The following is a 72,089-nucleotide window of genomic DNA, read 5'->3' on the forward strand; positions in this document are numbered from 1 at the left end:
AAAAAATTATCCAGAAAGTGTTTTTTTTTTGTGTTTTTTAATATAATATTGAATTTATGTCCAATTTTATTTACAACTTTTATGTAAGTGAAATAAATAACAGGATTTTATATATATATATATATATATATATATATATACACAAATTACTATTTTTTAATTATTTGATCTTTTGAGCTTTAAAAAATGTTGAAACTTTTATCACCCCAGATTTATTTTGCTTTGTTTTCAGACCATGAAATATAGGTCGGGTAGAACACCTAAAAAAGTATATTTCCGCTAATATATTTAATGAACCCTACATTTAATATGTAATTGTATTTAATAATGATTGAATATCGAAAATTTCAGGAAAATATGATTATTATTTGATTATTACTAGATTTTTAAAACATGGGTGTGTGAACGGCTTAAAAAACGTCACTAGATAGGAACGTTGTTTTAAAGCGTCGATAATGTAAACACGAATTTTGTCTCGCATTTTCATTATTTTTGTATGCTGTAAAAAATTTCACAAAATTTTAGCAGTTTATTTGAATCCTTTTCTATTAAATGGTAAAAAAGTTAGGATTATAATATTAAATTAAATTACAATTACATCGTGTTACACATGGGAGGTAAATCTGTGGCGCGCGTTGGAGATACCTATAGATTAATAACCGTCAGATAGCGGGTAGATGTTTGCTTATTTAACATATATTAGAAAATGATACTTCTAATATACAGTAGAACACCGAGATACGGTGGCTCTTGGATACGTTTTTTTCAGGTTACGATTTGGAATACGATGCTTTTCCAACCCCTGGTTATGGCATTTGCCCCGATTTACGGTGGGATTCATAATGTTATTTGATTATATACATGTGTATTATATACTATACTGTATTTTGTTACTAATTTTTAATGCCGTATCCCGGGGTTCTACTGTATTTACTTTTAATACAATAAATACCATATGACGCTTAAGGATATGTTCTATGAGTTACCGATATCATTCTGTTATGGTTAGAATGGAAAACAAAACAATTCTTTATGACTTCATAGAACGTATATGTTGAGCTGGAAATTGATAAGTTTTACCCAATGCAACCACTATAAGTCCTTAATAAAACAAATATCTAAACTCAATTATGAGAACTGTAAGTGTAGATGTGCGTTCACGCACACGCGTGTATCTAATGCATGCAACCACATTCATATCAAAATTGGAACTGCATTTTACTCAATATCGTGTGTAGTTTTTAGGAATAGATTTAAATCAATATTCATTTATAATCAATTTTGCTGTAATTTCGAATTAATTTCTGTATCGACATTACTAAATTAGCGTACAACCTTGTTTTAATGTATATTTACATACGAATTCGAAAATTATCATCTCCCCAGGCAGAAGTGACATTTTTTTATTGAAGCTATTAAGCATGCTGGATTTATATCAACTTTTTTGATTAGATAATTCTGTTATAATCTTTCTCATTCCGAGCAGTTTCTAAACTTTGGGAGTAATCCATCAAAACCTTACGCCTCTTTTTCTCAATTGGCGAATAGATAATATCGATCTTTGGAGTCAATTCATCGATTTTTATTTAATTAAAAGGATAATCAGTGCCGCATCATATTGTGGAGCTGGACCAGTATTCAACAGGTTTTTGACATAGTTCGAAAATGTTTTAAATGAACCATCGGGTAATGTAATAATTCGTGCTTTCTTTTTGGACAATGATTTCACTAATACTGTTTTAGCTGTTTTAGTTTGGAAAGAATATAAGATGTTATTAACCCGTGTGTCTTCGTAGCGATCAAACATTTTTCAGGATTGTTTCTGACGAGGTTGAAAGTTCTGGGTTAATGCCAGAAATGTAGCGTTGCAAGCAGCTACAATTGACTCAATATTTACTGTTTTCCTAAGCTTTGTCGATCTACAGGGAAGCTATTTTGCATCTCCATTAGTTGAAATTGAAACAAAACTTGTATAATCTTGTTTCCTGCAAGGCAGATTGCTAAAACGTGTGGAAATTGTGTTGTCAATACGAATAACAAGGTTTTGCCATTGATAAGTGCCCACCAGAAGAGGTTTTGTCCCGACATGGCGCTGGAGGCTGAGTTTAACAGTTGCAGCTACCATGCTATGATCATCGCGCACAGTGTTAGCAGATGAGCAGGACCGACATTCATTTATACTTTTACACTAGCGTTTTTGATAGATGATAAAAATAATTGAGAATATATTACATTTTGGTGACTTATATGCCAACAGTTTCTTCGGTGATTTCTGGAATGATGTATTTCCAATGATGAAATTCTGTTTCTGAATAAGGATGAAAAGGAATACGCCATTATGATTAGTTGCAGCATAGCAAAAGCGTAGGTTAGTTTATAATTCTAATTATAATTAGTTACATCATTTTAAACAAGAAGTATAGTGTAGTGAAATATATATATATATATATGTGTGTGTGTGTGTGTGTGTGTGTGTGTGTGTGCGTGTGTGTGTGTATTATCAATAAGGAGAATGCAAATTCTTGACATATTCAATACTTTGTAATAATAAAAATAATCCCCAAAAGAAAATCACAAGCAACGTATTTGTTTTTCACTCCAGATCGGTTACGCCGATTCCATCCACATTTCGCACAAACAGGACCAAGCTCGGAGACCCATCACCACCGCTGACACTATCGACAGCCAGTCATCGTACCAAATGGCGAACACCGTATATTGTCCGACACATAATCAGTTCACTATCTAGCTTAACCGTTCTCAGATACATTTAAAACTGAGCGACACGTCGCTTCTTCCAGCTCACAGGATGAATCAGATCGATAGATTCTCTGATCTTGTTGACAGCGTGAATTCGCCGAGTATATAGAATGTGATCGGTGCGAGAACAACCGCAAGAATCGATGCGCTCACTGTCCCGGTGATGCGAGTATCAAATCGGAAAGCTGGGTTTGTCCGTCATAGAGAAGACCATTTCTACTTGCTGGAATGTTCGTACGCTGAAGTCCGACGAAACAGAAGCTCTAATGATGCTCTCATTCTTCCAGCATTCTTAACATTACATTTCCACGCCTGGACTCGAAGAACTTTCCCTAACTGGATATTTTTATTTATTTATCAAACTTTCATTTTATTTTATATTCTTTTATATATTTTTTTAAATTTTTCTATCACTATTTCTTTTTATTTCTTTTTACTTTTTACTTTCTGCCCCTTGATTTGTATTGCTTTTATTATTCACTTTATTTTATTCCTTTAATCTCCTATATTTTTTTACCCTCCTGCACTTAATAACTACGTATCTCTTAGAACTATTATTATCTATTATTACTCTATAATACATATATTCTTACAACTATCTACCCATACCCCTTTGTATGGTTATTCCCTTATTCTACTTTCTGTTTATGCTCTATCTTATTCAATTAATTTTTTTATACACTGCACACCGTATAATTCATCCCCTTACATTGGTTATCCTACTATTACTCCTAATAATTTATAGGTACTTAAAGTATTGTTATAATCTCAGATACCTCTTCGAAAAACATGCCGACATAGCATAAACCACCTATCTTATGCAACCCTATAATATAGCTACACATATGTTTAAATAAGAAACGTCTTTCCAGTAACTTACCCTTTACCCTCGCCGAGAGTTTAAACACGCATACTGTCCACATACATTAAACCCACTATTACAGACATGCTATATATATCTACCTGCATTATATATTACAAACTACACTCCTCCATATCATAGAAATCAATACAGTTCCCCTAAACAGCCCCAATAATGTATTTCGATCCTAATGTCGCATCGCTCTCTCTCTCTCTCTCTCTCTCTCTCTCTCTCTCTATATATATATATATATATATATATATATATATATATATATATAGTAATTTATAAAATATACATGGCGATTAAGCTACACTGAATATTCGGCGTTTCATCCACTATAGAATTCGTCAGGCGCGAATTCTGTGGTTGTTTCTCGTTTTTATATATGTTGAGGATTTTAGTTAGCCAATCAGCTTTCTAGTATCCACCGCGCCCCTTCCTATCAGCCAATGGGCATGCATTTTATCGAACAAAGGATCTGTTTTAGAGTTAGGTTAGTGGTTTAAGGCAGACGATTTTCCTCATTTCTGCTCTTTTTTTTATAAATATACATATGTGTACACACATACATGCACACATACATACATATATATATAATTGTGTGTGTGTGGTCGTTTATGTATATTCATGTTTATTTAATTTATTTGTTTGTTTTCTATTGTTTTTGTTAGTTTTAAAGCTATTTTGTATCGCTATCCTAGAGTAAGTTTTATTTTGTGAACACAATTGTTTGCTATTTCTCGTCTGCAGTTTAATAGATTTTGGGGTTCTTTAAAGTACAGGATAGCAAATTTTTCATGGAGGCATAGTTTATATGGGTCATCTAAATGTCTGCACGTGGTAGCTTGTCTTATTATTTTCCATTCGACTACCGGCGAATGTCCGCTTTCTTTGAGTTCCCAGTATTTATTCGCTAGTGTTTTTTTTATACGGTGTTATATATATATATATATATATATATATATATATATATATATAAATATATATATATATATATATAGTTTTTATACCTTCATTTTCTCTCTTTTTATTGACTTATATATGCATACATATATATATATATAATAAACAATCATTATCGACAATGATATAAACCATCACAGACTATATAAGCCACGAAACATGCTGGAAATCCTAGACTCAAGTATCGCCTTTCTTTGCCCCCATTAGTAGGATACATCCGAATTGAGAATTCGAAATCCAAGTAACTATTATTGGAAGCACACAAATGAAATAGTTTTACAAATAATGAAACTATAGAAGCTAAAGTTGAACGATCAATTATGGAAAGAACTTTTTCATAAAAAGTGTAGTCATTAATTAACAAAGAACATGGACCGATGTCACCCAAGATGAATTTGACACACACTTGACCGATGTCACCTAAGAAGCGGAATTAAAAATAATTTAATTCTTAATAATACAATTAACGCGGAGGCGAATAAAAAGCACGTGCGCGTTAAGCTGTGTATTGTTATTAATATATATGTGTAATGTACTCGCTTCGTGACCCTTATGTATGCATCTAATGCTGAAGCTAATAGCACTCATAATCTTATAGACATGTGACAAGAACAACAAACTCCGGTGTAGAAAAAATACATATGATGAAACACATGAAAACCGAACACAAAACAGTGATTTTACATTGAAGAAGAATTTGAAAGTCGGACGTAAATCATGACAGGCAACAGCATGACAGCAAATGGACGTCTTTAAAAGATTCGGTAATTGAAAGAAGAAAATGGTAATAAAATTGGACAAAAAAGTATAGGAAATAAAAAACTCAGATGTAATCCAAGTGAACACGATATAAAAGTCTCATTGATCACGAATATCTTAAAGAAATATTTCTCTTATATATTTTTAAAGAATTAACTTCTCATCAAGTTCTTTTGCGACCATAACATTTTCGTCTGTAAAAGTAAGGAAAAATGCAACGATAAATTATCTATTTGGTCGGTGCAAAAATAAGGTCGGTTTTTATCATTTATATATATATATATATATATATATATATATATATATATATATATATATATATATATATATACGTCAAAAACGACATTATTTTTCCACCAACATAATTCCTGAAAATCGTCTATTCCATCCGCACGCGTAGCGAGCAAAATCCTAACTTAAGCGTGACAAACCAATGAAAATATTATTCTGAATTAAAACATGTCAGAAAAACGAAAATACTATTAAAAAATTAAACATGAAAAACTAACGAAAATATTATTTAGAATTTAAACATGACAGACAAACGAAAATTCTATGCTATCTGTTCAATCCAGAGGTGAGAACGAAGAAAATCCAAGATTAAATTTTAATATGACAGACCGAAGAAAATAGCATTTTAAAAATGAGCAAGGCAGACTATGAACATTTTATTAAAAAACCTAAACATACAGACCAATGAAAATGCTATTAATTTACTTATATTTTAAATATAAACGTGACTTCCCAGTAGAAAATTCTATTTCAAACTTGAATATACTGACCAAACCTATGTGAAACGTACAACTGAAAATATTATTAAAAGCACAACACGTGACATGATAGACTGACAAACTACTATTTAAAACTTACATGACAGACCAGAGAAACTTCTACTTTGAACTTGAACGTGACAGGCCAGAGTAAATTATATTTCAGATTTGACTGTGACTGACGAGGAAATTATATTTATTACTTCGACGTTACAGACGAGCGAAAAATTCTATTACAGATTTGAACGTCCTACGAAAGAAAATTCTATTTGAGATTTAAACGGCCTTCGAAAGAAAATTCTATTTCCAACTTGAACATGCCAGAATAGAGAACGTTCCATTTAAAATTTGAACATGAGAAACAAAAGAAAATTATATTCCAAACGTGATCGTGAAAAACAAGAGAAAATTATTTAGATTACGTGTATTGATTGGACTATTGTTCTTGAGTGTTATTTGTGCCATGTTTCAGTCGGATTGTCCTTCAACGATCCTCATTCATGTTGTTATTTGAAAATACAGACCAAATCTAGAGTTTAGTAGCATTTGGGAACCTCTAATTGTACAGAAAACATTGTACACACTTAAAATCTCGGCGGTAGAAGAGTAATACTCCCCTGTCGATCTTTATTAGAGTTGCCCCTTCCCTTGTAAACCAATTTTCTTTCACAAATTTGAAACAATAACCATAACATAGACACTAACTCACATAATACGAAAACGATACGGAGCCAGAAACGTTTTCTTTCTTTTCCAAAAAACAAGCAACATGCCAAAGGACAGTCGAAGGACAATTCGTCCGAAACTCTCTCCAAATAACACTCAAGATGAGAACAATAATCCAATCGATACAAGTAATATAAACAATCAAACCTCATCTAAAAATAATCAGATCTTTAAGAGAATATTATATTTTAAATATAAATGTGACTGCCCAGTAGAAAAGTCTATTTCAAACTTGAATATACTGACCAAACCTATGTGAAACGTACAACTGAAAATAGTATTAAAACACAACACGTGACATGATAGACTGACAAACTACTATTTAAAACTTATTGTGGCAGACCAAAAAATCGGTCTTGTAAAACTAAGCTTGGCAGTTTATACCGTTGAATATGCGCATAAAAGATGCATCCAATCATCTTTATAAATTTTATGGTTTCATGGATTGAAATGTGATTTCACACTGACGATTCCGAACTGAAGTTTTCGAAATAAAACAGTTCGACGTATAGACAATTACTTGATGAATGTAAGGACGCTTTAAATGATAAGTTAGAAAATGGCGATTCCATTATTGCTCATTCCAGATCATGTATCCTTTCATAGCACCTCGAAAAAATAGTTTACACCAGTAGATAAGACAAACTCTACAATTAACACTCTTATACACTCTAACATTACGAGTGCATTTGGATAGTTTTAACACTATACAAGCGGAAGGACCTGGCGTATAAAAGGAACTGTAGGTTCTTTGATAAGACAGCGACGAGCTATAAATGAATGCTTCTGTTTAGAGTACAACTGAACTACGATACTTGACTTTTGCATTTTAAACTTTAATTGAAGCAAAAAGACAAATAATTATATAAACTCAACAGCTACAATATACTACGGACTAAGGCACTGTGTGGAGGCATGTGAAGCTTCCTGCCTGTGCACTGTAATGGGTCCTCGACTAGAGGAGGCGATCGATCGCTTTGATTGATAATTGCGTTATTTCACCGATTTTGATAGAAATAGAAAAGTATTGGAAGTGTTCAACGTTAAACGCAAAATACAAAGAATACAATACTTATTATAGGGTACATATTTAATGTATATATGTATATATATGTGTGTGTGTATATATGAATATATTTATATATACATGTTTATATATACATATTTAGATAAATATATATCTGCATATATATATATATATATATATATATATATATATATATACACACGTTTACTTGTACATACAGTATAAAAACCTGAATATTAAAGTTTTTACCGACATTTTTAATAAGATTTGTCACATACACAAATCACATTTGAGCAAATGTAAACGATTAATAAAGATTAATATATTTATATTGTAGACATTTTTCCTTGGAAAAATATATATGGTAAAGGTTGATAAAAGATAATGTACATGTTTTCAATTTAGAAAAATACTAAGAATAAAAAACTTTACTTACTATAGAGTATAGAGATACCTTTATATATATATATATATATATATATATATATATATGTATATATATATGTGTGTGTGTGTGTGCGTGTATGCGTGTGTGTGTTTATTTTTATTTTTACTTGGAAGTCAACACATATCAAGGCTAGAAGGTCACTCGAGGATAAGGGCTAATGAATGTAAGGTTTCGATGTAGCAATCGTTAATGGTATACATTGGGTAGAGTTTGATTATTTATGGAAACAGATCAACAAGAAATTGTTTACATTGAATTTACAGGCTACAATATTTTATTCAATAAGGAAACAGGACAGCTTATCAGTGTTTCACGGCGGGCAGTTCTGGGCAAGAAGCTTTATTCATGGAATCTGCGTTTAGAGTTAGGCACAGATAGAGAATGGGGTAAATGGTTTACAGTGGTAATAGCTAGTCGAGTGTTTTTGTGAAAGTTTGGCAAGGAGGACCAGAGATTTGAGTTCGGTCAGATACTTGTCATGAAAATAAGGATGAAGCAGAGACAGGCTCGCAACGTCCCTTCTGTGGAAAAGAGGTTTAAAAGAAGAGAATAACGCATCACCTATTAGGTTTCAAAGGCGGTTTTGAACTCAATCAGGGCTGAATAAGGCACAGCGAACAGCTCCTGTCCAGATGCGTAAATAATACTTTTTTTAGGGCGTATCTGGCTCTTATACAGATAGTGGATTGAATCGGCATACCTGATGGAGCGGTAGAGTAATCTAATCATTTTCCATTTTTCCAGCGATCCTGGGCACAATAAAAACATAAAAAAGTAACCTAGGTTTAAAATGGGCCAGGGCACTTCCTATTAAAAAGATAGCACACACAAAGGAACGAGTGAACAGGATATCAGCTGGGCCTTTGTCCTATAAGTGCCTGCTCGTTGGCTGATTAGGAAGGGTGCGGTAGAAACTAGAAAGCTGATTGGCTAATTAAAAAACTCAATAGAAGGTGCGTATATAAAAACGCGAGACAACCAAAAAAACAAACAAAAAAAAAAACCTCGCATAAGTCAGATGAATCTTAGCGTGGATAACCGCGGAATATTTTATAACTTACTACTTACTACCTAGCTCCTCCTACGTATTGAACACGGTTGAAGTAAATACTTAAATTTACGCATACATCTATACTTTCGTATATTAATATTAACTTATGTGATTAAATGAAGTAGTCATATATATATATATATATATATATAGGGTGCCCTAATAAAATGTTCACACTCTTTAAATGATCATAAAACCAACATTTATTATGAGAAAGAAAAGTTTCATACATCAAAATACTGTGAACAAATATAAAAACCAGCTGATTATCGAAAGTGTACAAGTTATTGGCCATTGTGGTCCACGAACAACTGAAAACGCTCACTGACTGAATCGAAAACGTTCCTAATCAGTTCATTGGTATGTTAACACATCCTCTTTCAATGGTTTCTTTCAACTCATTCAATGTAACTCTTTTTGTGATGTTAACCCTGTATTTATCAGCCCCCCCCCCAAATAAAGAGAAAAATCCAGGGGAAGTCAAATCCGGTGAGCGTGGACAGTACTTGATACTTCCTCCTCATCCTAAATATCTGTTTCGCAAGTGACTATCAAGATATGCTCTTACGTCACGGTGATTGTGGGAAAGTGCCCCATCCCGCTGAAAGTACCATTCTTTATTCCTAAACATCTCTTGGGAACATGGCATAACGTATTCGTATAACAAGTTGAGATAATTTTAAGAGTGTATACATTTTATTGGGACACCCTTTATATACTCATACAGTGATACGCATACAGTATTAAAACCTCAATATAATGTTTACTTTGATTTTTAATAAGATTACCTGTATAGACAAATCACATCTGAGCAAATTTAAATGATTGAGAACATTACAAAAAAAAAAAATGAGAGAAATGAAATAAAAATGAACCGCGTATAATATCATGAAAATAAAGATGAAAAAATAAATTAGGAAAAAGAAAAACAAAATGGATAAAAATTTTTAAATAATTGATGTTTATGTTACCATGGCGATGAAATAAATAGATCGATTAAAGACAGGGACGATGAACTCTAACCGCATCTTCACGTGTTAGTTCATTTGATTTTTTTTTTGTCTTAGAAATTATAACCAGTCTGCAAACATTTTAACACTATTTTAAACTCGCTGCATTGCATTGGTGGAACTCCTCTTCGATCTTTATTTCTACAAAGGCAAAAAAAAAAAAAAATGCGAGGGTACAAAGAGGAAGCCTAGAGAAAAAAGAAAAAGCTAAACAATAAACGGAAAACATAGAAATAAATATAAAAAATAAAAAAAATGTTGTATTAATCTTTGTATTAGTAAAAAGGGACTTTTTTGTATCTCGTTTGTTGGTGGCATGCTTTTTTTGTCTTAGTGTCCGCTGGATGAATTTAAATTGATTTATGTTGTACAATAAATCAGCTGAAAGATAAGGGAAAACCTTATGTGAATCTCGTTCACCTAAACGTATTGAATATCCGGAGAACTGATCATTTAAGCCTTCTGCTACTTTCCTGACTACCTACTCTTAACTGGGCTCACCCTCTTTTATTTCTTTACTGAAATCCATGGATCACTTGGTAATCTCTATTAAGATTAAAACAAAGAGTAGCTAGATCACAACTGTTAATGTCCATCGCACTGTGTATCGCTACTCGATGGCTATCTGGGACAGTTTCCGTAAGTTCATATCATAAACACGCCTATTCTCCATTTTAAGAATCGACGTACCTATTATAGCATCTGACTTAAGAGATTGGCTAACTGTCAGCATAGACAGGTACATAATGTTTAAATATTTCAATTGAAACCAAATAGCCAAGCGTGATACACCCTGAATGTGCCGCTGCAAGTGCTTTAAACGAAGAAGTTGTTCAAAAAGTAAAGCCGCTTATAAGATTGCTAGCAACCACAGCAGAAATGTTATAGAAAATGCGAGAGGGTCTTTTGCCTCAACTGTCAAGTCTAAAGTAGCTGAGCAGATGCTAGGTTTCCAAATGTTATAGCGGATGTCAAACATGGTTTTGAGCAGATGGGTATCTTCCATCCTAACCCTTATCAACTGAACTAAGATGATTACGGCAGCATCCTACAAAGCCAAACTCTTCGCAAAGACTTCGCATCAGACTCCACACTTGGCGATAATGACCGCCTACCCATCTAAAGGTCTTCCAAGGACTAAATATACCCTGAGCGACACTAACATACCTGCTCAAGATGTTTTGCAACTGATCAACCACCTTGATTCCAGCAAAAGAACTGGTTCTGACAACATTTCAATGATAGTGCTAACAAAACTGTAACTGGAACTAGTTCTTATCCTAGAAAATTTGTTGTATGTGAAAATACAGAAATGGATCATCTGAATCTCAGTACAGACCAATCAGCCTCATGTGTGTCATGAGTAAGTTGCTTGATTCTGTGATAAATAGAGATGTTGTTAACCATCTCAGAAATAAAAAAAAAACTATTCAGCGACAAGTAATATAGCTTCCGTTCAACAGTTCATGTTCAGGAGGTAACATCACACAAAATCAGTAAATCTATTGACGATGGCTAAGGTTCTAGAGGGATAGCACTTGACATATATAAATTTAATCTTGTCCCCTCTTTAAAATTCTAATTATTTCTAGGCCAACTATTCGAGTAAACCCTTAATTTTAATTTTATAACCTGTTTGGTTTTCCTTTTTTTATTTCACTTTTTTCGTTTTTATTTATTATCTTATTTACTTTCGACATCGAATTCCTTAAAAAAGTACAATTAATATTTTACATTCAAAAAAGTTTTTTTCACAAACAATTTTCATTATTTTACGTCATCACAAGACATCACATATAACCTCAATGTTCAATGTTGTCCGTCTGTTAAAAAATAAAAATAAAAAAAAACAAGTAAACGGAAAACTGCAAAATTTAAGAGTAACCGTGTAACTCAAAAGTGTACTTCAACTCTTTGCATCTTTTACAACCAAACGTTCATTTGCATTATAATTCGATTCGAATTAGTTAGAAAATAATTAACACAGTAAAAGTTTACGTTTATGTTCTTTCGCACCAAACGTAAACAAATGATCTGTACATTTTTAACATACTTTTAAAAGTGCAAACCTAAAAAAAAACAATAAACAAACGACTGTTAGAAATAGATTTGACTAATTTGCGACTGTTCCTAACATGATTGACAACAAACACAAAACGATCCTGTCATTTTGATATAATTTTACAAAATAATAAAATGTATTTGGCATTTAATTTTCTCACACTGTAACACTTGCTTTATTGTGTGTGTGTGTGTGTGTGTGTGTGTGTGTGTGTGTGTTTGTGCAATTCAAGCATTATTTGATTTGGTTGTTTAAAAATATATTTTCATGTGCATTTGTTTTGTTTTTTTACATTTTTTCCTTCACAGTTTAATCTTTTTTTTCAATATAATGTCTCTTACAAAATTGGATCCTTATTTCTATCTTTTTCTTTATTGGTTGAAAGTGTTGGTCTGTCTATTCATCTATCTCTTTCTGTATCTATTCATCTCGATCTCTCTATATCTCTATCTATCTCTCTATCTATCTATCTATCAATCTATCAATCTAACTGGAGAGATGGACGGGAGATGAATATATATATATATATATATATATATATATATATATATATATATATATATAGATAGATAGATAATAAAGTGTTTACGTTCATGTTCTTTCGCACCAAACGTAAACAACTGATCTGTACATTTTAAACATACTTTTAAAAGTACAAACCTAAAAATAAGACAATAAACAAACAACTGTTAGAAATAGATTTCACTGTTCTTTATGTAGAATATTTATAAAAAACACCTGTCAAAATATAACAAAGCTAGATTATAGACGAGTTTACCGGAAGTCTGGTCAGCTGATCGGATCTACGTGTATGTTATGTGGATCAGGTTAGCTGGAGATCATATTAATTCTATACTTCTGTGTAACGTTACCACGCGGACCAGACATGTGAATTCCACGTACACGCTTCCAACACGTGTCTTTGCAACATAATTTTCTCTGTGCACTTTCATTTATTTCATTGTTCCATTATTCCTGCTTCAACCCAAAGTAAAACCAACACAACTTGTTATATAACTTATTCTAATTTGCATTCCTCACTAAAATGGATAATTTACTGCATTTCTGAAATCGCATCTTACTAATAAAATGTATTTTCTAAACGTTTAAGAATTGCGTACGATCCCGATCTCTCTTTCAATAATAATATTCAATCGTAATAACTTCGCTTTAATTAAAAACTGGGAGGTTCCCCCCTTCAATATAAAACAATATTCGTTCATATCGTACTATAACTTTTTAAATGTAAGTCTTTATCTGTCCTTCTAGGTCACATTAATCAAATATTGAATAACCAATGCTTAATTCGATGATGATATCGTAGTTCGAGAAAATTAATTTTCTTCAAGTTATAATTACATTATTAACACAAAGTTTAGCGGCTTTTTTTCCGTAATGTTTCTGAAAAAATATGTTTTTAATTGTTACAATGTACATGGCTTTATTTTCATAAAAAAGCAAAATTAAATCCATACGCTTTTTTGTATTTAAAGCTATAATTTAGTAAATGTGTTTTTGTTTACACCAAATAATAGAAAAATTTAAAAATAATAATGGGTTAATTATATTCCGTCATCATTACTTATAAATACTGAAAATTGTATTAAAATTGGTTGATTTCCTGAAAAATATTGTTGGTTTTGATTTTAAAATATTTATTGTTATTCGTTTTTATTTTAAGTTGATTGTTTTATATTTACTTATTGTCTAAATTCATATTTCATATTTGACAACATTTGAATGCCTTCTGCCTCAAACATACGTAATTTTACATGCATAAATTTTATATATTGGATAATGTTTAGTTTTACTAAAAATCAAATCTTGTTCCTTTCTTTCGTCTTTTTAAATGTAAATTATAAGTAAACAATTAACATATTTTAGTCTTTAAATTCCAGGAAACAATAAATTACTTTAACACATAAACACACAACTTTTCCGTTTTGAATTTAAAAAAAAGTATTGAACGATTTTCAATCCAAATCGTCATGTTTCTTACTTTTCTCTTTTGTAAACTTATTTGATTCGTTACCGGCAGTTTCAATATTTGATAGACCTTGCTGTTCAGGACTACAGCGATGACGTCATTTTAAAGCTCACTGGCTTTAATGACATATATTATGAAGTTCGTGGTAACACTCAACTAGGTCCGACCGAAGATTACCAAAAACACGGAAAAACCTGCACAAGTAGGGCTAGATACAGGAGACTCGCTCTTCCTGAGCTGCTGAAGTGCAGACTATCGCACAAATCCTCACAGACTATCTCCTAAGCGAGGCATGCTCTGATGTGAATCTAAGGGATGTCTCGAACACTGTCCGATGACGGATCTCGAGATGGAGTGAATTAGTTATGGGTTAAAGTTTGTTTATACTGTACACGAATGGATTTCAAAACTATTTTCAGTTTTATTAGCGGTTTCATTGGATATGGCTCCTTTTTGTCAGCTTATATAAATATATCACATGAAAATGACGTCAGCTGAAAGCTTCCAGAAAGCTTCTCAAATTTATTTACATAAAGTTTAAAGATTAGACTGAAATAAACGGTGATCATTGTACTGTGAGGTCGGTGTTTTTATGATTATTTTTAATGCCGATGCTGTTCATCTCGATATGAAGCCAGGCAGACAAATGAGTAAAGTTCGTGATCTATATCCGGAGGGTTTGAATTGATGTTAAGATATGAGCGATTTCGTCTGCTTCCCGCTGGCTGGTTACAATCAACTGCACAAAATATTTTACCCCATTACAGATGTTTTGGTAAACATCTATCGAAGATAATATTCTGTTTTATAATATTTAGGAAATATTAATCATTGTTTAAATATTTTATAATATTTGTGAATTTTGAAATATTTTAACATAATTGTGTCATATTATTAACATATAAATCGCAATACATTGCTTTATAATGTTTAGTAATATATATATATAATATATATATATATATATGCTGTTCATGTCTTATAACCTTAATGTGTTCTTAATGATATTAATCTAAAGAGATATGTTAAACAGCGGATATCTTGCGTATTATGTGGGTAATTTGTGTTATCATGAGTGATGGAGGCGACTTATTGAAATCTGTTATTAAAATTATTGTAGAATATATTTATTATTTTATGGAAATTTGCTGCAAACACCGGGTGAAGTCACTTGATCTACTTGTCCTGCGAGAACATGAAATAAACGCAAAGACGGTAGATGCTTTGACAATAAATAGACGGACCACAACCAGCAGGAAGAGAATTGCACAGTTCTGAAGTTCATATGAAGACGCTATCAACGTATCAAAACAGTGATTTGATAATTAACTAACAATGTAAAACATTATTGGCCTTCAGGTCAAGATCAAAGGGTAGTATCTGTTCCGAAAGATACTGCACTTAAGATAATTTGTACCAGTCAATGGAGGGGAAACCCTCTATACTGGGACAATTATTATTTTTGGTAACCAGAGTGCCCCCTTTTTGCCTATTTTTAGGGGAGCTGGTTTTTACCTCACATTAAAAACGGCCTTGTGCCTAATTTGCTCTGTGGGGGAGCAAATAAATACCATCTGTTCCGAAAGATACTGCAAGCTATGACTAGCTATGACTAGCAAAGACCAGATGTGGGGGCAACCCCACATGCCTGACCATTAACCAGCTCCCATTTCCCACCTCTCGGGAGTTGGTCCCCTTTTTCCCTTCCCCCTCCCTTCATTCCTCACATTAAAAATCGGCCTTGTGCCTAATTTGCTCGGTGGGGGAGCAAATAAATACCATCTGTTCCTCAGATGCTGCACTTCAATTTCTTGTTCTCTGTCAGTGGAGGAGAAATCCTGCCCGACTTAGACAATTTTTATTTTTGTTCCTTTTCTCCACGTTAAAAAACGACCCTGGTGTCTAACTCTGTCCCGTGGGGAGACATTGTAAAAAGAACGATGTAAAACGAGCAGGAACAAAGAAACGTAACCTAAAACCGTAACGTAACACGTAACCGAGATTGAACTCACTACACGAGCTTGTAGTGTAATTCCAATCTTGTCCTTAGCTGAATAATTGATACTTCACCAGGGCTATCAAGAGTATTTTTTTTATCGTGACGCTAGATGGGTTATCTACCACGGCTTAAGAGACGCCCATCTACCCTGGAGAGAAGGATAGACCGCGCCAGTTACTTAACCTGGTATTTTACCTCACTGTACATACAGCACCTCGCGTTCCCAAATGGGCACCCATCTTTTACAAGCTAGATTCAACGTTGCTTAAATTCGGTGATGTGACGAGAACTGGTGTGTCCACGTGATTATGCCGTATACAAACAAGAGATTAAGTCAGAGAGTTCTGAAGAATAAATTCCATAATAGTACTTATAGATTAAAAAAAGGAGCAAAATCACGTCTATGGAGGAAAGGTTACATAGATTAAGAAAATGTGGGAACAATTGAATTACATATGCATTTATACATCTTTTAACAACAATACTGCATACATAGTTTGATAGAAAGACGTAAAGATAGAGAATGACCTCAGGTGTGTGAAAGTGTTTGGAGTGATAGAGAGAATCAACTTTACGAAAAATAGAAACATAAAAATATGTAAACAGATTATTTTCTCAATTATTCATGTCCACAATACACTAAAATCACATTTAAATTTAAATTTGTATGAATTTCATAAACTTTTCGTCATGAGGTTTAGAAAAAACGTTATATTGTGACCACAGTAATCAAACGAAATGTGTTTGTATATCTTCTCTGCTTTTAAATAGATCAAATATTGGTTCGAAGTTACAATATAACCACTCAATTACATAAAAGATTGTTGTCTACGTGTATTCCTCAGTAATAATTACGATGTAAAACAAAATTGGGATTTGTTTCACACAAATTAAAACAAGAAGAATAAAATTTCGTTTCGAATGAATATATGAAGTGAAAAATGTTTCGTTCTCTTTAGTATTCTATTAAATCTATGTATATTTTATCTGCATGCATATATATTAATTATGTATTTTTTTTGCTGTGTTTTTTTTTCTTTAATACAATATAAAAACAATTGGTAAATCTAGTCTAGAGCAGCACTCCGCGATTAACCGTAGTCATGAGCCGCCATTAATTATTTAAGGTTTGTGTTTGAACACATCACAATATGAGTGACCCGTCTTATTCATCAGGTTTTGCGTTTTCTTAAGCAACTATTAACATTTTGGTCGCTTGACAATGTGTTCGACGCTGATACAAATTATGTTTTATTCCGCTAAAGGCAATCCTGAAATTAATGTACTGATCTACAACCGGAAAAAGAGAGCAAATTGTCCTGTTTCTTTTTAAATCGCTGGATTTAGAGTGAGAATTATATTTTTTCTTCTGGCGTACCCTTTTTTTGTTAGACAAGAACCCAAGTTCTTATATATCCAGTAAATAAAACGTTGTTTAGTAGATCGTTATTTTTTGCATTTTTTGTTGAATTTCTATACACCAAACATGGATATAAATATCACTAAAACATCCGCTGGTCATAAGCTTCATTTCGGTACCTTACTTGCCTGGGTGAGTTGTCGGTAGGCTGAGATAAACCGTGTCGCACACGCACACACACACACACACACGCACAGTAAATCGAACTTACTAAGGAAGATAATAACTTCCGGTGAATACCGGAAAATATCCAGTAAATAAAACGTTGTTCAGTAAATCGTTATTCTTTTTCGATTTTTGCATTTTTTTGCATTTCCATGCACCAAACATAGATATAAATATCACTAAAACATCCGCTGGGTCATAAGCTTCATTTTGGAACCTTACTTGCCTGGGTGGATTGCCTGCAGGCTGAGATAAACCGCGTTACCCAGACAGACAGACATTAGGAAAATTTATAATAAGATTTGGCCACTCAGAATTTTATGTTTCCTTGAGATAAATAAATACTGAGAGTAAACAACCTGAAAAAGACATGTTCATAGATTTTCTGCGCAATAACCCTTTCGAGTGTGTCGTTATCTCTGTGATCAAACCCAGATATCTAGGATTTCTAGTCAAAGGTGCAGATATTCTGGTACTAGTGCACTTATTGATCCGTGCCGAAATAATAACGTTATTATTTAAAAAGCCATTCTTACCATGGAGAGGGGAGGGTGTTTTTTTTTTACCTAGTCTGTACTTTAACCTTACAATTGAATAAAAAAACATATCATAAAACTTTAATTAAACTTGGAAATACGATTTAAAAAATAGCGCGGATCAGTAAGTGCATTAGCACCGATATTCTAAGAGAAACGTAGAGCCGTGACATTAGTGTATGACAGTCTGTTGGATCTCTCTATCAGAGAGAAATTGACCCTGAACTATAGGAATTGTGTTTTAGTTTGATCGTATGGAGATTTCTAATTTTATAAGTCTGATATTTCGAAAAGAAAAGACGATAGCATTGTAACCTCCAATAACTGTTTTAAAATTAGAATTTTTGTCTTATTTGGAGGAAGGATTATTCTTAATAAAATATTACTTGATGCTCTGAAGATGAAAAATATTTATACTCTAACCTAATTTTAATAACCTGTTAAGTAACAAAATCCCACCCTTTCACTGTAGAGGTTCTTCGATGCCGGAAAAGTTTCTACTTTGATTTTTTAAAAATAATTTTAACTGACTAAAGACCCATAAAAGAGCGGTTCGTAAAAAAAAATCAATCATTTGAGGCCTCTAGCGCTGCCATGTGACTTTTAGTTTTGGAGGAGATAGACTTTGAGAATATGGAGACAGACAGACCAACAAACAGACAGACAAACACACATATAGCTGTTTATATATTAGATTAGGAACAAAACAATCTCGTTTTATACATTTTATTCATTTCATAATAGTTTTTTTGTGTTTCTTTTGTCTCCTTGTAATCCGATACAGTCTGTATAATAGTTTCTAGTGTTTAAAATCGGTTTGATATTTTCTGTATTTTTTCTATCGCGGTCCGATCACAGTTTTATTGTTGTTCTCCAATCTGACCAGGATTTCCCTTCTTGGTTTCCATTTTCCTAACCTACGGTCAGGACGACGTCTTGAGATCCCTCGTTCTACAAATATAAGGAAATAAGTGATTTTTGTTGGAAAATGTTCGAAATGTGATGAAGAGATACAAATGAAAATACAGAGATGGCCAGGAAGATGGACATAATTCGTATGTTTTTTAGATAAAAATCGATTATTCGTATTATTTAGATTATTCAGACGACTGATCTAATCTGAAATGTTATTTTCCCAACGTTTCGATAGATATAACCTCTTCACGGAAATTTGATCGAAACCTTAATTTAATTTACAAGGATAGCATGCTCTCGTTCCGTGAGCCATGACTTGGTAGAAGTATTAAGTAATTCGCAATTGTGTTTTGAGTGTCGCCGGCAATGGGGATTGAAATTTCAACCCCTAGAACACAGTAATTTACAAATGCATTTTGCCAAGTTGCACGTGCCGTAGTTGATAACGTATTTGTTAAAATTTACTAGTTATTACGTTAGATTTCTACTAGTTTATGGCTAACGGAATGAGACAATACTAGTGAAATAAATAAAATTCCTAGGCTCGATAGAAAGATCCCGAATTCGACCAGATAAATCTGAAGAAAATCGGAGGTTGTATCGATCGAAAGGTTGTAAGAAAATGTCGGAAGTTTCATTTGTTGCAAAGTAGGGACGCATAACGGGAACCGGACGACTAATAACGGGTTACACAACGACGACGACCCGGTTACTTGGGGAAGTTCCCATTTCACAAATGCTTTAACGTTAAAGCATTTGTTGAAACTGCCTCCGTGGTACTAGTTTACAAGAGTTCTGGCGAAAGAACTGACCCATTAAATTATCACTCCATTAGCTACCTCCCTCTTTTCGCTAAGATATTTGAGTCCATAATTAATCAGGCTCTAGTCCACCACCTTACATTTGCTAAACTTCTGTTCGACTAACAATATGGATTTAGGCAAGACCGCTCTACGGCAGATATTCTAACTGTAATCTCTGAACGTATATATCATGCACTGGATAAAGCGGAGAAAGTAGGACAGTAGTCCTAGATATATCTAAGACTTTTGACAGGGTATGGCACGAGAATCTTCTCATGAAAATCAGATCGTATTTATTACTGGACGAATACTTACTATAATAAAATCCTACTTAAATGAGAAAAAAATCCAGGTTGTCTTCGATGGTCGCAAGTCAAAACAATATAATATAATGCGGGGGTAAATCAAGGGGTCAATCCTTGGACCTTTATTATTCCTGATATACCTCCCTGATAAACTTGTTTCTGAGATGGGTATATTTGCTGATGACATCATGCTCGTTAACAGGCACGTGTGGAAAACAAATAAGTGCATATCTAAGGCAATGGCGGAAAGTCTCTTGTTGAATGGGGACAAAAATGGATGGTCACATTAAATGCTGCTAAGACTAAGCTTTTTTTTTCTTTAATAATTATAAGAAATCTTCTCGATCACCAATATCTATGGCTAATGATATATTACCTGAAAGTATTAGGTTGTCCGGAAAATAATTGCCATTTCAAGAAGTCTGTTTTGCAATTGGATTTTATCATAGGATTGTTATTATATTTCAGGTTAACAGCAACATGATTATTGATTTATATGTGCTCTTTTATAATTTCTTACTTTTCTTTCAGAAAACGTTTTATGAGCGAATAAGCCCATAATTTGGAATATGAGAAAAGAAGACTTACGATTACTTTTCCTGCATGAGTTTAAGCTTGGTAACAATGCTTCTCAAACAACTGTAAATATCAATAGCATGGGGAGAAGGCATCACAAGTGATAGAACCGTACGAAGGTGGTTTCAAAAATTTCGTAGTGGTGAGAGCCTTAAAGATGAAGAAAGTAGAGGAAGGTAATCTAATCTTGACAATGAAAATTTGAGAGCCATTGTTGAGCAAAACCCACGGCAAAGTGTCAGGGAAATGTCTCGGAAACTTGGTGTCAGCAGTTCAACAGTGTCGGATCATCTGAAGCAAATTGGCAAGGTGAAAAAGCTCGACAAATGGGTCCCACATGAGCTCAATGAAAACCAACAAGCTCGACGTTTTGAAGTGTGTTCGATGCTCTTTTTGCGAAACATTAATGATCCATTTCTTGACCGAATAGTCACCTGTGACGAAAAGTGGATCCTTTATGATAGTCGGAAACGATCAGGTCAATGGCTTGATTGTGATGAACCACCCAAACATTTTCCAAAGCCAAAGTTTCACCAACAGAAGATTATGCTGTTTGGTGGTGTTCAATTGGTGTTATTCATTACAACTTTCTGGATGCTAATCAGAGCATCACGACAGAGGTTTACTACAATCAAACAGAAGAAGAACTGCCTCATCATTTACAAAAATTGAGACCTGCATTAGTGAATAGGCGTGGTCCAATCCTGCTCCACGATAATGCGCGGCATCATGTTGCGAGAATAACACTGCAGAGACTCACAGACTTGGGATACGAAACTTTACCACATCCTCCTTATTCTCCAGATCTTTCACCCACGGACTACCATTTTTTCAAGCATTTAGCCGCTTTTTTAAGCACCAAAACTTTCAGATCTAATGCAGAGGTTGAATCTTTTTTCAAAGATTTCTTAGCATCTAAACCAAAGAATTTTTATCAACGAGGCATAAATGATCTAGTTGATAGATGGCAAAAATGCATGGCTGTTCAAGAATCATACTTTGACTAATTTCAATGCCTAGTGTCACCTTTTTGATTAATAAATCCCTTTTCTCTAAAATTGGCCATTATTTTCTGGACAACCTAATACTTCGTTCAAACTTCAAAACAGCGAGGGCATTGCCGTGGCTTCTGCGCGAGAGGTGGGCTCTCTTTACCGTGCTAGAAAGTTACTTACGCCTGAAAGCATCCTGTACCTTTACAACGCTACAACTCTATTATGCATAGAGTATTGTTTTCGCATCTGGACTGGTGCATCTGCTAATAGTCTCTCATCCTTGGATGAGGATCAAAAGAGAGTCGTCAATCTAAAAGGTACCGAACTGTCAACTAAACCAGCTTCTCCCCCCATTCCTCTGCCTGTTTTACAAGTATTTTAATGGTAGGTGCTCCAACGAACCACAAGCCCTTGTGCTCTCTCGATCTAAATCCCTCCGACGGAGTCGACAAGCAGCAAAGTTCCACCCTTATACATTAGAGATCACCAGATGCCAGAACGCCTTATACTCTAATAGTTCCTTTAAGAGAACTGCTAGACTTTGGAATTGTCTTTTGGATTCCTGCTTCAGCGACTGTATTGACATAGAGAAGTTCAAGTGTAATGTAAACGGATATCTTGCTGCTCAACTTCCTACATAATATCTTTGCAATTATGTCCCAAATAGTAGCTGTATACATCAAAGTGGCACTGTGCCTAGTCTGGGGTGAAAATGCAATATATATATTAAGTCTTTTATACCTGACCTATTTCACACCTTGATTACAACCTCTCCAGAGCTCTCCTTTGTGTGCGTTAGGGAACAATTTTCTACGCATTTGTATTTTCACGAAACCCATTCTCTATGCCTTTATTTCCCGATAAACTTATTTTCTATTGTCTTTCTTCATGCTTCTTTTTTCTCTATTCCCGCCTTCAAAATAGTTAAGGGGGCGTCGATAGTATGACAACTATACAAAATATTTTTTGAGAAAATAGAAATAATAAAAGAAGGAAATATAAAATCTACTTACTAAATCTACATTTTACTCTCTTACCGTCGCTGCCGTAACAAAAGCCTTTGCATCCATTATTGCACATTGTTCTAGAGAAAAACAGAAAAAACAGCCATGCTTAAAAGAACAACAGAATTTAAAAGGCAAAATAAAGCCTGAAAATCAATAGAAAAGTCTATTTAAAAATGAAACGAAACAGTTCAAGAAAATGTGATTTTAAATGAAGAATGACAAACCATTGGAAACGGTATTTAAAATCGACGCGTGACAGACCACCGAGAATGTCATTTAAATTGAAGTTCGTAAAAACCAACGGAAATGTTCCTTTTTTAAAGCTGAAGCGTGAACGACGGAGAAAATGTATTTTCCAATAGAAATGTGACGGGCCAGAAACAATGCTAGTTCAACAAGATGTTTAATAGAGAATGTAAATACTTTTTAAAATTAAGCTGTAAGCAACCAAATAAAGTGCTGTTTCAATTTCAAGCATGGCAGGCTAATGAAAATGCTTTCAAATATATTTTAAAATTAAAGCATGGCCGACTGATAGAGATGATAGGATTTACATAAAATTAAGTACATTTTATGTTTCCTTTTACAGCAGTTCCGAGGTAGTGTTGGACGACCTTTGATCAAAAAGAAATATACTTATCAGAAAATCACAAGTAATATATTTTAAAAGAATATACATCTATCTGTGTGTGTGTGTATGTCTCTCTCTCTTTCTCTCTCTCTCTCTCTCTATATATATATATATATATATATACAAATATATTTATATATATACATATCTTTATATACATTTTACTCTCCACCTTTCCCTCTCTACCCCCTCTCTCTCTCTTTCTCTCTCTCTCTCTCTCTCTCTCTATATATATATATATATATATATATATTAAGAGTTGTGTTGGGAGGCTATGACAATGCAGTCTTGTTGATAATGCAGTCTTGTAGAATAATGACAGTATTGGAACTGATATATCTATATCTATATCTATATCTATATCTATCTATCTATCTATCAATATATATATATATATATATATATTTATAATTTATATTTATATACCGTACCTAAACCTGCTCATTAACTTTCCAAAGAAAAGACAAAATATTTACACAAATCCGAATAGTAGTTGCATCGCAAGTGTCACGTTGCGTTGCAACTACTATTTTCTCTCTTTTTTTTTTAATTTAGATTCATGTAATCATGACCAAATTCCCTTTTTTCATAGAAGTTTATTATCAGATACAAATAGGAGATAGTGACAAAACAAGAGGAGAGCAGAATCTACTGCGCATCTATGCACGAATACTCAAATATGTGTAGACTTTGAAAGACATACATATATGTCTATTATAATATTCATGTATGGTTATACACACATATAAAGATATAACTTGAATGTTTATGAGGTACCATTTTTGTGTGTAGATTATTCAAGGACCTTGACATGATAATAATTTTTATTTGAAGTAAATCTACCGTATATTAAAATGAACACTTTGTTCTGTCTCCGCAAGCTCTCCAGCAAATCCAACTGGTTGCGAACGGGCACACTTTTTTTTCTAATAATGAGCAGCCTTTTATAAAAATAATAAGCCGCAAACAATGATGAACTCATAAAAATATGAATAAACGCAAAAATACATGTTGCCAGACCCATGCGTAGGATAAAAAAGGTCCTTCAACAGGTTAACTTTCACATTACTGAAAGTGACACTTCAATTATGACAGAGGTCAACCAGGGCCAAACATTAGATCTTGATAATAGTGGTCCTGACCTTCTATAGAGGTGATTTTTAGCAACAAAGATAAAAAAAAAACATGAAAAACAAAAGGCTTTAAAACCCTGCCATTGTCTATAGTGCAACAGAAGCTACCCCTGCTTTGCTACCAATACTTAACATTTTAATAGTGGGGCAAGAAACAGATATTCTAACTGTAATCTGTGAGCGTATACATAACTGACCTCTTAATATATAGGTATGCATTATTACACGGGCGAACAGCACTGGTTTATCTATCAATGCAGAACAGCAACAATGCCTTTACCAGATGTATGTCTCTCTATTTAAAATACATTTTGTCAGCAATTGCAATTTTCACCAAGTGTATATTGTTGTCTGCATTTATGTATTTTACTTACATGCAAACTGGATTGAGAACATTTTTACACGGCGGGACAGCACACGCGATGCTTGGACATGGTTTATCTGAAACAAAAAAAGAATATTGATTGCAGCCTGCTCAATATTTCCTCTCTATTCTAGAAACGGTTCAAAATCTAGAGGTAGTGCGAGATATTTCCGGTCTTTCGCGTAATGCTAACATTTCAAAAAGTCAATTTCATCCTTAAACGCGTAGATTGATTTCATGATTGTTTTTCTCGCTTAGACTGGAGTAAACAAAAAAGAGTTGCCAACCTAATAGGCCCCGCACTAGCAACCAAGCTCTAATCTCTGTCTCATCGCCGAAATGTGACATCTCAGTATTTTGATGGAATTTGCTCATACAAATTCAAAGCACTTGTTCCCCTCGACGTAAATATCTTCGACTAACCCGACAAGCAACAAAATCCCACCCTTACATTGTATAAGATTCCTAAATGCCTGAAAGCCTTTTACTCAAAGTTTATTTCCTCGAACTGCTAGATTTTGGAATTCCCTCCCGTGTCTCTGCTTCCCTAATTGTATTGAATTGCAGAAGTTCAACTGCAATATGAACAAACCTCTCGCTGCTCAACTTCATACCTGTAATTTTGTCAACTCCACTCTTATGATTTTGCTCCCAACTAGTAGCCCATTACGTCAAAGTAGCCTTGTTTGGAGTGAAATAACTGTAATACAAAAAGTTAAACATGCTTTACGGACAAGGTTTTATTTACAGTTTTGAGCGATTGAATGCAGTGCGTGAATCGGGGTGAAATGACGTCAACTGACGAACGCTGCCATCGCCGAAGATGTAGATGTGAACCTTAGCGTTTTAAGCGTGAGTTCCTGTGATGGTGTCATGCACCCAACCAATGTATCAGGTTGACAAGTAAATTTTTTCGGTTTTTAACTTTAAAATTCAGATAGCAAATAGTTCGGCTTAAACAGAATGTGATGAAGTCGCTGAAAGCATTTTTGACTTCATTAGATTTTTTAAGCATTTTTCACGCAGAAAGTTGTCGATATGCTTAAAACAGTGATACTCTGTAGATGAGAGGTTTGTTAAGTATAGCGGACGAGGCGGAGTTTCGTAGATCATTCAGTTCAACTTCTGCATGGTTGATTTAGCAACGTGCAGTCGGGCATTGTCGTAAAGGAGAATTGGGCCTTTTCTGTTGACATATTATGGGTGTTATTGTCGAAGTTTCTGATGCATTTTATCTTTGTTGACAGTACTTCTTCGCCGCAATGGTTTCGAATGCATTAAAAAAAACTGTAATCGGTGAAACCGCTCGCAGACCAGCAAACAGTCAGAATGATCTTCTTTTGGTGTAACTCTGGATTCGGGACGTGTCGAGAAGCTTTGCCAGCGTCTAATCACTGAACCGAGCGTCGTCAGTTCTCGTAAAGAACCCACTTTTCCTCGCAAGTAACAACCTGGTCGAGAAACGGGTCGTTCTTGTTAGGTAAAATAATGGAAGATGACGCTTCATAACGTGTTTTTATGGTTGTCGTTCAATTCGCGAGGCACTCATTTATCAAGTTCTTTTAACCTTCAAATGTCTCTGAAGTTGTTGGAAATCGTAGTCTAGGTTACGTCTAATTCAAAAGCAAGCTCCCGGACAGCTAATAGAATGTGTAAAACTGTTTTATTTTTCTTATTTCTGTTTTGAGTTTGATTTTATATATATATATATATATATATATATATATATATATATATATATATATATATATATATATATGTGTGTGTGTGTGTGTGTGTGTGTGTGTGTGTGTGTGTACGTTTTATTTTTTATTACCGTATCTTTCTGTTAAGTTACATTATTGTTTCAGCTACCCGGCCGTTTTTTTGGCCGTCCGTAGCTTCCTAAGACTTTTACAGATATATATATATATCGCGCCCTCTCGGCAGTTGCCAAAGTGAGAAAGGACGACACAGCCAGAAGAGAAGCTAAAGAAGAATACCACAGAAAACAGCGTTATCGACCAGGGAAGCGCATGGGTGGTAAACGGACAGCATAATACACAGTTCGCTGCACCTTGTCATAACAAATGTTCATACGCAATTTCAGTAGTTTCAGCGAAAAAGTAGAACTGAGAGACAGACAACTAACGGAAATATATCTTAAATAAATATACTAATTTATGTTGATTTACTATAAAGAAATTTGCAGATATTGTTCGCGATTATAATAAATGGATTTCATAAAAAAATGTTATCTGCACTTACACGATTTTTGGCAAATCACCGATAAAACAAAGAATGCGGCAAGAATGGCTATTTTAAACATTGCGCGTCTTGGAGGTTAGCTGCAAGGCAAAATGAAACAAGAAAACATTAAATAGACAATATTTTTCAAAACAGAATATGTGTCAAGAGATAACAATTGATATTTCAGATTAAATTTGTGAGAAACGACCAAATAAATGGATGCGCTGTTATTTTAAGCGTAAGCGTGACAGACTAATAAAACTACACATTAAAAATTCCATGTTTCAACGCCGCAATATTGCATCCCTGTGCCTGTTTTAAAAGCACTTTAATGGACTGTACTCCGACAACTCAAGACATGTGCCCCCTCAACATACATACCTCGACTAACCCGTCAAGCAGCAAAATATATAATGAAATTAATATATATGTGTGATGACGTCTAGTGTGCGTGTTTGTAACGTATAAATACCTTCAGCAAACACTTCAACAAACGCAGACAAAGCTGCAATGAAGATTCCCCTACAAAGAACAACTATCAAGTCTTGGTTTATATTTTCATGCAATCTTTATTTTTAGATGCCCCCCTCCGTTTGAAAATTGCACGCTTTCCTTGTTTCTACATTTGTGCTATCTTTCACTCTGATAGCTTCGCAGTTGTACAGAAGCCATTTCAACTCGCTGACTCTCCTCACCAGTTCAACTCGACTGTTCCACCTAAACTAACACTCTTTCCAGTCCCAGGAAACTGTCCCACATCAGCAATTCGTGTTTGTTCATACGAATGAGGAAGGGTATCCATTTCCAATGACAACTGGCTAATAGTTTCCAACGATAATTGACTGCGTGTATATATAAAACTATATTTGTTTAACTCTCTGACCACGTGACTACTAATTAATGTCACGTAACACAAAAGTAGTCATTCCTCCTTTTATTATTGTTAGTCATGAAAACTAAAATTATTAAGTTTGTTTCTAAATTTCCATTTATACCAATTAAAATTCCTAATAGAGTTTATCTCTGCTTTATCGTTATTTTCAAGGTAAGTGTTCGACTGAGCTCTAATCTATCGTCCACCGTCGTCAAACTTTCACAAGAAACACACTTCTAGCAGAAAACACTATCAATAATTTTCCCCACTCTTTATCTGTGCCTAAACCTAAACGTAGATTCCATGAACAAAGCTTCTTTCTTAGAACTGCACCCATGGAATTGTCTTCTGTTGTCCTGCTTTCCAGCTGACTACAATATGGCTGTCATCAAGTCTAACGTAAACAAGGTTTTGATGGGCTGTTCCATATAAGTTAACAAATTTACCGAATTTCACTTACTAATGATTACTTTATTGTCCAATTGTCTACTGTACACTCTTTAACCCTTATCCTCGAGTGACCTTTTGGCCTGAATAAGTGATGATGCCTTTGAAAAAAAAATACATATTTTAACTGACAAAACGTCTAGATATATATTATTCCTTAATTGGAATTCATATTAATTGATATAAAACGTCTAGACCCCGGAAAAACCATAATAATAATAGTCCATAATAGGTTCCGACGTTTTCCCGGAACCCAAAATATAAAACCAATCCGTCATTGCAAAGGTTTGTACGTGCCTAAAGTCTTCTCTGATAGCTTATTTCATACGACTGCTACACTTTGGGATTCCCTCCTATTTCTTACTTCCCTGATTGAACTCACGTGCAGAAATTTTAAAGTAATGCGAAATGACACATACCTGTTCAACTCCTCACATAGCCCACTGTCCACACGGTCCTAAATAGTGGCTGCTTACGCCCAAGTGGCAATATACTTTGTTTTGTTTAAATGAGCGAACAAATTCGTATTTCCAACATTTAGTCAACGTTAGCGTCGTAAAAACGATGTGAAAAAGTGAACCAAGTAGAACATGTTGACCCAGTCTGTTTTTGACTATGTCAGGATTTCGAATCTCGTCACACGTACGCGCGTCTCTCCTTTGTAGTTTTAAAATGGCGTATTCATCATCTCATGTCCATGTTGAATATCATTAAAAAGAGATATAACACTAACTGCTAACATGGAATTATAATCGTTCAATTACCATTGGAAATGAGTACCTTCCTTATTCGGATAAACAAAGATAAATTTCTGATGTAGGGCAGTTTCCTTGGACTAGTTACTTGACTGAACGTCTTCATCTACGTACGTAAGTTGTAAGGGAGAGAACGCGTGCGCGCGTGCGAGAGAGAGATAGAGAGAGAAGGGGTAGTCAGGTCTAGTCATCAGGTTGGATGCATCTCTGATTTAGAAGTAACCATTTGTACCCTTAAGCAATTTTATTTTTATTCATTTTGTTATTTTTACAGTATATTAATCTTTTATTTAATGCCGATCCAGTAATTTATCAAAAATATGCTTCAATTCCTTTATATATATATATATATATATATATATATATATATATATATATATATATGATGATTGCAACGTCTTGTCAGACGAGTGCCACTCCCTCAGAAATTTAAAATCCATGAGCCCAAATGTCTGAGAGAGTATCTATACAAATATGATGTTACAGAATCTTAGCTTTGTACGACAGCTAAGTCTCTCTCTCGGTTCAAAATGTTGAGATCCAGCAACAAGCAAGAGCAAGATAGCCCGCAACAAATTAAACTGCAGACCAGCTTAATGCGGCTACTGGTCTTCCGCTTTATGGTTTTTTTAATCAGAGATTTGCTTCTCCTAGAAAGGTTGCCTTCACCACGGCTTACGGGAGCCCTCTCTACCCCAAATATAAATATATATATATATATATATATATATATATATATATATATATATATATATATATATAGTTTCCTGTCTAGCCGCACTGATGAGCTGTGAAACAGCGAAACAGTACTCTATGTGGATGACTATAGTGTTCGTCACCTTGAGTTGAGTATATTGAGAAGTGAAACACGAATTACCATTAGCATATAAGCGACGCTCTTTGTGTAAACAAATCGAGCGGAGGTATTTCGGACGATATCAAAACATCGTTAAACTCACTAATCGTTCAAGCAGCCGCCAATAGCGTAATGGTTAGGAGCCTTGACTGCCGTACAAACGGTCGGGTTTCAATGCTGGCTTGAGGTAGTTGCCTGTCTAGCCGCACTGATGAGCTGTGAAACAGTGAAACAGTACTGCATGTGGATGACTATATATATATATATATATATATATTTACATATATACACACACACACATATGTATATATATATACACACACACATATATATATATTCATGGTGCTTGTTTAATTGTTTTGCTTTATGTCATATAAACCGAGATCAAACATTTTTGGCAAAAATCTTTAATCTTGGTTTGAAATAGGCAAATCAGAAAGCAATTACTGGCTATAATTAATATTTTTCTTACAAAAATATATATATTCAAATTGTGCCACTCTGGTAAAACAGAACTAGAATTATTAAATAAATTAAAAAAAACTCCACTTACGTTAGAATCCGTGCCTCTAGATTGAATTATTTGATCCGATAGAAATCCTTTGCTTCTATCGATGCAGTCACTTAAACGCCACCTTTATTATTCCAGCGTTTCTCTTACAATCAATTCCGCGGTGCGCAAGACAAGAGCTATGTTTTAAAAGAAAAGAAAAGAAAGAAAAGTGTTTTACTTCGTTTACTTTTACTACCTCATATAAATTCAATCAATCAACAATGCAAGCTGAAACAATAAAACGGACACACGTAATTCTCACCAATATTAATCAGTGACGTGGTCTTTTACATCTGAAATACAAAAATAGAAATAAGCCCTGCACCCCTACTTTATGTGTGTGTAAAATGGATAAACTCCAAACAATAAAAGTGTAACTGATTTTGTTTCTGAATTTTTGAGATGAGGATTGAGCATTCGTACTATTTGGATTCTTTGGACTACCTTTCTCATCTTGAGTGTATTTTCACAACGTTCGGTCAATATAACCTCCCGCCTTCTTCAGGTATATCTTGACGAACTCGGTAAATCTCTGCCAAATTCGGGGATCTTTATGCAATTTCGAACGGAATCCTGTATTTAATCGACGAGGATAACATGTTCTTGTTCTTTCAGCCAGGACCGGTTCGATGTCCAAAGTAATTCGCAATTACATTTCTTGAGTGTCGCTGTTGAAAGATCGAACCTTCAATCCTCTTGAAGAGTGTTACTTTACAACTGAATATTACTAGGTACTCTGGTCACTGCACTACGTCTTTTTTTTACTTCATTTTTTAAAGAAATTTAACGCTACGTTTAATATCTACGCTATTTCTTTTTATAATAACTAAGAATTATGCATTAATTAAAATATAATATTCATGCCTATTTTATGACCGGGAACGCCGGACAGGTCTGCTTGTTATTCTATACACGTGAGAATGTGTGTGTGAGGACACTTATTTCTGAAGAATCCTAGAGTGGATGAAACGCGGAATATTCAGTGTAGCTTAATCGTCATATACATTTTATAAATTACTAACTAGCTCTACCTACGTATTGAGCACTTTTGAAGTAAATACCTAAAGTTTACGCATAAATCTATACTTTCGTATATTAATTTTATGTGAGTAAATTAAGTAGTTATATTCAACAATCTACAGACGTAAAATTTGGTATATATATGTTATTCAGATATATGGAACACTTTTTAATCGGTTTTCATCTGGAAAGAAATAGCTTCTAAGAGATGAAAACTGAAAAATTGGTACGTGTGAGTTGTCGTTTTTCTCTGTTTGCTGGCTCATGATTGCGCATGCGTGAATGGTTCACATCACAGAAACCTTGTTAAGTATCAGTTGGTTTGATAAAACCTTTTTTTAAAGAGCGTGTCACGCTGACCGAATGATAATTGATAGTGTTTTTAGGTTGTAGTTTCGATCTCAGCCCGAATACTTTTTCTTTTACTTACGAGAAGTGAACTATATATATAAAAAAAAAAACATAATACTCGCATGGACATGTCTCAGTTTCTTTCTTTCTTTTTTTACTTTATTTTTTAAAGGAATTTGAAGTTACGTTCAATACCAACGGTATTTCTGTTTAAAATAAAGCCGAATGCTACACTAATTGAACTATAATATTCATGCGTATTTTATGACTGGGCAATACCGGGTGGCCTGCTAGTATAATAAAAAAGTGACTGTTACCAATAGTGACAAAGCAGCATTGACCGCGATTTCATAATTTGTGATTGTAAGTAGTTGTTTTATTATATATTAGCAATGGGCGTCCGGCCTTGCTGGTCGTACAATATGCGTGAATATACTTTAATTCACGCAGATTTCGTATTTATTATTACAGGGCCAATTCTTTATTGAATATTATATTGTACCTAATATATAATACCTGTTTCAAAAGATTAAAAAAAATGATTTGGGTGCCATCTGCTGGAATCAAAGTCAAAACATTCAACCGCGTTCCCTACCGTTTAACCTATCGTCAAATAGGTAAGAAAGATATAAAATGAAACAGGTTCAATCTGTGAATAAATTTGCATATGCGCAAAAGTAATAGAAATAAGTCGCCAAGTTGTAATAAACATTTTGCATTTCAATTTGCCGTCATATTTATGTACGCATTATTCATCCATCCAAACAAAGATTTTACTCGTTATAACCACACATTGGTGTATGGTTACTATTTCCTGTTAATTTTTAGCGCTATGTGAATAGTTGTTTAAGAGTTTATCGGTTAAATATTTACACATATACATACGTATACTGTTTTTTTACATAGATTAGTGACTTGGGTTTATTAACACTTTTGACAATGACTAATGTATGGGAACTTATAACTTCTTTGAATACGTTAGCTGCTTGTATTCACATGAGACAAACAGTAAAATTGTCTTTTATATATTTTATGCTTCCTACTTTTATAAAATGTGTTCCATAGTATATACATTCAGTTGTGTACAGATCCCAAAAGCTATAGAAGTATTCTATCAGATAAAAAAGTGACACTAGATTCAATGAGCGAAATCGGAGATGAGCCGCTGTACAGCTCATGCTCTCTACCGATCCAAGTTATGAAACAGGACCATTGCCAGCACCTTAAAAATGTTAATCAGGGTGATGAAAGCAAAGATTCCAGCCACGGTTATGGTCTTTAGTGTGGTTTCAGGTTAGGGCCATATCATGCCACCTAACATCTTCGAAGTCGGCTTGAAAATCAACGCCAAACTGTACCCAGACATGGTGAAGTGTGTGCATCTCTTGGTGCAATCAAATGGCCGCTGGCAGACCCTAGCTGCGTCAGCTAGATTGGCGCCAACCCACACGTCCAAAGAGACACAGGCTTGGCTTCGGAAGAATTGCTACGACCTTTCTCTCATTATTGCCCTCCTCCCCCGACCTGAAGCCGCTAAACTTCTTCGTTTCTCGTCGAGAACATCACCAACATTAACTCCCACAACACCAAAGCCAGCCTGCTTGTCGCCATCCGCCGAGTATTCGCCGAGCTCCCTCCGGCACTTGTGGAAAAAAACATGCTTCCAGTTCCGGATCGATATCAAAGCGTTTATTGAGGCTGAAGGAAATTGAGTAAATGTCAGCTCTACCACATAATCAAGTTACCTGAATTAATTTTATCAATAAAAGTTTTAAAACAAAGCTGTAGTGTTGTTTTCTTTAGGGTGAAAAATTTATCGTCCTACCCTGTACAGTGATAATATGACAAGCGAGAGAGTTCCGATCAGAATGGCGTGGTGTGTGGTTGCGACGCCAGAAGTGTGTCGGCACTTCACTCTCTTCCGTCTGACTGACTGCCTTTGTTTTTACTTATATTCACATCGCCCCACATTTCCTGATCGGAGTCCAATTGTTTCTTTCTTTTTTTTACTTTTAGTTTGAAATATTTTTAGCAATTCCAACCCAGTTAAAATATTTTCTTTCATTGTTTCATGATCTAGATTCTTCAATCGGAATGTAAAGTTGGCGTCATCGACAGTAACTTGATTTTCCTCTGGTTTTATCCCGGATCTGATAGTTTCCGGCGTTGTCCGTAATCTCTGCAACAAAACAATACTTCTGCCAGAACGTGTGTCACTGCTAGGGTTCACTGTTTTTCAGTATATGAATTACGCCAAACATACATAACAGATACAACAGAAGAATTATATTATTTTATGGACATTTTCTTTCAAGTTTGAACGATTATTCATTATTTTTTTTATGCAAATTTTCGATTATACCCACCAGCGACACCAAAAACATTGTACAGTATAGTTAACAAAAAGTGATGAAAAATTTGCAACAAATAATTTTTATCATGCGCAAGAACATTTAATTTCAGTTTTAGCCGTCCGTTAATACAGAAAACATCACAGCAAAATTCCTAATTTACTATAAATAAAAAAATATTTTATATAGCTTAAACACGGAATAATTGAAAACAATTATAGTCGGGGTGTGTGTGTTCTGTTGTGGGGAATGAGATGATGAGGTGTATATATTCTCGTGTATGTAGTATCTATATAATTTGACATGACCGTGACGGTTTTCTTCTGTATGTCCACATGTGTGTTTATAGTCATGGATATATATATATATATATATATATATATATATATATATATATATATATGTGTGTGTGTGTGTGTGTGTGTGTGTGTGAGTGTGTGTGCTCGCGTGTGTGTGCCACATATAAAAAAAAACTCAAGGTATGTACGTTTTCTCGTTCTTTGTCGGTGCAACTCCGCGAGGATCCAAGCCTGCGTTTCAAAACACGACTTAATTTTTATTGTTATGAGAAATCTTAATTTGGGTTCCATCATAGGCAGACCGGCCTCGCCTCGCTTAATCGATTCACATCTTTTTTTCTTCTTTTCGTTTTCTCGTTATACTAGACTATTGATTGTCGAACTAAAAGCTGGCGAACTCCAACTGTGAACGATAAACTCTAAACTGCCTTATTAATTTTAAGGTGTGTGTGTGTGGGGGGGGTGAAGTTGTAATTCCTGTTAATCGGCTTGTACTGCCTCGTAACCCCTTGCTGCATGCAGGATATGCATTGTCAATGGAAGTCAATAGGTTTGATCTATGTAACCAATGACCTTTTTGACTCCATCGCACTGACCGCCATCCCGCACTAATCGCGCTAATCATGTCATGGACTCCATGACATTTGCATTAAACTCATAAAAAGTGAAGCTAATAGCATTTTACTAGCAGGATCCGTGGAAATTCCATGGAATAAGACACATATTAAATCAACAAATATGTATTGATAAGACTGATATTTTTCTATGTAGCAGAAAATATGTTTGGACGGAAAACTTTGAACATGCAGCAAATATGAATTTATTAACATTTCTAGGAAAATAGTGTCGATTGTATCTTATATATATAAACCTGACACCAATTGATTAAATTAATAAGTACTAATAAATTATCAACAAGTAATATTGTACTACACAGTTCAATAAGATTAATAACACTACATTGTAAGAGACAATCTTTTATATACTCTTTCAGCCCAACACCTTTTAACCAACCATTTTCTTTCATGTATTTTTGATTTTTTTTACCTTGTATCTTTAAATTTTTTTATGTAATGTTCGCTGACTTCTTTATTCGGTGAAGAACCGATGCACGCCAAAATAAGTAAGGATCAACTCACACATTACAACTATGATCACTTATTATTGTAATAATAATATTCGAAAACGAGGCTACGTCAAAAAAGGGTATTCTCATATCTAGGGTACGAGATAAGCCTTATTAAATCCAAATTTTGCGAATTTTGCGAATTTTGCGAATTTTGCGAATTTTGCGAATTTTTTTGAGCAGTTTGATTTTCAAATGTTGTATTTGGCCTTTTTCTAAGCGCAACACACAAACTAACAAAGGAAATAAGAATATTATATAGATGGTTAGTTTTGGAGGTACCTAAGAATTCAGATGTGAATGAAAACATCTTATATAATCTTATTACAACGCGTTAACGATTCATTTAAATTTTAACCTGTCATCCAGATGTTGCGTATTAATGATAAATTATGTTTTTTTAAAAAAAATATTTTTGCTGAAGGTCAAAAATATTGTTCTCGTCGGGTTAGAAACACAGGAATAATAATGCTTGACTTTAGCCTTCAATCAATCAATATCAGGATTTACATTATACGAACGCATTTTACGTATTCTTATGGCATCATCTTAATCATGAATTAGTTTTTTTTTCTTTCTTCTGGAGACATTATCGTAATTGGAAAAGGTGTTGCAGAGTCAATAATGATGATCGATCTTTCAATTCTTAAAGACAGTAGATAAACACGGCAATGGCAAAGGAAAAAATGGTAAAAAAATGCAGTTAAATATGTAAAGAACATGTAATAGTTTATTGCGTTATAAAAGGTTATACGCGTAGAGACGGCATTTTCCTTCTTCATCTGTTGTTCAGCATCATTCGTGATAATTTCTTTGGTATTCGTTTTTAGAACGATATCGTGTACTTACGAGAGAAATCCAACATGCCTATGTGAAATTGTTCTCTGCGGAACGAACTAGATTCAAACTTGGCAGACCCACTTGGTCAACCCATGGCGTTAAATACCTATCCACCTTCACCTCGCTGTTTCCGCTGTCGGTGACACAGGTAAGAAGACCAGGAGTAGTCAGATGAATCGGTTATTGTACGTGAATCGTTCGGAGCTTTGATAATTTATCCTAGACAATCTAGTCACTGGAAGGAGATATTGTATGCTCTGGTCACTCGGCTAAACACACGTGAACGTCTGAGGTTGGAGAGGTTCCTGGGGCTGGTTACTCAACGACGTTTTAATGTAGGTTGGTAGAAATGGATGGAGAGAGAGAAAGAAACAGAGAGAGAGAGAGAGAGAGAGAGAGGGAGAGTGAGAGAGAGGGAAAGAGAGAGGGAGAGAGAGGGAGTGATCAGGTCTGTTCACCAGGCTGGACGAACATGACGTCTTTGATTTGGGAGTGACCGTTTCTAAAGTTTTATATAATTTTACGTTTCATGAATTTTTGAGATGAGGATTGGTTATTCGTAGTATTCGAATTCTTCCAACTAATGTTCTTATCTTATAGTGGGGCAGATTGCTGAAACAATATTTCTCTTATTGGAAGTGCGTCAATCTTGATGTCTGGACAACTCTAAATATTTCTTCGTTTTATATAGGTGTTTGCATGGTCGCATTAGTTGATTGGATGTGTTTTTAAAGATAATTTTCTTTGGTTGGAAACACTTGTTTTGAAAGCCTACGCAACGAAGTGCAGAAAAAAAAAGAATGTCTACTTAAGCCAGTGGATTTTTGGCGTTCGTTCGAATCGCATCTCCCCATGTTTGATCTGTTATGTAGAGCGGTTGTACACTAGTGAATTAAGTGCTATGTTAAAACGATACCGAGAGAAACACACGTCTTTTAGACATTTTACACACGAGAGTTAATTAGAAAAAAAAGGAACTGGCTCCAGGCGCCATTTATAAAGGGTTAATTTTTGACAAACACTATTCTTTATGCCAGGTCCTCTGTTATTCGCTGGTAAAGATTAATATCAAATGTAGTCATTCTCGTTGGAGCATATCCTCTTTGCAATAGGCTCTCCACTTGAGACATTTTCGCTGGTTCGATCAAGCTATTTATACACGAGATGATTTTACGCACAAAGCCATTGAACCAAACTTTCCTCAGAGTTGGACAAAAAAATAAAATTGATCAGCTAAAACCCGACTCAGAAAGGTGAAACAGGAAACAAAGATGATCCTGGAACCTCGCCTCCCTTTTTAAGAAAAAAAAATATATAAAAGGTACGAGATTGCTTTGAACGTGTGGAAAAATAAATTACTGCTTTTCGTGTAGCCTTTTTCTCTTAATGATTAACACATTATATATCTGAAGGATGAACGAAAAACAATTCTCCTTCATTCAATGTAAGTTCACTTTTTTCTTTTGACAGAATTTTTTAAATTAAATTATTTGAGCCAGAACAATTAATAAGGAAATCGCAAAAAACCAAGAAGTCACTTTTTAGTCTTAAAAAATCAATTTACGGATTTTACATTTATAACTTTATTTTGCTGGTTGAACAATCTTTTTTTTTCTTTTTAGTTGGTGCGACGAAATTATAGTTTGTGGTTTATTAAAAAACCCTTAAGAATATTGGAAAGTTCAGTGCAACTCTCAGAGTTGCTTACTAGTCCTTAAAACAGTCCGGTTTTACTGTACCGACTATCTAAATGATCCGTTGCTAGTATTTTTGAAACACTATCCCTCGTCGCGATATCGATATTTTGCAATATCACATTGATAATTCGAGTATAATCCGCGTGTAACACCTCGTTTATATTAATTTTACTTTTCAAGGTGCGTTTTTGCATCCTTATCGCCAGTGGTTTTGGGAACACAGATGTACTTGAAAATTCGATTTTCCCTCATGATATCTCACCACCTCGTTACCAGATATTATGGTCCTATGAATGGCTAATAAAATAAGACGCAAACAATGGGTTTAGGTAGAAAGAATAAAATCTACAAGAAAGTGAAATACAAAGAAAGGTTGTCAGTACTATGACCTTCACCTTCACCGAGGTGAACGATTTATATGACCTTCACCAAGGTGCGCGACTTGACACACAAAAATAAACCGCCTCTTAATCACCTGCTAACGCACGCGTCACTGTAACGTCCAATGACAACAACCACAACAACCTTCTCACTCGACCTGCCTTTATACCACTATCTCAATCCCTTCTCTTGCACATGCGCCTGTAGATTCCTGACAACCTCGAGACTTCCGCTTATAAAAGCCCAAGTTTTGTTGTCGCGCATGCCTATACAAGGCACAAACACGAGGGCGTTTGTTGTGTTGGTAAGTACTACAAGTACTTCCAACTGATAAGTTAGGCGGTCAGTAGTCTCTCGTTAAATAACAATATTTCTCCACATTAGTGGATTAGCCTCGTGGTTTAAGTGTAAGTCCCCATAACAGTATGTAATCCATAAAATCGATCAGAAAATATTTATAAAGAAAACATTCCAATTAAAAGTAGATGTTTATAAGTAACGACAATTACATTTGTGATAGTTTGTCTTTATTTAATTTTGTTTTTCTTTCAGCGTCCTAAATAAAAAGTGTACTTTTACTTTTTATGAAATGTTAGTTACAATTAATGATTTCCTAACAAAACTATAACGTATTAATAACATTTATTTTCAAAAATCCTATTTAAGAATCAAATTAAATACCCCCGGGCAACGCCGGATACGGACAGCTAGTTTAAGATGTTTCTATCTCTACTGTAATATCAAATTCATTTGTGTGTGTGTGTGTGAGTTCTATCATCATAGGTTCCGAAACGGCTAAGCCTATCTTTTGCAAATTTTACACAATTCTAATTTATGTCTGGCAGTTTTCTTAGATATGTTTTCTACAGGAATTCATCCGATAAGTATCAAAAATCGAAATAATCTGATCTTAAAGTCTTTCTTTATCATAAAAGAAGAATTTTTACAGGGAATATTTTACGTTACACCAGCAAGGGAGATAATAAAATCTTAGCACATCATATCTTTTACAAAACAATAATTTACATTAGGCAATATAGTTCAGTGGTAGAGCATTCTATTCAAGCCAAGGTGTACCTCAACATTTTATTTTAATTTTTTCTTACTAATGAGTTCAATTTACGATAAAAAAGAGGTCACATTTAAAATCGCCGCAAACTATTTCTTCGTTGGCAGATTTTAAAACTAAATATTAATAGAAGTGACTTTTCAAAGACATTCATCGTCAAGCCCAACTATTAGCTGATGTAATATTGTCAACAAACACAGACGGAATTTGATGACCAATCCTTATTATTATACTTATTTGTTTTTGTGAATTCTCTTACCGAGCAAATTATTCCTTGTAATATGTGATATGCAATAGAAGGTTGACTCTGTTATTATACGTACGCAATCTGCATGAATTAAAATATCATGTTTAAACGTATTGTACGACCGGGCAATGCCAGGCGTCCAGCTAGTTTTAATATAATATGATTCGTTCATTTTAATTTATCTTAAGTCATCTGAATTAGCAACATGATCTTAAGTGAAGCTTAATGTCAGTGTATGGAATAGTATTTCTAATGGCATGAGCCAATATAAGAATGATCTGCGACCAGTTAATTCGGATCCGTGCGTGAGTATACAATAGAAAATTGCGCATATATGAACCACACGAAATCTACATTTAATGCATATTTAATGAAAAGTTTATTTTATTTTCATGTTTCGCTTGTAATATTTCACATTCTTTCTTTGCCTTATCTTATGTCATATTGTCAGACGGGAAACAGAGATTTTAAATATCAAATGATAGTCACATACGAATAAATGGATCCAAAACAAAAGCAAATGTAAACAAAGACATATTCTATTCAATCTGATTATTTCTGAAAATCAGAAATAGATCTGATATCGTCAGCCTGTCGATAGTCAGTGTAGATGGACATGAATAGAATTGCTGTTGTGTCTGTTATATTGGGAAGATGTCGGTTCACGTTGCACTTGAACTTCTGCGTGTCAGTACAGTTGGGGAAGCAGGAACTTTGAATGGAATTCCAGAGTCTAGCGGTTCTGGGGAAGAAGAAAATCATAGAGATTTTATAAAGAAGATATCATAGAGATTTTATGAATAAAATAATTAATAAAATCCCACTTTATTTCGGAAAATCAACCATACTTAGTATTAATAAATTCCCGGCTTGTCCACTAAGTTTTAATAGGCATTATCCAACAGTTTTTGTTTCAGCGGTGTTAAATTTTATAGGGGGAAAATTTGCTAATCTTCTCACTAATTTGAGGTGGAGTCAGGAATGCGCTTTACACTCGCTGAACTGTAACGCTAAGATGTTTTGTGTGGTGGTTATCTAAAAATCATGCCTAAAACAAACCCCGGACTATTATTTCATTAAAGAGAGTAAACAGTCTTAATAAGTGAAGTTCAAAGGGTAGAGTATCTTACAATTATAGCCATAGTTTACGTGTGATTATCATTGCATAGTAATAAATAAAATAAATAAATTAGTGAAACTTGATGGAAAATGTTTTTCTCAACGAGGTTTGTATACTTAGCACAGTTGTACTGGAGAGAGTAAATCATCTACAAGAGCTAAATAGATGCATGTTTTATGGTAACACTTCAAAGGTAAACAATGACTATCATCTCTCTGAATCTCTATGCTTCTATGTGAAACACGTGGTGCAATGGGGCAAATATCTTTCAACTACCGAATCTCTGATGCCCACTTAGCTCCAATCTTAATGAATGGTCTCGTCTCGAGGAAACACCTTATATACGGGGTTTGTTTTAGGCATGATTTTTAGATAACCACCACACTAATTTCTGGCTCCCATCTTATCTCGCAATTACTTATAACGTCACCAACTAACCTTCGGAAGAAACCCCCCCCCCCCATCCGATTTTGTTTTATATCATAAGTTGCTTAAAACGTGATTAGTTAAAGTTCAGAATAAAATCACGCTTTCTCTTAACGGTTAATTTAAAAAAAAAAATCTTCTGAACGCTATTAAAAGTTAAATTCTTCACTAGTTTGGAGACGGAATGCGTTGTTGTGATAAGTGATTTTCTCTATTAATTCGCACTTTTTATTTTAAGATTCAAATATTAATAACTACATTTTATTTCAGTATTTAATTTATGTATTTCTGTTGTATTAAATGCTAGCTTTAATTTTTTTTTTTTTTTTTTTTCTCGTCCATAAATGTTTATTTATCTACCGAGTTGATTGCAAAAATAGATTACCTAATTGTACTCATTTTTAGTTCGTGGGAGGGGAATCTATCACCATACTTTCCCTTAAACAGGTCCGTTGGACTTTTATTAAGTACAATACTTAATAGTTATTTTTTATTTATTTATTTATTTATTTATTTATTTATTTATTTTTTTTTTTTTTTTTTTTTTTTTTTTTTTTTTTTAATGGAGAGTAGAAAACGCATTGTGGATGCGTTATCGGCAGCTCCTGTTACTCTCGCTTCTTCTTATTTGTCCCTCAGTCCTCATTTTTAAATGAGTGATTTTTCTGACAAAGGGAGAAGAAAAAGCTGTTTTCTAGGTTGGCAGTATTTTTGCGCGAACAGTTGGCAGAGTTGGTGGAAATTTTCTGTTTCTATGTCTATCCTTGTAGCCATGTCACTAGTAAGGGTGCTGGAGGTAAACGTTTTGTCTGGGCTGACGTTATCCGCCTGATAGTCAGGGACCCGAACCTTGGATTAACCACTAAGGAGGCTGTCCTATCAGCAGGTGCAAAGTACTGGGGCTGCTGTATTGCCATTTGGTGAATGGAATCTGGACCATGCAGTAGCTTCTGGTGGGGCCTCTCGATGCCATACTAGTGGGTAATTGTTACGGCTTTACCTTATCATGTGGTACAAAAAAAAAAAATTCTTCGTTTCTTTTTCTCTCTTAGTTTCCCCTCTCTGTCCTGCTCTAAGTAAATCTGTCGACCTAGTCCACAAATTCCAAAATTTCATCATGACAAGTTTCAAGAAAAAATACACGATTAAACCCGGTTCTCCAACTTCCAACGTAGACCCCTACTACCATGTCTCCTTCTCCAACATCAGGGGTCTACGTTCTAACCTTCCAGAGGTTGAAACCCAATTACAGGAGACTAAACCAGACCTTTTATTTTTAAGTGAAACTGGCATTGGACAGGCTATTTCCCTTGATGAGTTTGCAATTACAGGATACTCTAACTTAACTTCTAAATCTGACCCCCAAGATCGCCATGGGCATGGAATATGTGCCTATATTAAAGATAGCTTTCCATGTGGGAGGGACATCTCCAGGGAAGATCCTAACTTACCTTATATGTGCTTCCGGGTTGCTTTAGCTCACACTACTGCATTTATATTTACTCTCTATCGCCCCCACAACAGCGGAGTTACTATCTTTCAAAGCATATCTGAGAAAATTGACCAAGTCCTTTCTACTTATCCTTCAGCTAACATTCACGTATGTGGAGACTTCAATGTTCACAACGTCGAATGGTTGACCCACTCAAACAAGACCGATGATGAGGGGAGGTTCTGTCATGATTTCTCCATTGCCTATGACCTCACTCAGATTGTTCAGGAACCTACCCGTGTGCCCGATAATGACGGCCAGTATGCGAGCCTACTAGACCTTTTTCTCACAACTTGCCCTGAACTATGTTCAGTTTCTGTTCTGTCGCCTCTTGGATCTTCCGACCACTCTGTTGTATCAATTAAGATAAAAATGAAATGTAATAAGTCCCCAGACGTACCTCTTCATCGTACAGTATATCGATACACTAAGGCTGACTGGGATAGCTTCCGTACATTTATATCTGATCTACCTCTGCATTCCATGTTTAAAAAGGATGTGTCCTCTATAGTATTAGACCTAACTGAATGGTTAATTGTAGGTATTGACCATTTCATACCCTCTAAAAAATTTCAGCAAAAACCTAACAGCCAGCCATGGTTCTCTCCAGAATGTGCTGCTGCCATTGCGCACAGAAATCACTTTTTCCACTGCTTCAAACGTAATAGATGTATGGAAACTAAAGCCGTTTTCAGGACTGCCAGCAACCATTGTAAGAAAGTAATAAGGAACGCAAGAGAGTTGTATGCTCAATCTGTTAAGTCCAAAGTAGCTGAGCAGCGGCTTGGTTCCCACCAGTTTTGGCAAATAGCAAACAGAATCCTGAACAGAAGCGTGTGCTCCATCCCAACTATTATCAATGGATCTGAGGTAATCTCGTCAGCATCAGACAAAGCCAAACTCTTTGTCAAGAACTTTGCAGCTAATTCTACCCTTTGCGACCAAGACCGCCAACCCCCAATATTTCCTCTTGTATCAGAAAACACGCTATGTGATATACGTATATCTGTACGTGATGTTGCCAAGCTAATCAAAAACCTTGATTCCAGTAAAGCAACTGGCCCTGATGGTATTCCAATTATAGTACTCAAAAAACTTCAACCTGAACTAGCACCCATACTTACAAAACTGTTTAAACGTTGTCTTAAGGAGAATAGTTTCCCATCTCCCTGGAAAATCTCATCAGTATGCCCTGTATTTAAGAATTCAGGTGATCGCTCATCCCCCTCTCAGTACAGGCCAATAAGTCTCCTGTGCGTCATGAGTAAGTTGCTAGAATCTGTATTAAATACAGAAGTAATCAAACATCTCAACAAAAATAACCTTCTTAGTGACACTCAATATGGTTTCCGTTCTGCTAGATCTACAGCAGATGTCCTTACAGTTATATCGCATAGGATTAGCAAATCTCTCGACGGTGGCAATCTTTCTAGGGCAATTGCTCTTGACATATCTAAAGCCTTTGATAGGGTATGGCATAAAGGTTTACTTCATAAGATCGCTAGCTATGGTATAGCTGGAAAAGTCTTCTCAATTATTAAATCATTTCTTTCTGATAGATTCATAAGAGTAGTAGTTGAGGGGCAAAAATCAGAAGCTCACAATATTAATGCCGGTGTCCCTCAGGGATCCATCCTGGGCCCAACTCTTTTCCTGATCTACATTAATGATCTTCCAAATCATATCCTTACATCATTTGTAGACATTTATGCTGACGACACTACCATTTATGGTACCACATCTAAGACAGTAAACGAGCAAGTTCTCTCCAATTCTCTCTCCTCTGATCTTGAGCACGTAGTACAATGGGGAAAGGAGTGGCTGGTTACTTTTAATGCATCTAAAACCAAGCTTCTCTCTTTACATCATCAACATTCTAATCCACATTTGTCATCAATTGAAATGAATGGCTCTCGTCTTCAGGAGGCCTCAAGTTTTGACAAGCTTCTGGGCTTGACCATTACTCCTGATCTTAAATGGAACACGTATATCAAATCTGTTGCCAAGGCCGCTGGAAAAATGGTGGGATCTTTCTATCGATCCAGTAGATATCTCACTGCTGATGCTATTCTCTATCTATATAAGAGCCAGGTACGTCCAAGGATGGAATACTGTTGCCACATCTGGGCAGGAGCTGCTAGAAAGAACTTGTCCTGCCTTGATAGAGTTCAAAATAGACTTCGTAGCCTCGTAGGAGATGTCCTTTTCTCCTCCTTGCAACCTCTATCTCACAGAAGAGATGTTGCGAGTTTGTCTCTGATGTATCGTTATTTTCATGGAAGGTGTTCAACTGAGCTTCAATCTATGGTCCCCCCTCGCCAAACTTTCACAAGAAACACTCGTCTAGCTGTAAACACTATCAATAATTTCCCCCACTCTTTATCTGTGCCTAAACCTAAACGTAGATTCCATGAACAAAGCTTCTTTCTTAGAACTGCACGCCTGTGGAATTGTCTTCCGTTTTCCTGCTTTCCGGCTGACTACAATATGGTTTTGTTCAAGTCTAAAGTAAATAAGTTCTTGATGAGCCGTTCCATATAAGTTATTAAATTTACCAAATTTTCATTACTAATGATTACTATATTGACCAACTTCTACTGTACACTCTTTAACCCTTATCCTTGAGTGGCCTCTGGGCCTTGATAATGTGGTGATGCCTTTGTAAAAAAAAAAAAAAAAAAAAAAATATAATTAAAAGTATCGCACCGATTTTGAAAACGTGCAGAGTAGAAATGAACATTTTTTGAGATTAGAATCGAAAAAACTATTTTACAAGGGGGGATGATATGATGGGGATAAAAGAGAAAAGAGGCAGAATGTTAAACTATATATATATATATATATATATATATATATATATATATATTGATAATATATACTAATCCTTATTCATGAGGCACAATGTGATTACAGAGCAATGTGATTACAGAGCAATATAATGAATGAATGACAAAAGTCTATATTCCAAAGTTCATGATGTTGACCATCTTACAATTTATTCCTTTAATTCAGTTGACATTTACAATTCTTTACAGTATCTGTTTCTTAGCACAAAATCAACAACTTAATCATTATATCAATCAGTGAATCTATTTTGCCCTTAACTCATCAGAAGAAATAGCAACAAACAATCCATCAAAAGGTGATAAAGTTCGTTTTTACATGATTAAAAATCCGACATTATATATATATATATATATATATATATATATATATATATATATATATATATATATGAAGAAAAAGGAATATGGGGGTGAGATGAAGAGAGACTGATACTAATAGACGGACATGCGGTGAAAGAGAAAGAGAAAAAGAGAGAGAATAACTACACAGACACGGAGCGAGACCAAAAGAAAGCAGAGGTGCACAGGGTATTAATTGAATTTGCAGTATATCCGAATGAACAAAACTACTACAAATTTTTAATAAACAACAACAACAAAAAAGAACTCCGATAAAATACTGAGTAAAGTTCCCTTCTAAATAACACTCTTCTGGAGGTTGAAGGTTCATTTTCCAGTGCGAGCGAATTGCCAATTACTTAAGATTTCTACATGGTCATGGCCGGTAGAAAAGAAAGCATTTCAGCCTCTGTGGATTAAATAAAGATTTATATTTGAAATTCTGTTTAGATTTAAGAAATCGACCAAAACATTCGCATATTCGAGAAGACACATCTACAGAAAATCGGAGGTTACATTGCCTGAAATATTTTTAGAATAAATAAATACAGTAGTAAATTTTAATCCATATATTACCACATGGTAAAAATATAATTATAAACCATATTTTAACTACAATCAGAATTTTCACGGGTCTTGTTTTTGATGCATTTCACTTTGGTTTACTTTAGATATTTCATAGACTAGTCGAATTTAATAAAGCGAAGTCCGTATTATAGTTATTCGAATTAACCTTGTCGCTACTGTTGTTCCTTAAATGAAACATAATTTTTGGAGAAGTGTAGAGGCATAATATTGTTCTAAATTCAGTTTTTATTACATATTTACGAGACACTTACTTCAATAGTTCATGTATATTGCTTTCACACTAACTGCAAACATATCTATGTAGTCTACAAGCTATGATAAACTTATATTAAAAAAATAAATAGAAAAGTGAATTCTATGATTGGCAGCATAAAGGTTAAACAAAATGAAAGTTTGTAATATAGTTATTTTTCTATTTATTCTATCACATATTCTCCATTAAAAATGTTAAAACCAGAAATCATCTCTGTGCAAAACTAACAAGAGGAAACATCTTAAAACATTTTTCTTTTAAAACTATTTGAAAACTGAAGATGCATTTTTATTATGTTTTTTCCTAGTTGTTTTAATCCCTTTACCATTGATTTCCGAAAACTGTTATTTCAGAATTAATGATTGATCGGAGAGTTCCAGCTAATGTTATAACCAAGAATTACGTGTCAAACATCAATAAACTGTTATCGATCGCTTAAGAAAATCGCTATCGGCTTTTGTTTAATCGACGATCTATTCAGACAACTATATGGCCTATACATTGATTTGTTAATTAATCGATGGATAACGAAGATCACCAAAGAAACGTTAATGTAAAGAATATTTGCTATTACCTGTGACAGTCATTCGATACGGAAATAAAACAGGAAGGCTATTTCTCAAGATATGTCCACTTAGTTTACGTGTTGACCGACGGAAATGCCGCATAGAATCTTTATATTGCATCTCAACTGACAAAATGAACTTCGATAATCGAATCTAAAGAAAAAAACAAGCGAGTTCATCCGGTAAGCGAGTTTACTTATGTAGATCTATAATTATTCTGAAACTGAGTTTATACTTGCTTCAAAACGAGGCCGAATTTAAAAGAGATCGGTCCAACCGTTTCGGAGTCCATATGAAATAACTCTCGCACACACAGACAAAATACTTTATACATATAATTATGTTATCAAAGAGTACTTTTTTGTACTATTACCTTCATATATACTAACTCTCTTATTTATTTTTATATGTTGTACCTACTTTTAATTACGATTTACCATTTTAACCCATTCCTTCATTCTCATTTCATATCTAAATGTCATTAAGCCAGTTGTTTTTAATATATATTTGCATTTTGTATAACTCTGGCTTTTCTCTTCTTCTGATGAGGAGTATTTAGCTTCGAAATCCCATGCGCTAAAGAGTGTTTTTTTTTTCTTAATTTTCCCTTTAACCTTTCCTTATTGTTCTGATGACATAATAAAGTTATATATAACTTTTATTTCCCATCTCCCATTTTAATACATACATACATACATACATACACATATACATACATACATACATACATATACATACATATATATATATATATATAAACATATATAAAATATTTTTTCCACATGTATTATGCTCATACTAATTACAAGTTAATGAAATGGACACTTTGTATGTACATCATGCTTTGATTAGATCGACAAAAAAAAAAAAAAAGAAAGAGACATACTATCACTATTCGAGCTAATTTCAGAAGCCGTTAATAAAGTTTAATAAGATCCGGTTCCAAAGAAAATAACAATATAAGTAGGTATTTATTTGCTTCTCCACGTAGGCAAATATGACACACTGTCGGTTTTTATGTGAGGTGAAGGGGAAGGGGAAGGGATGGTACATATAGGGTTGCCCCTGCATGTACCAAGGGCAATGCTCACAAAGTGTAGCATATGCCGGACAGATACTACACATTGCTCCCAGCAAAAGTGCCAGGTAAGTATGAATATAATATTATACGTTGCAAATAACTAACCAAATAACCCATTCCCTATTTTTTTACCTATTACGCTCATTTTCTTTGCATGTTGTGTGACCAATCACTTTCATTCCGAGTCGTCAATTACTCTCGCTTCCGTCCCGCTCTCTCATAATTCTCTCTCCCTTCTTTTTTCTCTTCATTAACAGGTAATTGATAAAAGAGAGAAGATAAAGGTCAGGATAGTCGACTTTAAATAAAAAAAGGGAACATCGTTATAATTGTTATGATTAGCCGTAAGTTATAATTAACTCGTCAATTGACCCATTTCTTTCTAATTGCTTGTCTATCATCTACAGTCTCTGACAGGCCTGAAAATTGGTATATAGGGTATTCGGACATGTGGAAAACTTTTAAATCCGTTTTCATCCGAAAAAAGGGCTACTAAGGGATCAGAACTGTGGCCCATCAGATTTTTATGTTTGTCAACTGTTTCACGACTGTGCATGACATCTTATATTAATAAGTATGTTTGAATACATTTTGTAAAGAATGTGGCAACCTAGCCTAATGGTTATCGTACTTGGCACTATCTTTAGGCTTTTTTTTCAATCTCAGCACATACAATTGTTTCGGTCCTTTATATTTTATATATAGTTATCTGCACATGTTTTAATTATTCTTACTCTGCAAGCTGTCTATTATAAACTAAAGAGAAGGTCAACACAGACAATAATACCATTTAATGTAGAGGATAGAAAGAAAGAGAGCAAGAGAGACGATGTGTAAGAGTAGGGGAAGGAGACAGAAAACAGAATAATTTTGAATGCTATCCTTTTAGTTTTTATACATTTAACTCATTTGAATGCTGTTTGTCCTGATTCAAACAATTCCCCTTGCGCTCAATAGATGACAAAACGAATCACATATTCTCCAGCCTCATTCTATATAAAAGAACGACAGATCGACTTACAGACAAGGATGATGCCAGACACTTGAGGATGCATATTGTAAGTAGCTGTAAACTCATCACTTAAATCATATCTTACTGACTTTCTATCACCTTCACCCTTTCTACAATGCCTGCAGGGTATCTAACACAGCACTCTTATTCTATTTTCCCACTATTATGAAATAAAGGGAATAGCAACACAGGCAATATTACTATTCACTTCATAGTACAGAGTGAGAGAGAGAGCGAGAGAGAGAGAGATAGAATAGGTAAGATGTGTTAGGAAATCGGTAAACAGGAAAAGCCTAATTTTGTAATTCTGTCCTTTTAGTTAGCAAGCTGTATCGTTCCTGACTGAAATTTTACCCGAAATGAATAGCTAACTCAACGGGTTACGTTTCCTCTAGTGTCATCCCAAATAAAAGAGTAATATGTCGAATGACAGACGAAGCTGATAGGAGATATTCGAAGACACATGTACTAAAATATGTCTTACTTTTTGTTTATTTTACTTGCGTTCTGAGATGAGTTCATTTACAACCGGCAAAAAGTTGTTATTAACGAAGATAACAGTCATTTGTTTTGTTAGCAATAACCCAATGCACTTTAAAAGCAAGAACAAATCATTTCTTGTTATGAGCGAATCGTCACGTTCATAAACCCCTTACTTAAGATGGCAGCAAATATATCTCTTCTCCACTTATAGATTTCACGCCAAACAAGACACGCTATCCTGTTGTAACACGTTTGACTCCGGTTTGATTTATCAGTGTTCGATTCCATAACCTAGGACTTTCAAGTATTTTTTTTGCAAAATAAACAATTTGGACAATTTTCCTTTATTTTCATCATCGGAAGATCGAATAAAAGTTTACTTCTATGATACTAGCTGGGATACATGTCATATGCCGGGTTCATTACACTGAAAGATGTGCCATTAAGTGGATTTTAACGATGTAAAACCTGGCTGTGCCATACCAGCAATTCTGTAACACAGCTTTCAACTCAATAAGTGACCCAACAAAAATAGCAAAAGATCAACTGACATATACATGCAAAAATGTCCATGTAATTTGTATGGCAATCGATCCATAACATTCGAATTATTGATCTTTCTTTCTCATCGCTCTGCTTATCTGTTTTCCTCTATGTACTATAAATATATGTACCCATCTTCCTTGTATTTCATAATAGACTACTTGTAAAATAAGAGAGCGGTGCCAGGCAATATACATTGTGAGAATTGCCAACAACGTTCAAAAGTAACGTCCTGATTAAAAAAAAAAAAAATAAATAAAAATAAAATCAATTTTCTCAGAAGTGTAGAGTCCTTTTTGTAATAGAAAATGATCCAAAAATAAATGGCGCCTCCTCTTTCTCCAGGATGAATCAACTTACTTTTGATCCTCACCTGTGAGTGTTTAATAAGCATTTTTTAACCATTCCTTTAAGTCGACCGTTTATTGAATCCTGGAAATACTGGAGTTCGTAGACACACTCATCATAAATAAATGATCTAAAAATGTTTAAAAAAGTAACTATCTTAGAGAAAAGAAAATAATCCAAAATTGCCAATATTAAATGTAGTTGTCCTAAGCAAAAATTTCCAGCATCGATCTAGCCAGAAAAGCATTGAATTAAAGTAATTCCAGGTAAAGAATGGTGGTATTAAGTCAATGGATATCGCCAGTGACTTCCTCGTTGTCAGGAAAAATACTATAGCTGACAAATTGAAAGAAAATAAAAGAAAGATTCAGTATATTTCATACAATGATTAGTGTATTTGATTTATTTGTTCATTTAACTAGTGGCTATGAATATAATCGTCCAAATTTTGCAATCAAACTATATATATATATTTTTTTTTTGTTACATTTTCACCCCAAACAAGGCACATTGCCACTTTGTTGTAGGGGGCAACTATCAGGGACATAGGCACTAGGAGTACTGTGTAGGGAGTTGGGCAGCAAGATGTTGGTTCACGTTGCACTTGAACTTCTGCATGTCAGTAAAGTTGGTGAAGCAGGGGCCCAGAAGGGAATTCCAAAGTCTAGCTGTTCTGGGGAAGAAACTACTGGAGTAAAAGGCTCTATTAAATCTATGGATCTCTACTGTGAAGGGGTAGGATTTAGCTGCTTGTCGGGTTTGTCGGGGGTATTTGCGTCGAGGGCGCATAAGTGCTTGCAGTTCGTCAGAGCATTTATCGTTAAAGTACTTGTAGAACAGGCAGAGGGATGCAACATTTCGTCGATGGGACAGAGGTTGAAGCTTAGATGACAGTTCAGGACCTATCAGATAAGCGACTTTCTTTTGAACCATGTCTTGAGCACTTTTGAAGTAAATACTTAAAGTTTACGCATAAATCTATACTTTCGTATATTAAATTTATGTGAATAAATGAAGTAGTTATACTTAGCTCAAAAAACAGTCGAGCACTTTCAAAAGAATTTATTTCACCACATTAAAAATAGATATGGAAAGAGTTAATTTCGAAACATCGCTAAAAAACATCCCCACACCCAGCAAGCATAGCTATATTATTAAATAAATATTAAAAAATGTAGAAAATCAGTTCTAATAAATAACAATAACCAATGGATAAAAACTAAAATGAAAAATTCATTCGATTTGGCGATGGGTGCCAGAGACTCTGCAGAGGCATCAGATCTTGTGGGATTATTCATTCTTTATACCCTCACAAGCATATTCATTACTACGGACATCGGCCTATATAGAGATGACGGACTAGCTATAATAAAAAACTCCAACAAAGTCAAGGGAGAAAACTTTAAGAAAATCATACACAAAGAAATGAAAAAAATTAGGCCTAAAAGCGGACGTATCAGCTAACATAAAAATAACAAACTTCCTGGGCGTCACGTTAAACTTAGATAAAAACACATATGAACCATACTTAAAAGATAACGCTACTCCAATTTACGTAAACTCCAAGTCCAACCACCCACCATCAATTATAAAACATATTCCTAACTCGATCGTAAGTAGACTCAGTAATAACTCAAGCGATGAAAATGCATTTAACAGGTCATCCAATATTTACGAAACAGCCTTAAAAAATAGTGGATACAAAAATATCGATATCAAATATAAGCAATAAAACACCAACAACTATAATAAAATTAAAAATAGAAGAAAAAGAACTATAATTTGGTATACGGCCCCATACAATCAAATGTTAAAAACAAAACTTGGCAAGAAATTTCTAGATCTTATTGAAAAACACTTTCCCGCAACCAACCCCTTACACAAAATCTTCAATAAAAATACCTTGAAGTTATCTTACAGTTGTTGCGAAAATTTAGAGATGATAATTAAGGCACATAATAACAAAATACTAAATGAAAACAATGTAAACAACAACAAAATAAACAATAAAAAAGTAGACACCATGACAGAAATAAAACCAACACTAGCAGAAATAATAATAATAATAATAATAATAATAATAATAATAATAATAATAATAACAAACCAACTCCGGACAAGAACAACCATACCATAAATAAAAATACTAATAACGAACAAGATAAATGCAATTGTAGACACCGCACACTTTGCCCAGTCCGAAATAAATGTCTAACAAAAAGCGTAGTTTATCAAGCAACAATATTTGCGAAAGAAAACCCGAATAACAAGAAATATTACATAGGCATGACTTCCTTAGATTTCAAAACCCGATACTATGACCACAAAAGCACATTCAAAAATAAAAAAAAACACCGTATAAAAACAACACTAGCGAATAAATACTGGGAACTCAAAGAAAGCGGACATTCGCCGGTAGTCGAATGGAAAATAATGAGACAAGATACCACATGCAGACATTTAGACGACCCATGTAAATTATGCCTCCATGAAAAATTTTCTATCTTGTACTTTAAAGAACCTCAAAATCTATTAAACTGTAGGCGGGAAATAGCAAACAACTGTGTTCACAAAATAAAACTTACTCTAGGATAGCGATACAATATAGCTTTAAAACTAATAATAACAATAGAAAACAAACAAATAAAGAAATTAAATAAACATGAATATACATAAACGATCACACACATATATGTATATATATATATGTATATATATGTGCATGTATGTGTGTACACATAGGTATATTTATATGTATAAAAAAAGGAGAACGTCTACCTAAAACCACTAACCACGTTCTAAAACAGATCCTTTGTTTGATAAAATGCATGCCCACTGGCTGATAGGAAGGGGCGCGGTGGATACTAGAAAGCTGATTGGCCAACTAGAAATCCTCAACATATATAAAAACAAGAAGCAACCACAGAATTCGCGCATAAGCCTGACGAATCCTATAGTTGGATGAAACGCAGAATATTCAGTGTAGCTTAATCGCCATATATATTTTATAAATTACTAACTAGCTCTACCTACGTATTGAGCACTTTTGAAGTAAATACTTAAAGTTTACGCATAAATCTATACTTTCGTATATTAAATTTATGTGAATAAATGAAGTAGTTATATATATGTATATATATATATATATATATATATATATATATATATATATATAAACACCTTATTGTTGGATCAGTATTTTTCATTATTAAATATATAATTTCTTAACTTAGACATGGTTGTCAATCATGATTTTAAAACAGACTGTACTTGGAAATTAAATTCTGACGTCATATCGGATAAATTATCGATTTGAGTAACTTTTAAAAAGTAAAGCTTATTTTACCAGGTCATCCATTTTAATGTATGTACATTTCTTGATAATTGCTGTTTGTCTAGCCCCCCTCTCTATTTCTCTCTGTCTCTATCTCTCTCTCTCTCTCTGCTTACTTCTTCTCTATCTATTCTATTTTCTTTTTACACACTCTCTCATTTCTTTCATTTTCATTCCTGCGCTTTTATCATGCGTATATTTTCTCCCATTACTTCGGCTATCATTCGCTTTTTTATCCTAATGCAGAGTGTTTTTCTTATGTTTTCTGATGAAGTTCTTGCAGTTCATTTTCCGGCAAAATAAAACAAAAAATAAAATTAAAGACACAGCCTTTCTAGGGACGACCATTCTCCTTTTATAATTTTATTACTTTTTTTTTTTCAAGTATCCTACCTTGGCTCATAGTTTCATCTGGGGTCAAAGTTCATATAGGACAGCCTCTCGGTTCATTCTCTTATAAAAAAATCATAGAAAAATCAAAGTCAATTTTATTTATTTCATTAGTTCATCTCCTGGATCTTGGTGCCTTTTTATTATTTTTGTTGTTTTAAGGAAGTTGTTTAGTTTGCTGTTTTGGTTAAGTAGGACGGGGTTTTTCGTTATCTCTGTGAAAAGCTTTGGGTTATTTGTGTTGTGCGTGGAGACGTATGTTAGGATTTCTTTGTTTCGTTCTTTAGGGGTTCTCAAATCTTTTACTGGTATATTTGTCGCAAGTTGGATCCCTTTGTCTATAAGTTGTGATGGGTATTTTCTTTTTCTTAAATTTATTCGTAGTTCCTTGAGTCGGATTTTCCGAAGGTTATTGTCCGTGATTATGGTGCAGATTCTACGTGCTAGGGTGTAGGGAATTGATTTTATGCAGCTTTTAGGGTGGTGACTTTTAAAGTGTAGGTATTGTTGGGTGTCTGTAGGTTTGCGGTAAATGTCTGTGATAATGTTATTGTCTTTAATCTTTATCAGTATATCTAGGAAAGGTAATTCTGTAGAGCTTTGTTCTATGGTGAATTTAATTTTTGGGTGTAGGTTCTGGAGTATGGCGTGTAAGTCTGTGATGTTTCCCCCATGTGGGTTTCCAATGGATGAAGCAGTCATCTAAGTATCTTTTCCATGATTCTACAAACAGCTTTTTGGTGCTGTGGCCAAATTTTTGTTCTATCTTTTTATATAAGGTGTCTTCTAGGTAGGCTAATGTAAGGGTTGCGTAAGTCGGTGCCATTTTCGTTCCCATTGCTGTACCTAGTGTTTGGATGTAGTTGGCATTGTTGAATTCGAAGGAATTATTATTTAGGATTATGTCTATACTATCGATAATGAATTGCTTTGTGAATATAGGATGTAGTGTTTGTGCGTGTCTGTTGATCCAAAATATTATTGCTTCTTTTTCTAATTCATGGGGTATATTACTATATAAACAGCTAACGTCAAATGTAACGTCAAATGTCCCGTTTTCTACTGTATGTGGTAAGGTAGTAAGAAAATGGATGTCGTCCCTTATGTAGCTCTTAACTTGATCTGTGAAAGGTTGTAATAAGATGTCTATTAAGTTGCTAAGTCTGCTTGTCGGACAGCTGGTCCTGCTACAATGGGTCTAAATGTGAGTTCACTAGGGTTTGGAGCGCTAATATATTCTGAGTTTTGTGTATCGATGGCAAGTTTTATTACGCCAGATTTGTGTATTTTAGGCAGTCCGTAGAAGTTGTTGGTCTTTGTAATGAAATTTGTGAAGTCCTTTTCTTTCTTTTTTAATATTTTGTTGTGTGTTGTACAGAGTTTTGTGATTTTTGAGATGGTGGTGTTATCTATGTTGGTACTAATGAGTTTATAGTAGTCTTTGTCATCCGGTAATTCTGTAATTTTTGTTTCATAAAAAGTTTTGTCCATGATTACTACGGCACTGCCTTTGTCTGCTTCTTTTATTATTATGTCATTATTATTACGGATCTTTTCGAGTGCTTGTTTTTGCTTATGTGTGAGGTTACTTGTGGTTTTGTCTTTTTTGTGGAGGTTAAGGTTCCAGAGATTTTCGAAGTAGCTGTTTAGTTCTTTTGTGTTGTTCTGTAAATTAGGGAAATATGTTGATTTGTTTTTTACTAAAGAATCATCTTTTTCCCCTTTGTTATCTAGTGTTTCTATTAGTCTAAATTTACGTTCGAATTCTTTAAGGTCCTTTTTTCGTTCTGCTATATTGCTTTTAGGGGTGGGGCAGAATTTGAGGCCCAACTTCAGTATTTCCTTTTCGTTCTTTGATATGATAAGGAGTATGTGGATAAATTGATGATTTTGGGTCTAATTTTTTCTAACCTGGAATTGTTGTTCCCTGGGGGTTTCCTAAAGAATGGTGGGGGTTGTTTGTTTCCTTGTTTCGAGGAGTGATGTGTTTTAGGGTGATGTGATGTCTCCTTGTAAAATGAGTGTTGTATACATTATTGTGAGGGTTCAGTGATAAATGATTGAATGGGTTGTAATTATATGTTGTTTGTGTTGGATAGTTGTGTTTCAGTTCGAATTGGTGTTGCTGTTGAGGATACATGCATTGTTGTATAGGATTGTGTTGTCGGGGTTTGTTGTAGGGAAGGTCTGTTTGTTGGGATTGGTGTTGCATGGGATATTCTAATTGTTCCCGTTGATGAGAGAGGTGCCTTAGGGGTTTGTTTCTTTGTGTAGGATATGAGGGGTGAGAGTTGTAGATAGTGTTTTGAATTATATGATGTCTCAGGTAGTTGTGTTGCATTGTGGGGATGTTTTGGTAGGGGTTGTTTAGTAAAGGTATTTTTTCGTTGTTTGTGTTAGCGATGTAGTGTCTGTGGGAATGGATTTTTGATTGTGTTTGCTGAAGTGGGTGGTAATAGTTTGGTTTGTATTGCTTAGGATTGTATATAAGTGGGTATTTTTGTGGAGATGTATTGTATGGTATGTTGTCTGGTGTGTTGTGTTTGTTAAGGGCGTGGGTTCTTGTGTAATTTTGAGGTGTTATTAGTATGCGTTTTGGCTGGGTCTGTTGTTGGGAATTTGTGTATGACGTGGATATATTGTGGTTGCTTCTTTGTGTGTAGTTGTATCTGTTGTGTGGATGTGTTTGTGTATGGTGTATGTTTCGTTTCTTACCTTTGTTATGTGATCTCTGTGTTTGCGGATATCGTGTAAGAGTGTTCTGTTCCTGGTTATCCTTGTATGTGTTTGTCGATTGTTTACTTCTTTCTTTTTCCGGCAGGTTTTTTAGCCAGGTTATTTTCCGTCCAATGATTTGCCTGGATTTTTCCTCCTCTTTTTTGCATTCAGAATCCCAGAGTTCCAAGAGGGGTTGGTGTGTTTCCTTGGGGCAGAGTTCCTTGATTTTTTTAAATACTTTATTGTCAATTTCTGTGTACTTCTCCGTAGAGTGTACTTTTTTGTCTTCCCGTATGTCGATTTCGGCCTGAAGTTTTGAAATACTCAGGACTTTTTTGATTGTCACTTGTTCCTCTGTATCTTGGGGTGTAATTTTTTCCCGGAATTTATATGGAATGAATTGGTCCTCCATCATTGGAAATGTCCTGTATGTTGCTGCGGTGTCGCTGCATTTGACTGCATGGTAAAAAGCCATTTTTCTTTGTTTAAGGAGGATGTTCCAGTTTTGGAGATTCTGTTTCTTGGTTTTTAGTAATTCATTCTGTATGTATGGTCTTCTAAAGTATTCCAGGTATTCTTGTTGTGTTTCGAGTTGGTTAATGATTTCCTCAAATTGGATCTCTTTCTTATCCTGTTGGTTGGAAATGAGCTGGATTATTCTGTCCATTTTCTCACTTAGTTGCTGCAATCCGTCCTCGAGATGTTTGTGTTCTATGGAGAGGTTTGTCTGTGAATCCATCCTTCCTTAAAACAACAAAAATAATAAAAAGCAAACGCCAACCCAAAAACCTAAAACGCATTCTTACCTCATCCAAACTCAATCAAGGCGCAACAAAAGGAGTCACAAAATGCAACAAACAACGATGTGGAGTCTGCAACATAATATTAGAGGGAAACACATACACATTTACGAACCCCATACAAACATTAAAATTAAAAAAAAACCTAGATTGCACCTCAAAAAACGTGATCTATGTAATAAAATGTCCAGCATGCGATAAATCCTACATAGGCGCTACAAACAACCTTAGTAATAGAGTAGCCCTACACCGATCCAACATCAAAATCGCGGAAAATAGACACCTGCATGTATCACAACATATACACACATGCAGTGGAGGCAGATTCGAGATAATGCCCATCTTCCAAAGTGACAACTACTTCTACTTGCTAACACAAGAAAAAAACTTCATAGCAAAGTTTAACCCCGCCTTAAACATCTCTCCATAATTATACACATAAATAGGCAAAACACAAAATACACTTACACGCATGCATACTGGGCTAAATGCGCACCCTCACACACGAGACACAAGAAGCACAATAAAGCACGCGCACACTTTCACGGGTGCGCGCGTCCATACCCAGTACAGTACCATTTCTCTAAACTAAACAAACAATTAGAAATTATACGTATGTATGTGTATGTACGCACACGTGTGCATGCATGTATGTATGTGTGTGACTGTGAGTGTATACATATGATTGTGTATGCGTGAGTGTGTATATATATATATCATCTGTTATCTATGCTACATCTTGTTTGTGTGTGTACGTGCACTTATGTTTGGGTGACCGAATCCATGTATGCATATGTGCTTGGATTAGAAAAGAAAGAAAACTTCAACCGATATATACATAAGGTGGGATGTATGAATATGTATGTGTATGTGTGATTGTGGGTGTATTTGTCCATGTATATATATGGGTGGATGAATGTATACGCATCTGTATGTGTGTGTGTACATATATATACATATGTATGCATATGTATGAGTGGGTAAATGTGTTTGTGTGGATATGGATATACGCGTATGTGTGAGCCCCTGCATATATCTATGTGTGTGCATGTGTGTGTGTATGTGCCTACATAGTATGTGGATGTTTGCGAGTGTGTATGCACATACCTGTATGTGTATATATGTGTGTGTATGTGCGTGTATATGTATGTATATGTATCTTCTCCTACCTATTCTCCATCTTACTTGTGTGTGTGTGTACGTGTACTTATGTCTGAATAATTAAGCGCATATATACATGCGTGTTTTGGTTGGAATATATATATATATACATATATATATATAAAATAAAAAAATAAAAAAATAGAAATAATTAAGGACTACGTGCCTGACGTATTAGTGGTGGATGTGTGTGACTATGTGTGTGATGTGTAGGTGGGTATGTATATATGTATGCTCCTACATATATTTCTATGTATGTGCGTGTGTGTATGTGTGTGTGCCTGCATGCGTGTGCGTGTGCATGTGTACATGTATGTATATGTATGCGTGTGTGATTGTGTGCGAGTGTGTGCTACACATGGGGAAAGAAAGTCTTAAAAAACATTAAAAAACCATAAAAATCTTCACCAAATGGACGAAAAGCGCCCTCTTTGAATCTAACTTTGACCGGACACTTTGAACACTTACGGTTGGAGACAGAATGTCTGAGACCACACATCACTCTGAAAAACACATTTAGTATCAGCGGAGGTAAAAATAACTTTACAAACTCCCATTTTAAAGAAAAACTTTTTACGAAAACATCTGAAGAGAGCACACCCTAAGCTCAAAACGCGTTATAAAAATATTTTAAAATAAAAATATGATGAAAACCTTAAAAATAACCCACAATTGTTGATGGCTACACTCTTTTAAATATATATATATATATATATATATATATATATATATATGCGCTTTGTCTTATGCTATCTTTTGGGAATTAAGCGAAAATATAACAAGCCATAACTTGTTTTGAGCAAATAACAGAGAGCAACATTGCTCTATTATTAAGGTTCTCCCTTTCACGCTTGACTTCTAACTCTGTAAGGACATGTTAGTGTAATACTAGTTGGTGAAGGTGCCTCTGCCGGGGGAGGCATATGCAATTTTGTAGGCCATAGAGCTATTCCTCTAGGCTGGATTTTCAAATCCTACCGCCCGACCTTTTGTCACATCTTCTTGCCGCGCGAGACATGATTAAAATCGCACTTTCCATAAGTATATATTTATAGTGAAAATAAACTCTACTTATGCATTGAGGATTATTTAATCAAATACAAAAACAGGACTATATAATGTGTACATAATTTTTAAATATATGTATATATACACAATAAGTTAGGAAAATATATATGGCAATTACGCTACCCAGAATAATCCGCGTTTCATCTTCGTGAGAATTCGTCATGTTTAGATAGAGTTGTGGTAATCGCGCATTTTTATATAAACACATGATATTGAATTTGCTAGTTAGCCAATCAGTTTCCTAGTTTTAACCGCGCCCATCCTAATCAGCTAATGGTCGGCACTTACAGAACCAAAGTACAGTTAGCTTCAGGTTCACCCGTTCCCTTTGTGTGTTTTATGGCAAAGGGTTAATTATATTCTTTTGTGTATAAAAACCTGCTGTACTTTAAACCTATCTGTAGTTAGATACGTGATTTTGTGTTTTGGTTTATATTTCAGATAACATGTATGATTTTTTATAAAATTATATATTATATGAATATAAATGTTTATTTTATTATATTTTATTTATTTATTTATTTATTACTTATTTTTTATTATTAATTATTTAAAATTATTACTGCATTGGTATCCTAGAGTCAATTCATCTTGTGCACACAGTTGCTCGCTATTCCTGTCCTACATTTTAATAGATGTTGCAGTTCTTTAATATTAATGATGGCCAATTTCTCATACACGCATAATCTACATGCACGGTCTAATTGCCATATGCATTCGTTGAAGAGGCAGAGGACACTAAAACATGCATGTATGTAAATTACTGTTATATATATATATATATATATATGTGTGTATATATATATTTATATATATATATATTAAAAAGTTTGACTCATGTCCAGATAACCTGCATCTAAAATTTAAAGTGTTTGAACCCAAAATTGGCGGAGGAGTTTGGTAGAGATTGCAAAGGTCAACGCTTTCAACTCTGACCTCTTGGCATCCAAATTTTTACTCAAAACTGATTAAAAAGCTTACTCGATGTCTGAATACCTTTTTTTAATGTAAAATTTCAAATTTTTAGACCAAAAAATTGCTGAATAGTTTTCTAGAGACCGCAATGGTAAAATCTTTTGAACTTTGACCACTTAGTAGGCAAATTCCCGGCAAAGAAAACGATTATAAAGCTTGCGCTCTGTCTCAATTCTCTTTGTGTAAAATTTCGAATATTTAGATTGAAAATTGGCTGAGAGGTAAAATTAAAAAAAAATTCGACTCCAATAACATTTATTATTTTGGGCTCAAATAAAGTTAAAATGTTTGATCCATGTTCAAGGAACCAACCCACGATTTCAAGTGTTTAAACCCAAAATTGCTGGAGGAGTTTTCAAAAGTCAAATCGTTTAACTTTGACGCTTTTACAGCCAAATTTCTGGCCGAAAACCGATTAAACAGATTTTCTCAAATGTCAATATCCCTAATGTAAAATCTCGAGTCTGTAAACTGAAATTTGACAGAGTAATTTGGTTGAGAAGTGTACACACACAGCCAGACACGCACGGACAATTTCACTTTTATAGATAAATAGATATACTAGCAGTTCCGCCCGGCTTTGCTCGGGACCTATGTACTATTCATAACATTATGCGCATATATATATAATAAAAAAGTGCGAATTTATACGGTAATGCCTTTCGATATATTAGGCTTTCTTAACTACCATAGAGAAAAGTTGGTAAAGATCACAAACGCCAACATTTTTTTACTTTGACCCCAAATTTGGCTCTTAACATTTATTGTTTTGGGCTCAAATCAAATTAAAAGATTTGACCCATGTCCAAGTAACCGAAAATTGCAAGTATTTAGAACCAAATTGGCTGAGGGATTTGGTAGAGTTAGCAAAGGTCAACTCTGTAAACGTTGACCTCTTGCCAGCCAAATTTTCGCCCCCAAAACTGATTAAATAGCCTGGTGCATGTCTGAATACCCTTTACGTAAAATTTCAAATGTTTATACTCAAAATTGGCTTAATAATTTTCTAGAGACGGCAATGGTAAACTCTTTTGAACTTTGACCCTTGGAAGTCAAATTTTAATAAGGAAAGATGAAAAAACTTGCCCTATGTCTAAGTACACTTTATGTAAAATTTTAAATGTTTAGATTAAAAATTGACTGAACTATTTGGTAGGGACTGCAGAGGTCAATTTTTTAAAACTGACCCCAATAATGATCCCTTAACATTTATTGTTTTGAGCTCAAATCCAATTAAAAAGTTAGATCCATGTGTACGTAACCTATATGTAAAATTTCAAGTGTTTAGACCTAAAATTGGCGGAGTAATTTTGTAGAGTTCTTAAAGGTAAAATCGTTGAACTTTGACCCCTTTGGCTGGAAACAAATTCAAAAGATTTTCCCAAATCTCAATACCCCTTATGTCAAATATCGAATCTGCAGACCGAAAATTGACAGAGTAATTTGGTGGAAAGTGTACACAGAAAGACAGACAGACAGACAGACTTTTTTCACTTTCATAGATATATAGATATAGGAACTGTATCTGGAACTGAGCCATCGAAAAGGTGATTAAGCTAAAGTGTATTTACTTTAAACTACAGAATTCTTTATCATTATTTTCAATAACTCTGTGTGCAATGGATTTCTTTATTCATCGTTAAAAGCCGAAATTGCATCTCATTGTAAGAAAAGATTTAAATTGACCTTTTCTAGTATTTATAAAGTCCTTATTGATTAGAAAGTCCCCTACCGATTCGCTGCAGTAAAATATTTAATGTCTATAATTGCAAACAAATATATTTGAGTCTAGAATAATTTGTGCTCTTGTTTTTGTTTTTTTTTGTATTCAGATTTAATCTGATTGTGTATCGAAGCCAAGGGCGCGTATGGCGTAATGGATGCCAGATCGGACTACGGAATTGATCTAGTCGGTTATTTAACATTCGCTTATGTATAACAGTTATATAAGAACGGGAAGAGGGCGCCCTAAAATCAAAGGAACCTAAAATAGGAAGTCTGAAATGGAACACGTACATCAAATCTGTTGCCAGGGATGCTGGGAAAATGGTGGGATCCTTCTACCGCTCCAGAAGATATCTCACTACTGATGCGATTCTCTATCTGTATAAAAGCCAAGTACGTTCAAGGGGGGAGTACTGCTGCCACATCTGGGCAGGAGCTGCTAAAAACAGCCTATCATGCCTTGACAGAGAACAAAATAGACTTCGTGGTTTAGTGGGGGGTGCCCTTTTCTCTTCCCTGCAACCTCTCTCCAAAAGAAGAGACGTTGCGAGCCTGTCTTTGTTTTATCGTTATTTCCATGGCAGGTGCTTGTCTGACTTCCAATTCCTCGTCCCCCCTCGCCAATTTTTCACGAGAAACACCCGTCTGGCTGAAACTACTGTCAATAATTTTCCCCAGTCTTTATCTGTGCCTAAATCCAAACGTAGATTCCATGAGCAAAGCTTCTTTCTTAGAACTGTACGCCAGTGGAACTCTCTGCCGCTTGCCTGTTTCCTACCTAACTACAACTTGGATCTCTTCAAGTCCAATATAAACAAACTCCTGACAAACCGCCCCCTTAAGTAAGACACTCTATCTAACCACCCAATACTAATGATTACTAAAATACTATCTCATTGATTACTGTACACGCAATAACCCTTATCCTTGAGTGGCATTCGGGCCTTGATAAGTGGTGAACCCATGTAAAAAAAAAAGAAAAAAGTCACTTCTATCGAAGAGCAGTTCTACCTCGCTGCGCCTGTTGATACTGACGAAATCAGACTTAGGACACGCCTGTCTCCACCAGCTCGCCAGAGGAATGGGGGAGGGCGGTAGGTATAAGGAACGAAATTGATCTCTCAGTATCTCTTTATTCATTCTTTGTAAATCTCCCTCTCTTTACCTGGCTTTTCTCTCTCGCCTTTATGCATTTAATTTCTGTCTGTTTGCCACGTTAAATAAACTCTTTAAAAGCAAAATAGGCATCCACGTCGGATGAATAGGAACGTTTCTACTGAAGGCTGCAATCTTTTTCACAACTGGTTTAAATATTAATCCTAGTTCATAGCCGTTACCTAAGTATGGTCGCATAAATCAAGCAAATTGGGTAATACCGAAGCGAAGGAAGAAGAAATAGCCTGTGTTGTCGATGTAAGCCACCAACATTGGCACCATTAGGCCAAGTAAAATCCAACAAATCTACTCGCACAGTAACAATTTCGAAATGAAATAAGAGAATTGAACATTCTTACGACGTAAACGATCGTAAAATTAGCAACTTAGTCCCTTCAGAAATGTGAGTCTATTGATCTGTTGATGATTTGAAATGAAACGATGGCATTAGAATCCGCAAATCAATCGCAATGTGTGGCATGGATTGTGATAAATTGGGACGCTACACAAGTACGTAGCAATTAAGTTAACTAGTATAATTTTTGTCGAGGGCCACATTAGTATATGATATCCTGGCGGAAAACGACTGAAGCGGCGAGGAGGTTAAAGGTTATCTCCTTAGAGAAAACACGCTAGAAATGCAGGTAACAAACAATATGATGATAGAAATGTCTTTATTTGTTCGTGGAAAGAACGGAGAGTTCTGGCAGTATCACGTAGAAAGTTCAGCAAACGAAGCGTGAAAATAATGTAAAAATCTAAGTGAATGTTACCTCGAGTCTCTGCCCGTTCATCGTTCATTCTTTAAACTAAGTTAAGGAAATTAAGTAAGTAAATAATTTACGTGGTCTCTCTCCCAAAGAATGAAATCTCTCTCTCTTAATAAAACCTTGAAAACTTACCAAGTCTTCATTGTGTTTTTCATACATGAGTAGTTATTCGTCTTAAAGTAAACAGTAGGTCAACAACCAAAAGTGGATCACTGCCAGCATGAAAGACGACAGATAACCACTATGAAAAAAAGATGAGCACATATAAACACCCCACGCAACGTATGTATAGACAACTTTTGTTTTATTGTGTGACCTGACCACATGGGGAGTTCATCCAATTCCTCGTAATTCGATAGAGACGGTCAATAGCCTCATTACTGATGGTAGAGGGACGGTTTAGTACACTTTTAAAATGCTCCACACATCTTCTCAGGATCACGTCTTTGTCAGTTAGGATAGTGGGTCCGTCTGCGCTGAGGATATGTGATGATTTGGATGGAGTTGGGCCATAAATTTCCTTGAGACCATCATAGAAATTCTTCATGTCAAGAATCATACATCTATCTGAGCTTCAACTGAACGTCGCTACGCAAACTCTTCCGTACGTCCTTCTTAAATTTGGAGGACGGATCTTCAATATGGGCTATGCATGTAGAATGCTTTCCCTCTAGCAACTGGATAATCTCCAGGCAGTTCTCAGCAACTGATACGTATATTTCGCCTGTCCCGTTACCTGATGATGATATAGTCAATTAGATGCCAGTGCTTTGAGCGAGGGTGCATTCACGGTGTCCTTTTGCGAATAGGGAGGCGAAACACAGTGCTTGTTATCAGTATGAGCCCAGAGCAGATTTGAAGGAGAAGACCATTGCTATTACATGTTCCAATACCATGTTTTCCTATACCACCTTACCAGGCAGCACTGTCACAGCCTACTTTTGCATTAAAATCACCAAATATGTTGAGTTTGTCTGGATTTGGTGTTGCACCTATGATGTTATCCAGGCCTTCGTAGAACTTGTCCTTGATGTCATCAGAGTTTGTCATCGTAGGAGCGTATGCACTGACAAGAGTAGCAAAAATCTTTCCATTTGGGAGAAGGAGTCTCAGTATCATTAGACGGTCATTCGCTCCTTTTGAAGGTCTAGTGTTAACGGGCATCTCTCCCCCCCTCTCTCTGGCTTTCTTACTCTTTCTATTTTCTCTCTCTGTGTCTCTATAAGAGAATAGAGAAGGAGAGAGAGAGAGAGAGAGAGAGGTGAGTAAACGTGGAGGTAGACACGTTTACCAGAACCAAAGGTCAGCTGACCAAATTACGTATGTGTGACGTGGTTGGCTAGATTTGGGAGATTTGATTTGAGCTTTGAAGAAGACGGACGTTTTCCGTGGTCTCCCCCTCTTAACTGGGGAGGGGGAGACGAACGCTGACGTGTGTGAAGAAGAACCACACAAGCAGATTTCACTTTACACCTGCTGCAGGACCTCTGGGGAAAGTGAAATAAAAACTATAAAACCATTTCATCGTCTTGGAGTGATAAATCTTCGTCAAACAGGTATCAAGTCTCCCTCCAGGATGAGAAATTGCCAGATGGTTCAACAGCGAGAAACAGAGGTAGGTTCAGAAATTACATGTCACGCACACGATTCCCTTTATGATAATCAAACACACAACCATTTATATTAGAGACAATCACACGGAATCTTTCTTATGTTATATAGAAAACGTAAAATGTGCCCCTAAATGAAGAACTCTATATAACATATTCAAATGTAACGAAAGCTCAATTTGGTACCCCTCAAGGATAACCTCGATGATAACGAATATATAACACTAGCCAGTTTACTCACAAGTGCGTTTTTCACCGCAAAACCAACTCCTGCCTCACGCCTCTCCTCAGGTCCTCTGCCACTCAAAAAAAAAAAAAGGTGCAGCCCTGACCTCTTTCATTAATTTCACCTTCACCTTTTCACTTAGAGCGGCAGTGTCAATATCGTACCTCGCAAGTTCGCCTGCAAGGAGTGCAGTGCGTCTTGTGGTCTGTCTGGGTTATATTTGTCCAAGAGTGTACGAACATTCCATGTTGCAATCTTGATAGGTATTTTTTCTTTATTTCGACCGCATTATTAGGGTTCCCATTGACCGCAGTAAGCAAGCCAGGATATAGTGGAGCGGGCAATGTTTGGGGCACCTTTTCTAGCACATTCCCCACGTCACGGGGGTGAGCAGTGCTGCTCAGACACTCAGACGACTGCCGAACTCCATGTCCCCTTCCGTTAGTGGAGAGCGATCCTATGGCCTGAGCCGCCTGTGTTCAGGTTTGCGGCTACGACTTCCAGTGTTCCCACACCTATCGCCTTGTCGCTCGCCAAAAGTCACAGGACTTGAAGGAAGTGAGAGGGAGATGCTGAATGACATGCACTTGGAGTTTGTTTAAATTGAAGCTGGTTTACGCAGAGCCAGCCTCACTCTCTGGTCCCAAACCAGCCTGGTTCAGCAGCAAGGCAGGGTCGAGACAGCTGGGGGACAGGTAGGGATGCAGGAGCTGCCGAAGGAGACGAATATGCCAGTTAACCACCTTCGGGGACCTCGGTGTGATAAAGTATAAGGCTGATAATAGATGTCCATCGTGCAATTGACTCAGCTAATTCTCTATATTTGTACTGTTGAGATTACATACTTTAATGAAGCTCTCTCTTTGCTGCCAATTGAATATAAACATGGGATGTATAACATACAGAGACATAGTTCTGGTGAGAAGCCGACTGAACAGATGCAATAGTAAATAAAAATAGTTTGGCGGGAATAGGGAGTTCCTAAATGGATGCCGTGTATTATCGGGTAAGAGATTTCAGCTTGTACTCTTATACAAGGACAATTGGACTAGAGCTTCAATAAATAGCAATATAAATGATGATAACGCTGAATATTCGTTCGATTAAATCGACTATTCATGCGAAGATAGCATTAACTGTTCGATCTATATCGAGAGCAGTAAATATCAACAGGTATTAATAAAAACCGATTCTAAAAGCAATTAGACATATTGCATCGTTTCTTCAAAGAATTCTGATACAAACGCGATCATTCCGCAACAGCAATTAAATCCGAGAAAATGTAATGAGTTAAGCGTATCCCTCATTTGCAAACAGAATTAAATCGTGGAGCATTCTCTTAAGTTACGTCGTTGCTTGACGTGTACAAACACTTTGGCGGCAACTTTATTATTATTATTAAAATAATTAATAGGATGGAACGATAAAATGTTTAAATAAAGTTATAGCGTTGTTTTCTTTAAAGCGACAACTTTATTATTCCACCTTGTATTAAGAGGTTTGGCCTAAACTAACGTCACACTCACTTGAACATAATTATACATTTTTTATAAAAGAATTACCAAACTTAAGAGGCAGTGAAAAGACTTAATTATTAAAATTATTGAAAAGTTTGCACGTCTTATAGTAAGATGTTTATCATTAAATTGTAACGAATAAAACACTATTAAACATTAACGAGCAGGGCCTGTAGAAATTCCACTGGAGAATCATTCCTATGTAATATATTCACGTTGGCATCCTATAGATGTTCAGTGTAAATGGAAACGCTCTGAGATTATTGGAGTTCCTTTTTTAAAACTGCAAAAGTAGTTATCTAAGCTAGCAGAAACAACCGGCGTATCCCGAATGTAAATTACGCTTAAATATGATATTTTATTTCTGGCAGAATTCGTATATATTATTATAGAGGTAGTGTTCCATCGATGTATTTATATTATAAAATTGCGATTTCAAAAATAAAAAAAATATATCAATATAAATTGGGTGCATCAGCTTGAATCGAAACAGAAATCAGAACTTATGAGAATATATATATATATATATATATATATATATATATATATATATATATATATATATATAACTTGAGTTCCTTCAGCTATGATCGAAATCGAAACCAAAGCACATGTAGAATTATTGGTCAAATTATTTATTACACAAAATGGAAGTCCATAACAATTAAACAACAGTCACTTGGATGTAAGCGTGACATACAAAAATAAATAACAGACACGATATCTTATTAATATATAGATAATTGACACTTGGTAGACCTGGTTGACTGAAGTTTATTCGTAAATATCGTTATATTGCAACAAAATAAAAGATTGTGAATTTTATCAAAATGAAATTTTTGTAGGGGAATAACCCTGTAACATAATTTGGTAAATAGGAATTTTAATTCGACGTCTAAACATTTGTATTGAATACGAAAGTTTAATATATAAACAGCAGTATGTCCTCTATAGTATCAGATCTGACCGAATGGTTAATTGTAGGCATAGACCAATTCATACCATCTAAAAAATTCCAACAAAAACCTAACAGCCAGCCATGGTTCTCCCCAGAATGTGCTGCTGCTATCGCGCACAGAAATCACTTTTTCCATAGCTACCAACGTAATAGATGCACTGAGACTAAAGCTGCTTTCAGGACTGCCAGCAACCACTGTAAAAGAGTAATAAAAAATGCAAGAGAGCTATATGTCCAGTCTGTTAAATCCAAGGTAGCTGATCAGCGGCTTGGATCCCACCAGATTTGGCAAATAACACACAGGATCCTGAACAGGAGTGTGCGTTCTATCCCAACCATTATCAATGGACCTGAGGTTATCCCGTCAGCGTCAGACAAAGCCAAACTATTTGCAAAGAACTTTGCAGCTAATTCTACCCTATGCGACGAAGGCCATCAACTCCCCATATTTCCTCCTATAACACTGAACAAGCGAGGTAACATACAAATATCCGTGTAGGAGGTCGCCAAGCTAATCAAGAACCTAGATTCCAGTAAAGCAACTGGCCCTGATGGCATCCCACTTATAGTGTTAAAAAAGCTTCAACCAGAACTTGCTCCCATACTTACGAAACTGTTTAAGCGCTGCCTTAAGGAGAAGTGCTTTCCGACTCTCTAGAAGACCTCATCAGTTTGTCCTGTATTTAAGAATTCAGGTGATAAGTCATCTCCCTCTCAGTACAGAGCAATAAGTCTCCTGTGTGTTATGAGTAAGTTGCTGGAATCCATATTAAATAGAGAAATACTCAACCACCTCAGCAGGAATAACCTTCTTAGTGACACACAATATGGTTTCCGCTCTGCAAGATCTGCCGCAGATGTGCTGGCGGTTATATCCCACAGGATTAGTGAATCTTTTGACAAAGGCTTCCTTTCTAGAACAATTGCTCTTGACATATCAAAGGCCTTCGACAAGGTATGGCTTAAGGGTCTACTTCACAAGATTTCCAGCTACGGTATAACTGGAAATGTTTTCTCAATCATTAAATCATTTCTCTCCGATAGGCTCACAGGAGTAGTGGTAGATGGACAAAAATCGGAGGCCTGCATTATAAATGCTGGAGTCCCTCAGGGGTCAATCCTGGGCCCAACTCTCTTCCTGATCTACATCAATGACCTCCCTAAACACATACTTAAATCATTCGTTGATATCTATGCTGATGACACGACCATCTACGGCAACACATCAAAGGCTGTAAATGACAAAGTTCTCTCTGATTCTCTCTCCTCTGATCTCGAGCGCGTGGTTCAGTGGGGGAAGATGTGGCTGGTTACCTTTAATGCATCCAAAACCAAACTCCTATCCTTACATCATCAACGCTCTGATCCCCATCTGGCATCAATTGTGATGGATGGCTCTCGTCTGGGTGAGGCTCCGTGTTTTGACAAGCTTCTGGGTTTGACCTTTACTCCTGATCTGAAATGGAACACGTACATCAAGTCTGTTGCCATGGTCGCTGGAAAGATGGTGGGATCCTTCTACCGCTCCAGAAGATATCTCACTATTGATGCAATTCTCTATCTATATAAAAGCCAAGTACGTCCAAGGATGGAATACTGTTGCCATATCTGGGCAGGAGCTGCTAAAAACAGCCTATCCTGCCTTGACAGAGTACAAAATAGACTTCGTGGCTTAGTGGGGGATGCCCTTTTCTCTACCCTGCAACCTCTCTACCACAGAAGAGACGTTGCGAGCCTATCCTTGTTTTATCGTTATTTCCATGGCAGGTGCTCATCTGAGCTCCAATCTTGGGCCCCCCTCACCAATCTTTCACGAAAAACACCCGTCTAGCTGAATCCACTGTGAAAAATTTCCCCCACTCTATATCTGTGCCTAAATCAAAACGCAGATTCCATGAACAAAGCTTCTTTCTTAGAACTGCACGCTTGTGGAACTCTGTTCCGTCTTCCTGCTTCCCACCGGACTACAACTTGGATGTGTTCAAGTCCACCGTTAACAAATTCCTAATGAACCGCCCCCTTAAGTAAACACTTCATCAAATCTCCACGCTAACGTAATGTACTTGCAATAACCCTTATCCCTGAGTGGCTTCCGGGCCTTAATTAGTGGTGATCACTGTGTAAAAAAAAGGTTCGATTTCCGTTTCACCGAAGACTAACATGGATAATTTACGCAAATATTTTCTTAATAACAATCATTCACCGCTTTCGTA

At 35.1% G+C, this 72,089-nt stretch overlaps 1 protein-coding gene across 1 annotated transcript; it reads right to left on the reverse strand.

The window, feature by feature from the left end:
* Nucleotides 1–19,258: 19,258 nt before the first annotated feature.
* On the reverse strand, nt 19,259–31,214 carry LOC145267198 (uncharacterized). Its single transcript, XM_080123263.1, has 5 exons — nt 30,992–31,214; nt 27,525–27,604; nt 25,288–25,354; nt 23,156–23,226; nt 19,259–19,499 (listed from the first exon to the last, which is right to left on the reverse strand). Exons 2-5 carry the CDS (start codon nt 27,583–27,585, stop codon nt 19,387–19,389), a joined length of 312 nt encoding a protein of 103 aa, XP_079979389.1. The 5' UTR covers nt 27,586–27,604; nt 30,992–31,214; the 3' UTR covers nt 19,259–19,386.
* Nucleotides 31,215–72,089: the final 40,875 nt, after the last annotated feature.

Source organism: Euprymna scolopes, chromosome 4 (genome assembly GCF_053919585.1).
Source record: "Euprymna scolopes isolate OS-2025 chromosome 4, ASM5391958v1, whole genome shotgun sequence".
NCBI classification, from domain to species: domain Eukaryota; kingdom Metazoa; phylum Mollusca; class Cephalopoda; order Sepiida; family Sepiolidae; genus Euprymna; species Euprymna scolopes.

Bases quoted from the DNA above. Each gene is read 5' to 3' on its own strand.
- LOC145267198 (XM_080123263.1), bottom strand. From the start codon at position 27,585: ATGTTTAAAATAGCCATTCTTGCCGCATTCTTTGTTTTATCGGTGATT. The intron at 25,355-27,524 runs GTAAGTGCAGAT...TTTTTGTTTCAG, and splicing joins GGTGATTTGCCAAAAATCGT to ATAAACCATGTCCAAGCATC. The intron at 23,227-25,287 runs GTAAGTAAAATA...GTTTTTCTCTAG, and splicing joins GTTCTCAATCCAGTTTGCAT to AACAATGTGCAATAATGGAT.